General features: G+C 38.9%; 3 protein-coding genes across 3 annotated transcripts in view; 1 reads left to right on the top strand and 2 right to left on the bottom strand.

The window, feature by feature from the left end:
* Positions 1–10,075, top strand: part of bmp3 (bone morphogenetic protein 3) — an 11,569-nt gene extending 1,494 nt beyond the window's left edge. Inside the window, exons 2-3 of the mRNA XM_032579201.1 lie at positions 1,079–2,001; positions 6,913–10,075. Coding sequence (XP_032435092.1) covers positions 1,079–2,001; positions 6,913–7,104 — 1,115 coding nt within the window. The 3' untranslated portion in view covers positions 7,105–10,075. The remainder of the gene's footprint in view (positions 1–1,078; positions 2,002–6,912) is intronic.
* Positions 10,076–11,420: 1,345 nt separating this feature from the next.
* Positions 11,421–39,177, bottom strand: prkg2 (protein kinase cGMP-dependent 2). The gene is made up of 19 exons (XM_032577485.1): positions 39,003–39,177; positions 36,970–37,498; positions 31,714–31,880; positions 30,888–31,001; positions 27,042–27,147; positions 26,354–26,417; positions 22,398–22,475; positions 20,520–20,614; positions 19,912–19,980; positions 19,632–19,730; positions 19,350–19,500; positions 17,399–17,535; positions 16,530–16,619; positions 16,226–16,367; positions 15,123–15,286; positions 14,920–15,042; positions 14,766–14,828; positions 13,943–14,009; positions 11,421–13,335 (listed from the first exon to the last, which is right to left on the bottom strand). Exons 2-19 carry the CDS (start codon positions 37,470–37,472, stop codon positions 13,240–13,242), a joined length of 2,328 nt encoding a protein of 775 aa, XP_032433376.1. The 5' UTR covers positions 37,473–37,498; positions 39,003–39,177; the 3' UTR covers positions 11,421–13,239.
* Positions 39,178–42,045: 2,868 nt separating this feature from the next.
* rasgef1ba (RasGEF domain family, member 1Ba) lies at positions 42,046–71,802 on the bottom strand. The gene is made up of 14 exons (XM_032578638.1): positions 71,503–71,802; positions 63,651–63,836; positions 63,331–63,453; positions 63,101–63,238; positions 56,495–56,710; positions 56,036–56,110; positions 55,111–55,206; positions 53,958–54,060; positions 52,110–52,189; positions 50,371–50,466; positions 46,732–46,827; positions 45,810–45,933; positions 45,196–45,268; positions 42,046–43,608 (listed from the first exon to the last, which is right to left on the bottom strand). Exons 2-14 carry the CDS (start codon positions 63,828–63,830, stop codon positions 43,584–43,586), a joined length of 1,425 nt encoding a protein of 474 aa, XP_032434529.1. The 5' UTR covers positions 63,831–63,836; positions 71,503–71,802; the 3' UTR covers positions 42,046–43,583.
* Positions 71,803–72,089: the final 287 nt, after the last annotated feature.

Raw genomic sequence — 72,089 nt, 5'->3', positions numbered from 1 at the left:
ATGTTGGTTAGGTAAAAGTAGTCAATATGTTACCAGAAGTAAATAGCAGTCAGATTTGTCTTAGTTTAGCGAAAACAGACAAATTCTCATTGGGTAACAAGCTAATGGATACTCAGAGCAGAAACAGTTCATGTGTGAATGTTCCCACCTTTTAGAACTAAAACGTCTGATGGCTTATCTGTTTATATGCAGTAGTTGTTTACTTTGTCATTATTTTCTAAACTAAACATCTACGTTATGCTTAAGTTTCACAAATGCATCCTGTCGTTAACCATCCCAATCTGACAGCACAATCTCCTTAGAATCTGGCTCAAATTATGCAAATGTTAAGATGTCTTCACAGTTCTTCTGAAGAAAAAAAAAAGGTGTAACTCATCGATACTTCAATTAAGTCCAGATGGCCAAATTAGAACAAATGTCATCTTGAGGCACTTTATAAGGACAAACAAGCAACAACTCCCAGCTGGGCAAGCAGGAGGATATTTTTAGGGGTTTTCCAGCATAGTGGTTTCAGTGCTAAACTAAAACGGCGGCTACAGGTGGTTCTCTGCTGGTTCTAAAAAAAAATGTGGTGGGGTTTTCCACAGCCAGAGAACCAGCCGGAAGCCATCAGTACATCACTAGGCACACCTCGCCAGTAAAAGTTTGATCCTTACTTTGTTGTATTAATTCTGCAGACGGTGACAGTGCATCAAGCATCTATTTATCTGTGATCGAAGTTTAAAATCCTGTTTTAAACAATTTGAAAGTTTTACAATTACCTGTATGTGTAACTTTCAATCAGAATAAATAAAATTAGCTGAAACAGAATCATACACTTTGTTTTCAGCAACGTGTAACAATTTTATTACTAATTTTATTCATTTTCAACTTTTCAAATTTCAACGTCTTTTCTAGAAAATTTCTAAAACGGATCTCAAAATCTCTGAGTTTTATGGTGGAAGTTTACTTCTTTTTTCTGTCTACAATGGCCCTAATACACTGTCGTACATATGTGATCACCCAGCTGAAGTTATTTATCCACACTATATGCACAACAGTTTTACATTGTGTAACTGTTACTCCTCACTGTTTACAGGTACAATAAACAACAAGCAGCTGCAGGTTTTTAACCTCACCTCCCTCACCCAGTCTGAGGATGTTCTGTCGGCAACTCTTCATTACTACATCGGAGACCTTCAGAACAACACCCAGCGCTGCTTCACGCCCAAACACTGCGCCCGCCACGGTCCCCGGAGACACAGCCACATCCACATGGTCATCTGGAGCTTTGCTTTCGTGGACAACAAGATGAGGAGTCTGGGACACTTTCGGATAAATGTGTCCACCCTCTACAGGGACTTCATTTCGTGGCAGTGGAGGGACATAACCCGCGTGGTCAATCAGGCCAAACATCAGGACGAGTTGCTCATTGGGATTGACGTCGCCTCACAAGGTCCGCAACGGTGGAAGAAGCTCCTGTCCGACCGTTCGCCCTATATCCTGGTTTATGCCAACGACTCTGCCATCTCGGAGCCTGAAAGCGTGGTAGCCACTCTCCAGAGACACCACTCACTGGGAGGAGAGGGCTCCATTTCACACAGCCTCCAAAAGCTGAGAGAGCGCAACAACACTGAGCAAGAACGACAGCTGCGCTCCAGACACAAGCGGTCAGCGAACGTTCTTCTCCCTTTGCAAAACAACGAACTTCCTGGACCCGAGTATCCGTACGAGACGAGAGGATGGGACGAGACAAGTCCGTACGAGCCGATAGAAAACAAGCAGCCCCGGCGGCCACGGAAAAAGGTCCGCAAGAATCAGCGACCCAAGAATCCCCTCCTGCAGTTTGACGAGCAGACCATCAAAAAGGCGCGAAAGAAGCAGTGGAATGAGCCGAGGAACTGCGCTCGAAGGTACCTGAAGGTGGACTTTGCGGACATCGGGTGGAGCGAATGGATTATATCGCCAAAGTCTTTTGATGCCTTCTATTGTTCGGGATCCTGCCAGTTCCCAATGCCAAAGGTGAGAAAACAAATATTTCACATTTCGTTTTGCAAAACAAAAAGAACCTTCAGACCTCCAAATTGTATGTGTTCAATGTCGAAAAAGAATGAAACCACTAAAGTTGGATGAGGATAATTGCAATAGGATGATATTTTAATGTTGCTCATATGTAAGAGGATAAAGGGAACAGAAAAAACCCCAAAGAATTCTGACTTAAATTTTCTGAGATCAAAAGTTTCGATTCTGTGAAAAGAAATTCAACATTTTGAGAAAAAAAAGTGAGAATATTGTGACAAAAATCCTTTTTTTCAATGGCCTTAATCGTCTTCTTTCTGCTCAAGCTAAAACAACACTTGATATCTAAGAAACAGCACACCAAACACGTCAATTATAATCTAAATCCCCGGTCTCGGCTCGGTTGACGTGAACTCTGGTGCGGTTCTTAAGCATGTGAACGCCAAGCAGACTGGAGACCGCTCTAAAAGCAGGAAGTGGATTATAACACAGAGCATTCTGGGTAAATACTACCAAAACAAAAGCAAGACTCTAGAGCCCTTTTTGCACTGCAGGGTCCGGCCTGGCCCAGTCCGGCTCCATTCGACCCGGTCCTATTGGTGCTATGGCTCTGGTCGTTTTGCATTGAGCAGGATACGTCACGTAAATCGAATTATTGCTAAAGCTACCCAGGTGATCTCCCCAGCCACCGCAGAACAGTTTTCTTCTTGGATCTCCCCCCCCCCCCCCCCGCTTTTTCTGTATCCGCTGATAAGCGAGGAAGCAAAGGGAAACATTTACCTCAGCTTTACATTTAACAAAAAAAAATCTCATCTGAATGTCGTCTCTGAGCTGGACTCGCGGCCAGCTGAACTACCACTGCGGCAGGCGGGATTTCCCAGCTGGAGAGACGCCAGATGCGGAAATACCCTCGTTCACAGCCTAGCCAACTTCTAAATGTTATTTACATTTACCATTAAAATCTTTGGCTGAAGAGGCGATTGTAAACCCAGTGTAGGCTAAGAATAGATTATGACGGGAATTTATTGATGCAGCATATTGAAATGACAGCCATCGAGAAAGTCTAGTGCTCCTCTGATCCAGAGATCTGATCTTTGTCCCGCCCCCGAAGCCAATGAACCAATCAGCAGCTAACTCCAAATCGGCCCGGTCTGGCTGGCCCGATTGGAACCACAGCTCTTAAGGTTCCAGCAAGCGGGGTGGTACCGGGCTGGATGTGCAAATGGAAAAACGATCGGCCAGGTCGACCCGGGTCCAGCGGAGCAGTGTGAAAGGGGCTTAGATCTTGTGGTAGAAATGGATTGGGATCTTTTACCAAAAACAAAAGAGAAATCCTATAAATCTGATGCTACTCCATTTTCATTCATATTTCCTGAAGAAGGAAATTGTCTTCTTCATAGATTTCCGTGTCAATTCCTCCAGTGGATCTTGGTGCAGCGCCACCACAGGTGAGGAGGGGAACAGGTTTTTCAAAGGGTTTGGATTGGTTTTCACAGTGCAGTGTGAAACCAAACCGCAGCAGCTGAAAATGAAACAAATGGTTCTGGTCCCCAATCTAACCGAGGCTACCGGACAATCAGGTGTGAAAACCCTAAAACAAGCAAGCCTCTTCTATACGTTAAGCTAAAGTCCTTTGACATCCCATGGCGTAAGCATAGAGAGGACAATGTCTGATTTGGGGGATCCACACGGTTTCATCTTTCCTTTTGCAGATGATATTGTTGCGTTAGCTTCTTGAAATTAACAAAGTGGTTTACAGCACAGTGTAAAATTGCACAATGAGTCAGATCTTCGAAATCTAAGGCTGTCATTGTTGCTCCCTTCAGGTTGGTGGTGAGTGGGTAAAGTATATTTGAGTAAGTAAATTGGTTGAGGAGGTTCAGGGTCAGGTTAAATGTCTCCTCCATGTTGGATGAGACCCAGAACCGTGGGATGCTCTGTAGAGTTGTTAGGGAATGTCTGGTTATCTCAGTGATCTTGCCTTTCTGTTTCGTCAGGAAAACCAGACAGTATTCTCATCCCAAACGTAATACAGCACTGTTGAACAGGTGTACCTAATAAAGTGCCCACTGATTGCATTTTTTTACTCCAAATGCAAATCTGTGTCAACAGGTGATCCGAAAACATGCGCTGAAGAAGTCCAGGACCCATTAGTGAGGTCTCATACTGTAAGAGAAGATTAAAAACATACACAGACGCTCTCTGTGGACATCAGGTAAACAGAGTCGGCTGCGTTCAGCAATCAGTGCATCCATCAGTCTTTGTTAGCTGATGCTGTTAGGCTCTGCGTTGTATTAACCTTAGCAACATTAAAGTCAGAAGTGTGTCTGTCTTACATTATGGATGATAATCCCAAACTTTACGAGCTTTAATCTTCAACTGCCGGGATAAACTGCTCACAGCCACTGGATCCTCTTCAGTTTCTACTCTACTTTGCAGAAAGATCAGAAAGCCTTTGAAGATTAGCATCAACAGTATAACGATGTAATTTAATAAAAAATGGTTAGTTCAAAGTAACGTCCTAATGCACAGGGCATGTGGGAAACACAGGTCAAGTTGCAGATCAATGAAGAAAACCTCACAGCAGGTGGCTGACCTCAGCTATATTTTTACACCTTTACCTTTAGTGGGGGGAAAAAAAAACAATTAGAGGACAATGTTAAAGTTTGGCTCCCGGTGAAAAGATAACATCACAGGTATTCTAAACATGGCCGGAATGCTCCAGCTCCATCTATTTAATTCATTAGAGTGGAGTCGCAGGCCTTTGTAGTGGGATGTAATTAGTCCCAGCAGTCAGGCCCTGGACCCTGAAGGCAGCCGCCTCCCTCTCCTGCAGCTTTTCTGCTCAGGCAGGGGAGCCTGTGATGATTCACCTCCTTTGTCAGAAGCTACTAAATAGTTTCTATTAAAAGCTGCTTTCTTTTGTGACGTGAAGGAAGCGCGAGCCCTGGAGCTGCTAATCAGGTGTGTGAACTGTCAGGCATTTAAAGACAGCTTTCAGGCGCTCAGGTGGCTGGTCAAGAACAGAGTAAAAACAAAACAAGAAACTTAGACACAGCAAAAAACACAAGTTCAAGCTCCCCCTGCTGGGCATTTTTCTATTTTTTATTTATTTATTTTTCCAAATAGTTGAGTTTATGTAATAAAAGTAGCTAGACTTCAGCTGTCACCTTGGCTTCCAGTCTGGTGGTTAAACACAATAATGTAATACTTTATTGATAAAACCAAGGTGTCATTAGTTCATTTATAATAGTAGGAAAAAGAAAGAAAAATAAAAAATAAAAATCCTCACTTAATGCACGAGATTTAAGAAGGAAAAGTTGCAGCAGAAGGAAGCTTTAGGGACTGTATGTATCGAATGTATCAAGAGATATAAAACGAAATCATTAAAAAACTCGCTGCCATATACATCTGTGTTTTCACGAATGAAATGTTAAACTCAATTTTAAAGTCTGTTCAGATCTGAATAATCCAATTCCAGTTTGATCCGTTTAAATGTTTGAGTTTGGATTGAGTGTAATCCAAACTCATCTCAAAAACTCTTTAAAAAAAACAAAGAATTTTAGCATCTTCAGTCTCCGTTTTTTTCTCAGGATTAACACATTGTTCTCATCTTGTCTCCGATTCTCATTTCTGCAGAGAACCCAATATGTTCTCTGATAAATGATATAAAGGCAAGGCTCAAATTGTGGCTTTTAGTTATTAAATAATTTATTAGAACATTTTGCAATTCAAATAGTTTGGTTGATGCTACATTACTGCCACCTACTGGGCTGGAGTTTTCTGGGGTCTGAGATGTGTTCAAACATAAACGTACCAGGCTCATTTTGTGTGCATTCCCACCAGCCCTGTTCAGTCTGCTTTAATCAAACTCTAGTTAGTTTTTCTAGAAAGTCCGCTTTGTTTGGGGAGCTGTCGGTGCTAATCGAACTCTGATGGGACCAAAAAAATAAACTCTGGTCTGCCTACAAACCTAGCTCTGGGTTTGGTTGACTATGGTGCGGTTCAAATGTCTATGAGAACACCAAGCAGACCGGAAACCGCTCCAAAAGCAGGAAGTGAACTACAGCACAGGGCATTCTGGGTGAATACCACCAAAACAAGCACACGAGTTAACGTTAGCGGAAGAAATGGCTCGTGGTCTGTTGCCAAAGACAAAAGAGAAATCCTACAACCGCTAAATTTTTGGTTACATTTTGCAAAGAAGGAAGTTGTGCTCAGTGTCTTCTTCAGAGTTTTTTGTCGTTTCTGTCAGTGGTTCTTGGTGCAGCGCCACTGGGGCGAGGAGGGAAACAGGTTGCTAAAAGGCTTTGAACCATTTGACACAGTGCCTTGTGAAAGTGAACTGCGCCAGCTGAAAATTTAACAAATGCTTCAATTTTGAACAAGTCTACCAGACTGTCAGTATCAAAATTGACTTATTTTGTAAAACTGCAAAGGAAATATTTTTTCTTGCATTACACAAGTCATATGATCAACAACTAGATGTTACTGCTTGCAGCGCTAACCACGAAGAAGACGACAGGAAGTAGTTGGGGGATGATGGCGTGGCATGGTTTATAATTACTTATATTTTTTAATTGCATTTCTTATTTAATTGAAACACAGCAATTGCGAAATTTTAGACCTTAGCAGAATATTGACAAAGTTTTGTGCAAATTTGTAATGGAAAAGCAGCTACTGGTCCCAAACATTTACAACAGAATATTCCAATCAAAGTCCAGACCTCAGCCTTGGCTAAATTACTGTGGTGGGACCTAAAGATAGCGGTGAAGAAACAGATGAGAACCTCAATAATCTCAATGCCACAATTATATTTAGCAGAAAAACATGAGAGTTGTTGCAGTTAGCGTTAGCACCTAAAGCTAAGGCTGCAGAATCTTAGTTTTGTTTTTGTGTCTTTTTTCCCTTCAGACTCTGAAGCCCTCGAACCACGCCACCATCCAGAGCATTGTTCGGGCCGTGGGCGTAGTACCAGGCATCCCCGAGCCATGCTGCGTCCCAGAGAAGATGTCCTCCCTCAGCATCCTCTTCTTCGATGAGGACAAGAACGTGGTGCTGAAAGTCTACCCCAACATGACCGTCGACTCCTGCGCCTGCCGATAGTTCCGCTTCCTGTCTGCACCACGTGTCACACAGAAACAAACACCCTGCAACCTGAAACTAAACATCCACTGAGCACAGCTTCCCGTTTGCACTGGAGGAGAGCGCCACCTGTTGTTCCAGGTGAGGAGGACACTGGTCAGCTCAGGGGAAGAAATGGATGACATTAGCACGCCTCAGAGCTGACCGACTCTTTATCTGCATATTTCTCATCTGTGATCCGTTGGGTGACAGCAGGGTAGAACAAATCACACCAACAGAGACAGAAACTGAGGGGAAAATATGAATCATTAAGGAAAACCGACTCAGCTGGAGCTGACAGCTGTGGGCCGAAGGAAGGTGTTCCCTCATCATTCTCTCCTTCATCGCATGAACTTCTCTTTATCCTTAAAAAGCCACCTCTGCTCGCACTTGCATGGTATTTGTAACTCTGTGTATGTATTTATGTCTGTACTATCACTGTGTTATTCGCTATAAAAGAGAATTTTGCATAATTATGGGCTTGGCTGCTATAGGGGATTATATTAGGTTCCAAAGCCAGAGTTGTGACGTATAGACAGTAGATTTACATGTTTGTGTTCAGATTACGGCTCCACTAAGTTTTTTTTTTGTTTTTTAAGATTCATGCAGGAGAGTAAGCTACATTTTGTCTGTATTTTATATTAATCGGAGCTTTCAGGAGATAAATTACTTCAGAATGAGAGAAGTCATTCTGAACTTCAGAAATTAGTTCAGATTTTTAAAAGTGGTGTTCTATTGACAGTTTATGAGTAGTAAATATCTTACCTGCAATATATTCCTCTCTTAGCATCTTTACTTGGATCAAAGATTAGCATTCCGTTTAAGAGGAACATACAACTTCTGCCCTGTTAAATTACAACAAACATGTTACATACTGTGAATGAATTATATTTTAGAAAAAATGTCAAATTTTTAATGCAAATGCAATAATGGTGCAAAGATTTAAAAGCAGTACATGTAATTTTGAATCTAGAGTTGTTTTAGCATTACTGCTGCCTAGCTGTTAGCCAGACAACTGCTCTCAATTTCAACAAAATGAAAACTGTAAGCTGCACACAAGATATTTACGACACATAGACTCTGAACAGAATCCCACTTTAAAAAATAAAAAAAAAACCTTTTAAGGGGAAACAAATGAAGAAAAAAAAAACTCCTCTGGAATTAAATAATTTACCTAATTCTTACGAAGATGTTTCAAACCTTTCTTAGATAAAAAAAAATAAATCACAAATAATAATAATTCCCTAACACCTAATATCTGACTAAAAATATTTGTTTGCTTTCACACATTGTAATCCAGCTATTTTTTGTATCCTAAACTGTACATGTTGTCCTTGCTATAATTTAGAATGTTTATTAAGAATAAGCTTTATAAAGTGCCTTAGTGGATGTTTTTTTCTCAACAAAATTAGTATTCTGTCAATATGCAGGGCTCCTCTAAATCGGTTTTGCTTTACATATCATTTGTTTTATGCTGATTGTTGTTATAAAAAGAAAAAGAAAAAAACATTACACAGGTTTTAGTTTAGTTTCCCATGAAGGAACCTGGAGCCTTTATGAGAGGTGATCACCATGATCTTGCTTTTTGTTTTTCCAGAGTAAGCCGTGACGGTAGCTGGACAATAGTTGAAAAATTTTTTAATGCCAAAAATGAAAAATATATATATATATACAAAAATACTAATATTCATTTTGATGTCACAGCAATTCACGGGAAGAATTTTAGTTAGGATCTGATGAGTTCTTTGAACGGACTAGAACCGACTAGTGGCCATCATTGGTATTGCACCATAAATCAATAATTCCGCAGTTAGTGTCTATCTTTTATGCACAGCTTTGATCTTTGTGCTTCTAAGCCCATAGTCAGAGCCTGAAGTTTATCTTTTTATGCTAAAGGTCGACTTTAGCATAAAGTGGTTGAGGAGGTTTTTTTAAATCAATAATACCAAAAAAGAATTAACTTTATTCACCAAGGAGATCCGACCTAATTTTGTGGATTACATGCTAGAATAATTCAGTTAAGATTTGATATTAATTATTCAGGGGTTTGTTGTTTAATCAGGTTTACAGTTCATATTAATACGGTGAAAAAAACAAATATTTATTCAGCTCAGACAGCCTTAAATACAACAGAAAACTTCTTTATTTTTTACATACTTGTACATTTTTTGTATATATCTCACTGTTTAAAGCCTTCCAGTCTTGAAAGGGTGAATTTCATCTTCTTTGACTTAATTTGGAGCGACTCGGTCATTCAGATAACCGACTTCGCTTGATGATGTACAACAAGCAGCTGGGGGTATTTATGTGGTACAAATTGGTTAGCCTGCAAAGGGGCACTGTAGTGCTTGTTTTCATAGCTATGATCACCAGCTGAGTTTATTTTTTAAATTAATATTTCACTATTTTGATATTAAGAGACGTTTATTTTGCAGATTGTCTAATTTTTTGTAATTTGTACTGACACATTTTCAAAGTGCTCCTCCTTAGTCTGCAGAAGCAATCGGGTGCATGCTGCAGAGCGAGGCTGAAGAGGTTTTTATGCAGCTCTGACAGTCTGGAGTGCACTTAGTAAACAAATAAAGAAAAACAGGGCAGCATTTAATCTGTTTTTAAGAGCTTGTTCATCCTTACTGCTCAAAGTATCTTGTAAATGTTAGATAAAAAAAATAAATGCTTGTACAATAAGCTTCATAAAATATATTTGTATATGGAAAAGACTTTACCATGCATATATTTATTTACTGGATGTTGCATATCTTGTAACGGTGTGGCTTGGAGAAGGAGAACTGAAGCTGGGGAGCACTGATGGTCGTTCTAGTCGCTGATGGACATATATGTCACTACTGATATGAAACAAAGTGTGATGAACTGTTTAAAAGGTCTCCCTACAAAAAGTTCCCACCCTTCTTCCAAAGCATTCAAAGAAATGAATAAAATTATGCAAGTTTCACATCTGTCCATGTTTTTTTGTTGTTTTGTCAATGAGGTCTGTCAACACCAAGTTTTCCTTTTCCTCAACAATGCAGTGTTAAAAAAAAAGTTTGCACCTTAAAAAGTTGACTTTTACATTTTACATAAAGGAAGGTAAACATGGTGCTTTGTCCAGTCGGTAGTGGCTCAGATCTCAGTGGTTTGGCATTAATGAACATGCAGACCTGAAACATGAACCTATGAACAGCTCAAATGGCCTGGTTGGGTCATAAAATTAATCAAAACAAACTCTTATCCTCAGATCTCAATACATGAGGAGCCTACAGCCTCACTGGGGTGTTATTGTTTATTTGAATTAAAATGGAATAATTTAAAAATAAAATAAAAAACTTTGAAATGATGGGTATTTAAAAATGTAAAAAACTGATTGGATTAATTTTGATATGTGAAGGTCATATTTTATTCAAAGAAATGATCACATGCTTGCAATTACAGATTGACGAATGAATGTGGAAATATCCTTCAGGATACATTTATGGGTTTAGTGATATCTAGGTGTTATTGATACTCATGTGGAGCTCGGTAAAGTCTCTAAAAGTTGTCTGGATGATCAAATTTACATCCATCCATGATCGTAAACATAAGCTTGACTTACAATTTCCCCATGCGAGTGGAGAAATTACCCGACTTGTCCACCCATGACACACACAGTAAAATAAGTTCAATAATATTAAAATAAAAAATTATTGCTTACTTGTTGAGAGTAGGGTCATTTTTAGAGGGCCCGGACGATTTCCAAAAGGCCGAAAAAGACAAGTAAATGACGCACCTTTTTTCTTCCGCCAACTTTTTCCTGGGCATTTTGTTTTTACTGAAGAGCTGGCTGACTCCCCCTAGTGGACTGGAGTGCATCAGTTTTGCAGCTTTTCCTAATTGTTGTTTTTGCTCTTTGTAGCGTTATCTCTTTTGCCTTTATTTTTATGTGACTGCAGCACTTTTTTGTTTACATTTGTTTTGTTGATTATAGGTTTTTGCTTCAATTTTCTGACTGCCAGATTTTTTTTTATTTGTATTGTTTCTCTGTTGCATTTGTTTTGGAGTTTGCATCATTCATGTGTTTGCTACGGAAGTACGGAAGAGGATTAGGGCCACCGGAAAAAAAAATAAAACAGTTCTGTTTTATTTCAGAACTGGTTTTTTTTCCCCCCCGGTGGCCCTAATCCTCTTCCGTAGTTTGCAACGCTTTGCTGCTTGCTGCGCATTTGCACCCGTCGGCCACCGTAGTTTTAGGATAAAGTGAGATGGAGACAGATGAGCCACTGTGCTGTGGCCCCCGCCCAAAAGAAGATGAAAACCAAAGCAACTAAAATAAAACGAGGGAGCCCTCAACATTTTATTGAACATTGTCTGTTTTAAGACTTTGTGTTCTGACACCTTGGAAAAGAATCAACAGAACTAAAACAGGCCACTGCAGTGGTAAATGTGCTGCAGGTATAACATAATTTCTCTTCTGTCTAAATTCATAGTTCCTTCAGTTCTTTAACATGTCTGGTTGTTGCTGGTCACAAAAAAACAAATGCAAACAGAAATCTTCAAAACGTTTTAACATGATTTTTTATCATAACTATTAAAAACAGAAAACTCTTTGCAGGTATTCACACACTGGACATCCTGCTCACAAACATTCAATATCCAAAAGACAAATAAAAAAAAAAGATCAAATTCTTTTCAGGGGTTCTGTGAAGGAAAACAGAGATATACAAACTTACATGTATGTACACACAAAAGGAAAATCCAGGCCATATTGAGCCTGTGCTCCTAAAACCGTTGGTCACGTTAAACTTGGAAGGTTTGGCCTCCTTGCATTTCGTCCACAGATTATCAACACCTCAGACGGAGCATAACTCGCCTGAAGAGGCCGACCACCGCAGCGTTGACTTGGGTATCTGTAAATATTTCTTCAGCTTAGGCACATCGCCACGAGACGCTCACACTTTATAATTTCGCCGGAGGAGGTGTTTGTGTTTTTAAACGTGTCAAAGTCTTGTCGGTGGGGAGGCGGTGAGGATAATGCAGTTAAAACAAGGGCCACTTGATGCTTCTTTTCCAGCTCAGCTTGTCTTCAGCTTTTTAAAAAGTTGAGAGGAATTTCACAGGTTAGTTGCAGCTTAACAGCATTTGTCCACGCATATAGTGCTGTGATAAAGTATTTATCCTTTTAGATTTCTCCTGTTTTTGCAACATTTAAATGTTCCAGATCAGCAAACTAAATTAAATATCCGTCAAAGAAAACTAGAGTAAATACAGAAAGCAGTTTTCAGAAGGTGTTTCATTTATTACGAGAAAATTAAACTATCCAAATCGGTTTCTTGTCTTCTTGTTAACTGTGAAGTAACTGATGAATCTCATTTTTAGTGTTCAGTTTCACTCGCCAAACTCAAAGTAATGCCTGACCTGAAAAATAAATAAATAACTTAAAACATATCTGACAATATGAAGCAACATCATCCCAACATCTAAAATAATTCAAGAACATACAATTTAAAAAAGTCACTGAGGCTTTGGGGTTTCAGTGAACTAAGGTGAGAGCCATTAATTAATGAAAGAGAAAACATGATAAACCGTCCCATGAATGGCTGATGTACCAAAATTACTGCAAGAAATCATCAACAACTCAGGAGATTCCAAAAAGAACCAAGAACAATATCTAAAGCTCTGCAGGTCTCCCTCACTTCCTTTAAGGTCAGAGTTCATGATTCAACAATAAGAACCGGGAAAAAATTGACTCAATTGTAAAATTTCATGGCCAGATCTTCTGTAGACCCAAAAGAACACAAAGTCCAGTGGGAGTTTGTGGGTGTGGCCAGCAGCAGCTTATTTGGACTTAAAGTAACAAGAGGCCCTAAAACAGCTCATTCTGAAAGGAGCCCAAAATATATATCAGCAACTGAGCAGATTAAATCTCATTAACTAAGAATGATTTTGTGCAAAAATGAACATGTTTTGTATAGAACATAGACCTGTCCTAATCTGTTCAAGGAAGCATAAAGGGCCACCTATAAAGATTTTTAAAGATGGGTATTATTTTAAATGCCATTACAATCTCAGTCTGGCACGTGACTGAGTTTGATCCAGTCGGGTTTAGAAATCACCAAGAGCAGCAGAGTCGCCACAAAGAAACACTCAAAAGTCCATGTCCCAACCAGACAGCTCATCAGGAGGACTGTCCTCATCCGGAGGGTATTTATCAAAGTAACTGTAGTCAGTCGGTCCAGTGAGCTAAAGAGGAGAAACAGAAGAAAATGGTTTCCTTATAAAGCATCTGGACTCCTGAAACAAAGTGAGTAGGAAACACGTGTGTATTTATGCAGATGCATATATAGAACAGGTGATTGGATTAATGGGATTGGAAATATCAAGAGGATGAAACAAGAAACCGAGAAGCTGAGGGAAACTTAACAGAAGGAATGTCTGAACTGATTAAAGAGCTGATGAAAGAACAAAGAAACCATGGAAAGCAGTAAAATGATTAAACAGACCAAAAAATACCAATACATGAATAATCCCAAAAAAAATGCAAACTCGCATAAGAATGCCATCCAAATACAAAACAATTAAAATAAAATTTCCTTTGTGATATTTATCTTCATATACATACTTTAAAATAATCGGTTATTTTTAAAATTGCCTGTAAACTCTATGGTTCTTCAAAGATACTGGCCATAAACTGAATTTAAGTTGAGACTGAATTACATGAAATAAACCATACAATTTTATTTTTTTTATTTTTTGCAATAGTTAAACTGTTACTTTAGATTAAGATCATACAGTGAGGATCTGACACTAGTGCTATAACATCCATGTTTGAATAGAGATTAATACTTACTTCTCTTCTTAGTGGTGATGGTAACGTCCTCGCCTTTAGTCCCTCCCAGTTGAATCCATTAAACCACCTTTAGACAAGTTATTAAAAACCCTGGAAGTTAGTTTCATTTTATTTAAGCAGGAACAAACGCAGACGTAAAACATATTAAAAGTTCATGTTTGATCGCTAACTTTTTTGTTACTCTGTTGTGATTAAATAAAGGCAAATCCTTTCAAAAGTACAAACTGATTGAATGTAATGAAATCAGTATCGTTTTAAAAAATACCTTGAATTTTTTTTACTTTCAATGGCATCTTCACAAATTTCCTTGCATCTGTTTTTGTTTTAAAGAACAACTGCTAAGCGAGTAAGAAATTATTTTCATTTAGCTATGCACTGCAAAAACACAAAACCGTAGCAAGTAATTTTGGTCTAGTTTGTAGTTATAATCTTACTGTACTTAAAATGAAACAAAACTAACATACAAGTAACTTTTCAGCAAGCCATAGGGGTGCAACATTGATTAAAAAGTATGCGTTCCATTGGCAGATTATTTAAATTTTAACAATCATTTTCCCCACACCATAAGTAAAATTAATATGCCACTGGAAGTAATACTTTTACATCAACACTAAGAAATCATTTATATAAAACAAGATCCTATATCTTGCTGTAAAGTTACTTGAAAGTTAGTTTTCTCTAATTCCATGTGTACTAAGATGTTTGCACTAGAAACTAGACAAAAATATTTGGTAAAATTTGTGTTTTTGCTGTGCAGCATCTCTTGCACCAAACAGCAATTATCTAATCAGATTAGCACCAAACTGACTCAGTTCCTTCTCACCTGTGCTTCTTGATATCAGTTATTCCATTTTTAAGGTTGCCCAGTCGCTCTGCAGGGTTCCTCCTGCAACGTAATGTGAAACCACAGCAAATCATTGAGTTACAACCCTCAAACTGAAAGAATCACTATGTTCACCATAACTCATCCTGCCCACCTGCACAGCTTGCGGATGAGGTCCTCCGGTCTTCTGGTGATCTTCTTGGGGAAATCCATCTTCTCTATTCCTTTCAAGATGAACGTATACGTCATCATCTGGTCGCTTCCTGAGAACGGAGGACTGTGGGGTTCCAGAGAAATGGATCAGTAATGTTTTCTGTGGCCGTCGGCAAACACCGTCACCTGAGCACGTGCACTGACCTGCCAGTTAGAAGTTCAAACACCAGGATGCCGAGGGCCCAGAAGTCCACGCTGAAGTTGTGGCCCTTGTTGAGTATGATTTCTGGGGCCACGTACTCAGGGGTGCCACAGAAGGTCCAAGTCTTCTGGCCAGATCGGATCTTTTTGGCAAAACCAAAGTCAACCTGGAAAGGTAATGATCATCAGTCAGTTTTTAAAAAACAGCAGGATTTTACTCTGTTACTCTTCTGATCCTTAATAACAAGGCCTTTCATCCAAACGATGAGAGAAAACATTTCCTTTGAAACTTTTTTCAGTCTCGGAGATGATGAGAATTCAAATTTTTAATGTTAGGTGACAACGATTATACATTTACCAATTTAAGCCTAAAGCCACTGAAATGTTTTCAACCTTTGTGCTGCGACTTCTGTCATTCATATGAAAGAGGCAAGTAAACTTTTTCACAACTTGCAAAACTCTTAACTTCACTATGTTTTAAAAAAAGTTAGAAATATTTATAAGACAGGTCAACAAAAAGTGACTTATACTATTAATTTTCAAGTCTTGCCACAGATTCTCAACTGTATTCTAGGCCTGGACTTTGACTAGGCCATTCAAACACATAGAAATACTTTGATATATTATGTCGTTGTAGCTCTATGTTTAGACTCTTTGTCGCAGGTTTTCGTCAACGATTGACCAGTATTTAGCTCCATTCATCTTTGTCTCTACTCTGGCATGATGCTGCCACCACCGAGGGTCAACACGGGGGATGATGTGCTCAAGGTGATGTGCATTATCTTTCTGGAGGACAGAAAGTTGACTCGTATGACCAGACCACCTTCTTCCACATGTTTACCTTCATCCCCTTCATCACTAGTAGCAAACAAAACTTATGATTTTTTATCAACAAAATGTTTTTTTCTTGCTACTCTTCCACAAAGGCAGATTTATTGAGTGTAACGTTAACAGATTCTTCCATCAGTCGTCTTGACTCTGATTAATGCTCTTCTTGCCTGGCCTGCGAGTTTGGGTGGAAAATCATGTTTTGAGCAAGGTTTACTTTATATTTTACATTTTGGGACAAAAATGAAGATAATTGAAATAAAGTGAGAACTAATTACCAGCTTTATGTATCCCTCTGAATCCAGCATCAGGTTCTCAGGCTTCAGATCTCTGTAGAGGACACCCTTACGATGGAGATACTCAAAGGCCTCCGTCACACAACCGACACAGAATTTGGCAGTCGGCTCATCAAAGCTTCCCCTAAAGACAAAACAGCCAAAATTAGAACTGCTCCAAAAATATGCAAAGCATTTATGATGACAGAACCTGTTTTTAAGTTCTTTAAGGCAGGATTTCACTGCACCAAAATGATTTAAAACAGCAGACTTTGAAGAAATGTTATAAAATATGTAGCTCTCTCACCTGTCTCTGAGGAGGCTCCAGATCTCTCCACCTAAACAGGCCTCCAGCAGCATGTAGACATATTTATTATCTCTGAAGGTGCGGTACAGTCTGGAGAAATAAAGATAAAATAATAAGAAAAACACTGAAAGTCCCTCAGTGTTTTGCTTTTTGAGCTTTGATTAAGATTAACTCCATCACCTTTGTAAAATTATCAGTAACTGAATTAGCTAAATTAGCTATTGTAAATAATTGGTTTGATTTTGGCACGAATTCTAAGAAGGCTATATTTAGGAACCAGAATTACATGTTTATATGTTTTCACTGCAAACAAGAAAAGAAAATTTTTCACACACACAAATTTAGAAAAAGAAAACACAAGCTGCTTAAATAAAATGATTAGATAGATAGATAGATAGATAGCATTTATTGTCATTGAACAGAATTCAACGAAATTTCCATTGCAGCTCCCGTGCAAAAGGTCAAATATATACAGTATAAATAAGCAAACACACAATAATAATAATAACAATATATACAACTAAATTAACTAAAGGCACTCAACCACACCAAAGAAGTAGCAGCAGGTCCAATTATGCAAAGTACAGATAATGTGAAGTTGTGTGGAAAGAAAGGCTAAAAAAAAAGCTGTAACATCTGTGTTTTTTACTGAATCATTATAATCTCCTGGTCCAATATTTTTCTCAGCAGACATCTCAATATTCTTTGCCATCCTACACCACACAAAATATGTAATCGGCTCAGAGCCTTGACTGTGATCTCATCTAAAACTAATCAGCACTGAACTGTTTTCCCAGATTGGTGAAGCACAGTTTCTGCACGGAGGATGAAAATTAGAAATGTTTTTGAGGCCCGGCAGGGGCACTCACTTGACAACGAAAGCCGAGCGAGCTTCAGCGAGGATTCTCCTCTCTGAGTGGATGTGTTCTTCCTGCCTGTTGTCCACAACATGCTTCTTTTTGATCATCTTCAGAGCAAAGGTCATGTCTTCACCCTTCACCTTCACCTGCACATGATGGTTACAGAGACGAATGTCTAACAGCTCATTCATTTTTCAAAGCAGACGTGTATGATTAATAAAAGTTAATAATAACTGATCTCTTCCGTAAACGTCATCAGATTATAAATTAAATGTTCCAGTATCCTGTAGTTTTTACATCAATTTTTTAAAATGGTATCTGTTCTTTTTTTCTAATAATGTAAATATTTAGTAGTACATTCTTGTAGTATAGCGGTGCAATGTATATAAATTAAATGACAGATTAGTTTTACACATTATTGCATGTTAGCATGTTTTGGCAACATTTCAGTTTTACTTTCACCGCTTCTATAATTTATTTTATTGTACATTTTCAACAAATTGATCTTTTTTATCGAAATACTTTGCTTATTCCACACAATTTTTGAACAAGGTATAATATTAAACAGGCAAACCTGTTTAATACTATAAACATGTTTATAGTATTAAACAGGCAAACCTGTTTAATACTATAAACATGTTTATAATATTACATGCAATCATATGCTAACATGATTGCATGTTAGCATATTTTGGCTAAGTGTTTTGCCAGATTAAGTTTAAGATAATATAGATAAAATAAGACTTTTTTTAATGTCTAATTTTACAGGTTTTGACACAGTTTTCTATATTGCAAACAAAAGTCAACCTTTTACAAATCTAATTACAACAAATGTTAAGATTAGGTAATATGAGCATGTTAGCATGTTTTGACAAAGTGTTTTAGCCAATTTAGATAAAAAAAGACATCATCAATGTCTGCGACAGACTGGCGACCTGTCCAGGGCGTACCCCGCCTCCCGCCTGGAACGTAGCTGGAGATGGGCACTGGCAACCCTCCCGACCCCATTAGGGACAAGGGTGAACAGACAATGGATGGATGGATGGATGGATGGATGGATGGATCATCAATGTCTAATTATATATTTTGTGATTTTTTTTTCCCTGAGTGTTTTCTATCCTTTCCAATATTTAATATTTTGCTAATCTGATTTCAACAAATTTTGAAAAGAATTACACAAAATAAAAAGGTAGCATGAGCATTGTAGCATGCTAGAATGGTTTGGCAAGGAACTTTGGTTAGGTTTAATTTCAGAATCTTTGCTTGAATTAAATTATAAATAAAATATTTTAAATAAAATAATGACTATAACTATTCATATCTTTTCATTATAAAAACATATTACATAATCTAACATATATATAAATTTAAAAAAAGCTTTTGGCAAAGTTAGGTGTAGTTTTAGCAACTCTGACTGCATTAGATTAATAAATTAGACAATTTATGATTTGCATTTTAGTATTTTTTTAAATTCTAAACAACTATTTGATTCATATTTGTTACTACTAATAAATATGAAAGTACAATGACAGATAGGTGAGCATTATTTTGACAGTTTGCTTTGGCCAGGATTAGCTTTAGCTGTCCTGGGCAAGTGGAAATTTTCCAACTAGTTAATTTGACAAAGTGAGAATTTCTGTCTAAATAATATTTGTATCAATACATAATAAAAGAAAAAGACTTGACAAACTAAACTGTAGAAGTGTAATGACATCAGCATGAATGTTTATGACTGGTGGCATAAACACCAGTCATAAACACCAGTTTATGACTGGTGTTTTTATTTTTCAAATGCAAATCAGTATGAAGCAAACTGCGACTTTGGGGAACTTTCTAAATAAACTCAACATTTAAAGGCAGGGTTAGGGTTAACTCTATGAATACGAGCTTCCACATGCAGGACAACTGCAGCGCAGTCGTTCATTAACTTGGCCCACAGTCAGATCAGTTCAGCGCTTACCAGTTCTACACGTCCAAACCCGCCAACGCCCAGAGTAGCAATGACTTCAACGTGATCAAAGGGACTGGATGAAGAGAAGACTGACAGCATTTCCTTCAGCTGGACGAAATCAGGTGACAGCGGCTGGCTCTGGTGCCGAGACACAGATTTTCTGGATGATAAAGAGAGAGAAAGAAGGGTTGCATTTAATCCAACTGGTCCAAATTATGAGAAATTATCACTTCTTTTATTTGTGCAATTTTTCTTCCTGTTGTTGATCTAAGCTTTAGACATTGGACCTACTTTGCATGTCTCTTCTTGTCGTCCCGATCAAGTGTCGCCACATAGCCTTCAAGGTGTTTCTGCAGCTCATTGAAGTTACCCACCGTATGATCAAATGTCCTGCCAAAGCAACAACTGCACGTTAAGAGCTACACTACTAGAATGACAGAAAATATTTTTGTTTTTTATTCACATCTCACTCTGGAGGTGACGTTTCATTTTCAGCTGGTATTTGGGATTTTCCTTAAATATACAAAGCAAATTTCTTTGTGTTCGTTTTACAACCTCTAGAACTACTCACTCTCTGTCGATTACAAGGCACTCCACCCCGTTCTCATCAGCGATGATATTGGCTGACCTGACGTCATCACTGAAAAACACAAAAAACGTAAGCAAATGGACAAATGGACACCAAAAACCACTTCAATACAAATGCAAGAACTCCTTTTCTGTTTAAACGTCATTCAAAAATATGCAGCCCAACAAGTTGTCTGACCTTAAAAACATTCTTTAGTATTAAGATAAAGCAAGATTTAAAATTCCATTCGTTGACAAACAGAGATCCAGTCAGGTGGTTTTGGTTTGATGTGATCATTTCTTCTGGTTTTGGTCAAAACTCTGGGAGCAACATGTTGAATGAGTTGAACCTCCTTGATTTCTTATTTACACAAACTTGTACATATACTATTATATTAATCTAACCTACTCAAAATAAAAGCATACACCTAGAATTATTTGTTGTTTTATTCTTTGATTCATATTAATCAAAAAACTTTTTGTCAAATCCTGCAGTGAATAGTTTTTAACATTCTGCAACAGTCAGTCAAGTGAAATATACTAACTTCTAATATCTGTAGGATACTGTAACAAAACAAAGTTCATTAAGTTCTTATTACGTAGCATGTTTACCTTATGAGTGCTTTTTCTCCAAAGTAGTCCCCCTTCTGCAGCGTGTTTATGGCCTGTGGCAGTTTGTAGGCCTCGGTGGTTTGGGTCACCTTCACCTGCAGGAGGCAGATTTAAGTCTCTGGTTAGCTTTTACAGGTGCTTTATATTTTCTCTGAATATTTTTACATGCATCGTAAAAAAACAAAACAAATCGTGTTAAAACTTGAAAAGTGACATTTTCAATAACAGTAATCTGACCATGATGGGCCATGCATGATTAAGCGGCCTGACGCATGCCTACCCAAATAAACATATTAATCTTAAGGGGATTTCTCTCAGTAAAGGGTTTTTTTCTTTGCTCGTTGCTTTTCTGATTGCAGTCTGAATGTATTCGTCAGTAATAACACTTTCAATGTTGACAAACTTCTCCATAGTTTGGTAGGCTTTAAAAACCCAGCGGCCCACAGTGGTTGAGGTCAAACATCCCACTCTTGGCATCGTTACCATTTAAGATGCGCCACAATGACATCACAGCCTTAATGGCCATGAGTGTGTTTTAGCTAAGTGTCTCATTTGACCTCTGTGACCCCTCACTTCCCTTGTTTTTCCTGGTGGCAGCCACTCTCGGAGTTTATTCCCTCCCTGGTCAGAGGGCACCACAGGGGGTGGAGGAGCCATTTCCTGTATTAGCCCCCCTTCGTCCCAAACAACAGACCTCTCACCCAGGCTTGGTTGGGTCTGCCGTCTCATATGGACCTATTAAGGCATTTAAAAAAATTCCCTTGTGGCCAGCTCCAGCCTTTCCACGTCGTTATCGGGTTGCTGACTCATCGGACGGAGAAGGAGAGCGGGTTAGAGACCTGAACCGCCCAACACTCTCACACAGCTACAAGGACAAAACCAGGAGAGTTTCTGGTGGAATAAGATTTTATTCTCTTCAATAAACTTGTTACCTTGTCCTTCAATTATAAAATGCCATCAACAACACAACAGTAACTTCAATATATTAATTAAAAGTGACCTTGAAGCTTTTAAAATGATGAATTTGGTGCACAACAATGCTTTCTAAATATTCCATATTACATGTATTCATTAAGTCTCATTTGGTGCAAGTGTCTCTGTACTTCTGACATTTAGCACTCAATCTGAGAAGTGAGATTCACTTTCACAGACATACTGTAGCTAGTCGTAAGGGTTCGAGGACAAGATTATGTTTTCTTTCTGGTTCAAGTTTTATTTTAATACAGTCTGAAAACATCCCAGTAGTTGCTGACTGACTGACTGACTGATCTTTCAATGTTATTTATCCAAATTTCCTTTTGTTTGCCTCTCTATGTTAATCAGCAAGTTAAATTCTAGAGGAAAAACACAGGTGTGCTTTTTCAAACACTTCAAAAATAAAATCTATTTTTTAGCTTGCAAACTTCTTAACAAATAGCAAATTGTTCAACACAGATTCTGAGTTCAAGTCAAGTTTATTTGTGCAGCACATTTCAGCAACAAGCTTGTTCAAATAGTTTATATCATAAAAACACCCTACAGTCATCAATTATGAAACATAAACATGACATTTTTTCAAAATCCTCAAATAAAACTCAAATATGTTGATCATTGTTCCAGTAACTGCTAATCAAATCAAAGCCTGAACAGGTGAGTTTGAGCCTTGATTTAAAGAAATTTAGTGTTTCGGCTCTTTTTCAGTTTGTTTCAGATTTGTGGATCTGCATTCAGCAACTATCCAGCAACCCTTAGCTGCATCTCTTCTCCAACTCATTTGTGTGTTTTAGTAGAGAAAAAAAACTTAGATTAGCCAAAACCAGATTCTGATGGTCAGACTTTAATGAAAAATGAAAACCTGTTACAATATCACCTTGATTTCATTAGGTGTTAGTTATTTACCTTTCCCTGTGCGATGATGTAGAAGGTGCTGCCTTCCTCTCCCTGCCGGATGACGTATTCTCCTCTGTCATAGTATTCCTGAGGGGAAAATGGGACGGGAGAGAACAGCAGTCAGAACCAAGGCTTTTTATTGATTTAACTACTGATTCTGTCATGATAATTCCCGGTAGACAGTCCCCTCCGGGCTGGGAGCCTGAGCTACACCGTGATCAGCATCAGGCTGATAAACTGAAGCCATTACTGGATGCTGTTCAGTTTTTGGGTTTGACAGCAAAGGGAAACATTTAAGTTCAACAAACTAGCTATTAATCAAAACATAGTCAGACATCACTTTAGATGAGCTGAACCAAAATGAACAAATAATCTAAGTGATACAATTAGGATAATAAAAGTTTGAAAGTGACTGAAAGTATGAAGTTCTTGCATAAGTTCATAGAGGTGGCAATTGGGACTTAAAGATTTTGTTGTACTATTGCAATAGCAATAAAAGTAACAAAAACTATTAATCACTTCTTTTTCAGATAACTGTATGGCTGTGACTGTATCAGTAATTTTAGCCCCACAAACACAAACGCTGCTCTTGAAAAGCATCCCTGCATTAAACTGCAAACCATAACTCTATTTTCAAATTCAGTGATGTTTATAGATGCCTTCATTGAACAAACAGGAGTTTTAAATATTAACTGGAATTTATGAAAACGACAAATCAAAATTATCATCATGATAGGAAATTTATCAAGATAAATGATAAACAATGCAATATATGCCCAGCCTTAGTTCATAGGTTTGACAGGTTGGAAATCATGTCCTGGTTTTATTTAAAAAGGAGTAAGTTGGCTTAGCAGTCCTTCCAGGTTTTTGCAAAAATTGGTATCTATGGTCCAACATCATTTTTTGGAACATTTCAAGAACTCGTCTTCTTCATACATAGCCTAACCTTATCTGTATATAGGAAACCATCTATCCCAGAGCTACTTCACTGTAAACCAACCAAAATCAAGGAGACATGAAATAGCACGAGTAACACAGATAGAGAAAATGCTTAAAGTATTCTAATAAATAGTAATAATGTAAAATGACATTTTATATTCTGATAAGCTGAGACACAGCTGCCTTTTGTAACACACACCAGCTTGAGCAGAAGTAAAGTCATTCTTTAGTCATCTTAATGCCACTCATAAATCGAAGCGACACTTAAGATCTGTTCATTTTCTGTTGTGTCAATCAGCTCTTTTTGCGGAGACTAATGCCTTTATTTTTGAAAACCAGTGAGAGCCAGTGTAAAACTTTTAGAAGAGATGAAGATGTGCAAAGAAGGTCACCAGGATGAAATATAACCTGGGATCAAGCAGGTGTGGCTGCGGTCCACCGTTGCATTCCTTTTGACTTTATGGGGACATTGTCAAAACCAAATCAGAGCAACTCTGTGTAAACATTCCCCGGTGTTTACTGTCAAAGCTCTTGACACAAGTGGCATTTTCCTTGGGCGTCCACGATTGTTTACCTCCCGTTTACGCTTCAGGAGAGCCTAGTTTAATGCCGGGCTGTGACAGCGGAGACAACATGCCAAGGTTTTGTTTATAGAGCCTGTCCGGATGATGCAGAAGCTGTTCAGTGGATGGACAGTATCTGAACTGTGTCCTGGGTTTGTTATAACAGACGGCAAAGTCAGAATTTTAAATGAGCTAAATGTTTCCAGAAAGGAAAAAAAGGGACACTGTCCACAAGAAACTCAAAAGTGGCTCTTTTCCTAATATAGGTCCGACCGTTCTGTTTAATCTGAACATTTGAGTTCCACTTATTAGGTTTGGTTATGTCAGTGGTGAACATCGACACTCGCTCTTCGCTTTCTGTGTCTATATTAGGTTTGCCTCCGGCTCAGTTATTCTAATTGGCTTTCCATCGATCAGCCGCAGCCTATGTTTCAATGTCTCTACGAGCAGCACCGTAATGGGAGTAAACCAGTTTGAAGATGACACCAGTCCTTCGCAGCCCCCAAGTGGACTGGTTTCTCACTGCAGTCTGAGTAAAGATGTTCAGCGTGGGTATCTTTGCTTCAAAACAGATAAAACTTAGTTGTTAGAAAACCCTTTGCACTTGAGCCATTTGTAAAATCGAACAAATATTTCCAGCCATACATTGTGATAAGAGTAAAGTCTAAAAATGCAACAATAAGAGTGAATCGTAATAATCAAGTTTGTCTCTAATGGTGTAAAATGAAAAATTGTCGTCCATAAAGTTCAGCTTAAGTTGGACATAATTTATGACAATGGTGAGTAGAATTTAAAGTAAACAGTAACTTTCTTTCATAAAATAATGTACTAGAGAGTCACTGAATAACAATTATTACAACTTAGACATTTATTAAGACATTTCAGCCATGGTGCAAGTTTCTGCCTTAAAGGACATAAAGTATCTTGGTGTTGGTGGGATGTAAAGATAATTTCTTGGCTCTTGGTTGCCAACCTGAAGACGTAATGACACTGAAAATCTCTTGATAATTCAGTCCATCTTTGTTCCAACTCTCAGTTAACATCACAAAATATGGATAATAGAGAAGAGGATGTGACACTAGAGTCTCGAATGGTCTTTCTCCATAAGAAGACTTGGATGTGCTTTAGTGATAAGGTAAGGAGCTCAGTCATCAGGGACTGGTGGCTCCTCTACATTGAAGCTGGTTTATGGTGGTTGGTTGTCTGAACAAGATGCTTCAACAGTAACTTCCAGCTTTGATTCATAAGGAGGAGACTCCAGGTCAGAACCAGAACTCACTGAAGGACAAATGTTCACATCTAAAATGATTTAGGATACCTCAGAACAAACAGTTTCCTCTGGAATGAAACTTTTGTTCAAAGAAAGAAAGGAAAGAAGGAAGGAAAGAAGGAAGGAAGGAAAACAAATGAATGGATGGAAAGATGGATGGAGAAAATGGACAGACAGAATCATCTAAATTTTTCTCCACATTCTGTTTCTTTTTACTGATTCAGGCCTAGAAATTCTGATTTTCTCTGGAATAGTTTATGTTTCGCTCACATATTCTGGCCTCTGCTGACACGTCGTATTTACAGCAGATCCTGTTTTTATTTCCAATCAGCTCAACACGCTTTGGAAACATGTCAACTTTTCAGATTCAGTTCCAGGAATTCAAACTACCTTCCAGAGTTCACATCAGATTTCTCAAATGGTGATCTGTTCCTGTTCATACAAACAGATGCCTGTAAACCCCACCAAACTTCATTTTACAAAAAAAAAAAGTTTTTCACAAAACTGTAGTGATTCTCTGTGAACATCTGCTACTTTCTCGGGTTACAGCTGGCCCCCCGACAGGCAGAAAGCTTCCATTACTAAATGTCTGAATAGAAGAATTTCACCCACACTTGAGAGTAGCAGCATAATCAACCAACGTAACAAATGTCCTTGAAGTTTGCACTGAGAAAGAGGCTGAGAAAGCAGTTTTCTGCCCCGATGCTGGCAGGTTCTGCTCAGTTTTTTCCCGCTTTGCAGATGAAATACAATGCTTCTGCAGGAAGAGCTGGAGTCACCCTCAGTCTCCTGCTTGTTTCACAGCTACACACACAATTTCACACACTTGTGTCATCTCACACCAAAAGCCTGTCACTGGCACATCTTTAAGAAATCACTCGTCCCCCATTTGAGTAAACACTTTCTGGGGCCTTAGTCAAATAATTAGGGTAACAACATACAGAACCCGGCGATGACAGGAATAATATCGGCCCCGTTCATCAGCAAGATAAATCTGGGAGTTCTTGCAGACTGGAGCTAGAATGAATTTGCTGACATTCAGTAATGGTATATGGCCAAATGGTAATGATATTTTGACAGCCGCTATCTGCAGTGCTCCTGGCTCCCAGGAGCTGCCAAAGACTTGTGCAAGTCATGTAAAAGTCAAATTGTCCTTCAAATAGGAATGGAGATAGTTTGACAGAATAACTTACCACCTCCAGGCAGTCGACTATTTTGCTTAGCTTGTCGTCGGGTAGATTAGCCAAGAGTGAAACGCTGAACAAAAGAAAGAACAGGAGAAGCAATAAGTTAAGGCCACTAACTAAACTTGTATAGTTTGTGCCAAAACTATAATTTAACAAACAGTTAAACAACGTGTCAGATGTGCACACGCACAAATCATGAGCAGGAATATTAACTTCAGGCTGGTCAGGGTTTGTTTTAATACTAACTGGAATGTATGTATGACAGCGTATTAGAGACATTATAGATGTTCAAAGATAGATAGGAAAAAAGAAGTACATTTCCACCAAAAACTCTGAAATTTTCTAAACAAAAACACTTGGACATTTCTGAATTTGAAAAATCAAAGATTTGCTAGAAAAATTTATTTAATCTCGACTTTTGCAACTCAGAAATTTCCAAAAATTCTGAGAAGTTTGCATCTGCACCTGTGATGGAGAGGCCAGATTTGTATCATTCTTGACCTGCAGCCGAGGGCTACAGAAAATCACTACAAGGGCCACAAATGGTTCCCAGGCCGTACTTCGGTCACCCTTGTTCTAAAACCTTGAGCCCCTCGTTTTGAAGGATTCAGATGAGAGTATGTATTTATTTTCATAATTTTATCTGTCCATTTTACAGATCACATTCGCTCTTTGGTTCAGCCTCAAGTCTGACCTTCGCAGGAAGTTGCGGTACTGTTCGTGCCGCGTCTCAGCCGTCCTCCTCATAATGTTCTGGAACGCCTCCCGATCCAAAGCCCACGTCCTCACTTTGTTCACCGCTATAAAAAGAAGCATAACTTGCCTCAGGAAGGAGGAAGTGGCTGTGACAGTTTGACATGAGTCAGTAGCAGAGACAACGTTCCACTGCTGAGCCAATCTGTCAAAGTCTTTCCAGTTCACCTGGAACATTGAGGTCACCGCAGAGCTCCTTTCTGAAGGTCCACCGCTCACCAGTAGTTGATTAAATATACAAACCTCACCAAACAGACCTGACATTGTAAGTGGCATTTTACTCAACAAAAAGGGGAGCAGAGATGGGTAGTGAACCCAAAAATTGTACTAAAGTAAGAGTAGCACTACTTCAACATATTTTTACTCAATTAAAAGTAACTGTCCAAGAAATTACTCAAGTAAGAGTAAAAAAAACTATTTGGTAAAAAGTCTACTCAAGTTCTAACTGATTCATTTAATATTTAAAAGTAAAAAAGTAGGTAACACTTTATTTGACGGGTTGTGAATAAGACTGTCATGAACATGAGTAAGTGTTCATGAATATTTATGACTCTTGTCATAAAGTGTTATTCGGTAAATCATGACACTTTTAATACAAAGTTGACATTATTCAAAATGTCTTCGTAATGACAACTTGACATTAACCAAGAAATCACGATCTGACATAAAAGTATTACTGATTAAACTTTAGCTTTAATAACATAAAGCTACATAATTTTTAAAGTTTAATCAGTAATACTTTTATAACAAATTTATGTCAGATTGTGATTTCTTGGTTAATAACAAGTTGTCATAATGAAGTATAAAGTATAAGTATAAAGTTAAGTGGATATTTTGGTATTTTAAGGACCAAACAGACAATAATTCATATAACAAAAACAGCAACAGGCAAACTAATTTTTTCCAAATCAGTTTATTTCAATAAAAAAATTTAACAAAAACTGCAGGTGTGTGTCTGTGTCTGGTGAATATTTGGTTAAAACATGTTTGTTCTTCACTCAGTGGGTAGAAAATTCAGAAATTTTACTCAAGAGTAGAGATACTTCATAATAACATTACTCAAGTAAAAGTAAAAAATGGAGCGTAGTAAAAGTACTCCTAAAAGTACATTTAAAAAAATTACTCAGGTAAATGTAGCTGAGTAAATGTAACTAGTTACTACCCAACTCAGCCAGGGAGGAAAAACGCAATCAGGATGCAAAGCTATGGGTATCATGTAAGCTTGGGTCAACACAGCCACGGAAAAGGCAGCTCACTTCATCATCCCCGGTTTCCCAGAGCTCTCAGAAGTCAGCAAAAGAGCTCAGAGGAAGTCGGGTCACATTCAGGAATCCAAAGTGTTTTAAAGATTTATTTCAGGATATGATTTAAAACAAAGCGGCCGGCCTGACCTCGCATATCCTGTTCTGTGTCCACTTTAACGCAGCTTCATGTCAAAGTTGTTCTTTCACGTAAAGCTGTGGAAAAAGTCATAATTTATACAAGTTGGGGAAAAAAAGTCTAATTTTGGTAAATTCTTGAAAATTAATTTACTTGGATGCTAAAATTGCTGCAACAAAAACTAGACCAAAGAATAGGATTTTGACACTAACTAAGCATTTAGTGCACTGATTGTGAGGAAAAATGAGCAAATCAATGACAGGGAAGCTGAACTAGATGAAAACCTGCCTCATGTCTCCACCGGGAGGCAGCGTAACTGGAGGAAAAAAGCTGTTGCTGTACCTGTGTATGTCTGCTAAAAAAAGTAAGGCAAACTACAGCCAAGAAACTGCAGGGATTTTTTTTTTCCCCAGAGAGATTTGTTTCCAGAGATAGATCCGGAGCAATTAAGAGAAAGCTAAGGTTCAAATTATGAGGTTTATAAGACACAAAATCAGGAAAATTAAGCTGATTAAGAAATGTGATGGGATTTGTTGTTCGCCAACACAAAGCCATAAAAAATTCACCCTGAAATAAATAGGTGGACTAGTTGAAAGCATGACCCGGTTAATTACTGATAAAAGAAAGTTGCAATAATCCAACCAGGAGATTATAGAAACATGGATTACTGACTCCAAGTCTAGCCTGGAAAGAAGAGATTTAATCTCAGAGAGACGTCCAAGATGAAAAAATAAGTAATGAAAGAAATCACAATCCCCCCATAAAGCCACCATGTCAATGCCGTAGATATTTTGAATTTCCATATAGGGTGAGGAGGAGCATTTTCATAATCTGGCAAAAAACAAAATGAAAAATATGCTTTTGACATTTATCTTTGCCCAAATTTTAGACATGTATTTCTTTTATTGAGTACTGATTTATTGAAGGATAAATTAATTTAAGGTTAATTGCAGATACCAGTTTATTTCACTAGGTGGCAGACTTTTACCAAACAGTGGAATGTAATTTGAGCTAGTTATACATACAGTATATACGTAGGTTGGATATGATAAATTAATGTAGCGACTTGTTTCTGAAATCAATGACTTCTGAAAATGGGACAGCATAGGGACGTGATGATCGACACAGTAACTCAAAGCTGCACATATTGTCCCCTGACCGTGTGTTTTGGCCCCAGGTAAACATTAGCACTAGTGTTACTCAGACACAGCAGTGAAGCTCAGCTGATGTCATTTAGCTGAATGTAAACACAGAATTAAACCGGTGGCAGAAAAAAAGATGTTTTTCTGGAACCAAAATTCAGAAAACTAAAAATAAGCAATCCTGAGTATCAAGAAGACTTTAAACGGTTTAAAAGAAAAAGGCAAGAACAGGTAACTGGACAGATGGATGCAGCTGAGTAAATATCAAAAAGAGAATAAAGGAAGATGAGAGCAGCTGAAGATATTTGAGGGGAATTAAGAAAAATCAGGAAAGTAACAACAAACACAAAGATTCAGACAAACCAACAGAAACTACAGTCTTCAAAAGGATCCATATCTCTTTCTCACACTTTGTCACCTTCCCCATCCAGCGGGACAGAGAAACCAAAAATACAGCCAGAGCTACAATCCAGTTGTTAATGTCAAAGCATACTCATCTTTTAGAATGGCCCAGTCAAAGTTCAGACCAATATCCAATTTAGATCTGTGGAAAGACTTCAAAACTACTGTTTGCAAACTATTTTTTAAAGAAGAAAGGGTGAAGATTTCAGTCTCCAGATGTGTAAAGATGGTGAAGTCGCAGTTCTAGTTACGGTGAACAGTGTTTCTACAAACTATTGACTCATTTTAAATGGGAGAAAATGTTGAATACCATCACACAAAATCTCAACAAAATATGTCAAAGTTTAGGGTTGCAGTCTGGAAAATCTGAAATGGTTTGAATACTTTTAGATGGCAACAAAGTGAACATAGTGAAGAATGAAAGGAAACCTATTATTCTCCATCTTTTTATGAAGCGCATATAAATATGCTTACTAGTAGATTAGCATTTAAAGTCCCAAATATTACTTTTTGTTTTTATTTTTATGACCAAATCTTTTTAATCCATGCTTGTATGTTTGGAGATGACTTTCGATAAACTTTCCTGAGCTCTCTGTCTCAAACTGGGCAGGTCTGCTTGTTCCACTCATCCTGGGACACAAACATCAGGCTCTGCGAACGCAGCCTGGGCTGACTGGGAGGAAGAAACGGGACGCTGAATCAGACGTGTGTTAAACTATGTTTGACACATTGTCACAAGCTCTACCCCCAGAGGGCTCAGTCTGTGTGACAATGATAGCTTCAGCCTAAAAACCTAAAGAAATCCATACAACTAAGAGGACAATCAGTGTTCACTGCAGGAAAAACGAGGAAAAAATCTTTACCTCGGACTGATGCTGTTCGTGTGCAGTTGTACAGGATAGCCAACTCCCCAAACGCGGTCCACACCGTTATCGATGTGAGCAGCTTGTTTTGCTGAAACACTTCCAGCTTCCCATCTGGAAAAAAAATTCAAAAATGTCCGTCAATCTTTGTTCTGATCCCAAACAAATGTGCAAAACAAACAAAAAAACATTAATTCATTCATATACATTGAATGAATCAACTTGGAGATCTTAGATTTTTTTTTAAATGAGGATAAATATGTTAGTGGAGGTTTCTGTTCCTGTTACAAGGAAGTAGTTGTTCTCCACTCTCATCATACGCTTGCTCAGGAAAAGGCATTCATGCCTGGACACTCAATGCGATCAGCTGGCTTGCTTGGATGACTTGATATTTTATGACAAACTCAATTTGATTGTTACTGTCACAATAAACAATAAATCAATAAAAAGCATGATAAATTAAAACTCAGTAATTTCCATTTGCAAGATTTATTGTTTTTCTCTTTTTCTACAATAAACTGGTTGACAAAAGTCTTCAGTCTGGTGTTTTGGTCTCAACTAGCCCCCTTTTTTTTTGAAGGACAATTTTGTCTACAGAGACTTCATAATTAATTTTATTTATAATTTTGTTTATTTATTTTGAATATTTAAAATATCTTCCAGTTCCAGTGTTTTATGTTCAATAGAATTGAAAGTTTATTGATCTTTGAGAATGTGTTCCTGCATTATTATTATTATTATGCCACTACCATTATATTATAAACAACAATATCATCATTCATGGTTCAGCCAGATTTGTAATGGTGACAGACCCAGGTGAGCGTACCTGCCAGGACAAACAGATGGTTCCCAGGTTCTCCCTGCTTGATGACGTACTCGCCCTGCTGGTAGCTGCACTCGTACATGCACTCCACCATGTCTTTGATCTGCTGCAGCTCCAGACGCTTCAGGTACTGGTTCTTGTTCAGGGCGTCCGTCAGCAGCTTCTTTACGCTGTCAAACACAGAAAGGCTTAAACGACTCAGTCTGACCCTCATTGTTTAGGAGATGCAATATCGTTTTCAGAATTTGAAGCGTTGCTCTCTGATTATCTGCTCTTTTAGCAGAGTCCAAATTTCTTAAGTTTAAGACGTGGCGCGTTGAAAGAAAAACGACGCAGGTATGATTGATGGGTGCTAAATATTGTTGAAAATACATAATTCTGTGTTTTGCTCCATACATAGCTAAAAGAAATAGAGGAAAACACTGAATTATTTATTCTTAACAATATGTAGATCAACGCAAGAGAAGAAAATCAGATGCAATATTTGGTGACGGTTATATTTAAATTGGTCTGGATAATTTTCTCCACCAACAAATAAAAGTATAATGGCATAACTGCTTTTTGTTTTTACTCAAGTTGTCTGACATCAACATTTATTTGATCTGAAATATTTACATACAACAAAAAAAATAAATAAATAAAAATTAAGTTAAGTTATCTTGCAGGGGACTGTGATTTGTTTTCCCAGATCACAGGCATTTTGCGTGAACTTTGACCTAAATACAACAATTGCACATATTTGATCCTTCAGCACAAGCATTTGATGCAGTTTATAGTTTCTAGAGTGAGATTTTTACAGTTTTTTTTATCTTGTTATAATAAAAAAAAATTACTAAGATAAAGACTTTGGAGCTTCCGTTCACTAAAGTTGGCAAAATACAAAGACTTTATTGAAGAAAATGATTCTCTAACACATTCAAAAGACATCAAAATATTTTTGGAAAAAAAATAAATAAATAAATAAAATTAAAAAAAGACCAAAATTGTGACACTGTTTCTACAGATTCCTTTTTAACAACATTTCGAATCCGTTTCATTAAAAATATATATATATTTTTTTTTTGCTCAGCTAAAAATAAAAACATTGTCACGTTCCTAAGTCATTGTTTCAGGCAACAACAAAAAATACATAAGTAAAAAAATGACTGGTTTCATTATTTTAGGAAGGTGATATGCAGATAAACAGATAAATAAAAGAAAATAATCAATTGAGAAAAAATTAGCAAAGCAAGAATATTGAATTTGACCAATTTGATTCACACAGCCTAAAGTCTGGATGCCACCACTCTAAAACAGCAACTCTGGATAGAAGTGGGGGGAAAAAATAAATAAAAATCAGCCTCATCCAACTAATTTTTATGTTTATCATCATTTCCCTCTGTTATTCCTCCACCACAGCCCACACTGACACAACAATGAGCCACCAGCACTCCCACATCCTCATTACTCACTTGTTTTTTTAACTGGGTGATAACCATTTGATGACCATTTGCTGCCTATTGGTTCTCTTCTGAATATGTTTAAAGTAAAGTGGTGAAAACATAAAAATCATCATCTGTAAAAGTTTGCAGACATTCATTTGAAAGTTGTCACTTTCTTTAGTTGTTGGTCTGTTTATTCACCTTTCTGTGTGTCAGAAATGTTATTTTTCAGAGCAGATTTTCCTGTTGTCCTTCGCTCTTACCTAGCCGAGTCATTATTCTGTCACGATTACTCACAGAACAGGAGGATGTTTCAATGGGTCCTTCAGTTTGTGGTTATATAATCTACACAGGGATTATTAGCAACATATGTTTTAAACATGAGGATTGCATAAAGAGGGCGACACTGCATGAATTGTTCAATCATACAGCAATCATCCTGCAAAAGCAACAGAAAGACAAAAGGTAATTTGTCCTTTGATTTGGAAATGCAAAGCAGGCTTGCAGCAGCTGATACTACTCTGATGAGGTTTATGTAATAAATTATAGCACAATATGAGGGTCTTTAACCTTTCAGTTGTCATAAAAGCGTGATGTGCACAGTTCAACAGACAAACAACGTGCTAAAAAAGCTTTCAGAATGTTTGTTTTTAACAGAGCTATAAAGCAACAGGAGCAGCAGAACGAATGATCTGAGAAGAAAGGACAGGTGATAATAAAAAGGATTTGTTCTTTAGCAGGTAACAAGTTTTATTAAATCTATGGGCAGAAAAATAAAAGCTAAAAGTGGAAAATCTGTATGTAAAAAAGATTATAGAGCCACCTTTAGCGGCAAAAATACTCAGCCGTGATCATCTGTTCCACTTCATCAGCTTCATTATTGTGGATTCACTTTGGCCCACATTTGTTTCTGCACTACACAGCATCATAATTAGGTTGCGGTTTGGACTTTGACTGGGCCGTTGCCAGGACTCAGTCAATTTATTGCCTAGTTTGGGATCATTGTCCCGGTAACGACCTGGTTCAGGTCAAGCTGCAGCTGTCAGACAGATGGACTCATTTGACTCGCGAATAATTTGGTACATAAAGGAGATCCTGTTTGTGATTCCAAGGTTCCCAATTCCTGTGGCAGCAAAGCACTCCCAAATCACCACCTCTCCACCACCGTGCCTGTTGGCTGGTTTAAGATATGATATGCTGCTTGGTTTTCTCCAAACATCACTACTTTGATGTAGACGGTTGTTTTCCAAAGAACAACCATCCAGTCTTGTGTTACATTTCTACACATATCTAATCTGTGCTTCCTTGTTCCTTTTAAAATAAACTTTTAAAAGGTCAGTTGCACTTGTATTTATGCACAACAATAACATGTTTTATGATTATGTAATAAAGTCCCATTCTACCAACAGAAAAACACGTTTCCCAATGTTGCAGTAAAATATCTCAGTAACACTTTATTTGAAGGGGTATGCATAAATAAGACTGACATGATACTGTCATAAACATGAAGCAGTCTTCTTGAATGTTTATGACTGTTGTCATAAAGTGTCATTCTGTATATAATCCCACTTTTAATGCAAAGCTGACATTTTTAATGAACTCTTAATGCAAGTGTTAATAAACTGTTGCGTTGAAGGTGTCATCATTTATCAAATAATGCAAAACTGACACTTTCAATGCAACTTTTAGAGCAAGTTTACATTAAAAGTGTCACTATTGATCTAATGAAACTTCATGACAACAACTGTAAGCATTTTTTAAGAGTCCTTCATATTCATCACAGGTGTTATGTCACGTTTATGACAGTGTCATGTCAGTCTTCTGCACACCGCTTCAAATAACGTCTTACCAATATGTCGACTTTGATAAACTGAGTTAAACTGATGCTGACCAAACATGGACGTCAGTTTCCTGCTCTGTTTCTTCTTGCAATAAAACTCAGGCTGATTTTCCCACACCAGTGTAACCCACGGATTTGCATGATGGTTCTCATCAGCTGCTGAAGAAAAGAAAACACTTTTCAGTTCAGGATGCAGGCTCACTGCTATTCGTCTGCAATAGTCCCACAGTTCAAAATTAAGACTATAAATACGTTAAGGACGTAAAAGGACTTATTTTCTTCCTGCATCACGTCAAACAGACTGAACCAGAGTGTGTTTTTCACCGTAGCCTCCTGCCTCCCATGAGCAGCATTCTGAGATCAGATTACTTCCTAAATCCGATAAACCTATGTTGGGGCGGGACATACAGTAACCCACCAGAGCAGCGCGGATCGATAAAATTACAGTTCAGTTGTAAAGAAAGTCAGAGTCATGCTCCTGTCTCTGCAGGGATAAACTTGGACGTATGCATGTGCAGCACTGTGAATTCAACTGTTGACCGTTTCATGCTCAAAACTGACGATCTAGATGGGCTGATGAAAAGCATATCAGCTGTAAGGATTCAGTTTTTCTGTAGGCTTCTTGAGCCTCAATGTCAAGATTTACATTATAAAGAGAAATGAGGATTAACACAGAACACTGCAAAAAACACAAAATCCTACCAAGTATTTTTGGTCTAACTTCTAGTCCAAATATTTTACTTTTCAGCAAGGTATAGGAGTTTGTTTTTAAGTCAACAATTCTTAATATTGACAAAAACAGTACCAGTTATAAGCGAAATAATCTGTCAGTGGAACTAGTACTTGTTCACCAATATTAAGGAATTATTCACTTGAAACAAGCTCCTATTTCTTGCTGAAAAGTTACTTGTGAGTTGGTTTTATCTTATTTAGGTCTGTCACAATAAACTCTGCTGCTCAATAAATTGTCCCTGTCGTTATTTTCAAGTGGCATGATAATGCAAGTTCACCCTCTCAAAGAGCAATAAACTTTAATTTTGTAAAGAGCACGTAACGCTAAACCTCAAAGGCATTTTAAATATCCAAAATAAAGAACAGCAACAAAACACCGTAAATAAAATGGAAACATAAACATACCCAAACCATAAATAAAATGGTTTAGGTTCGTTCAAGAGATGAATTCACATGCATATGTCCAAGTTTGTCCCTGCAGAGACAGGAGAATGACTCGGTCTTTCTTTAGAACTGAACTGTAATTAATAAAAAATATTAATTATCAGAATGGAAATTATCAAGGTCGTTTTAATTTATCATGCAATTAAATGCTTTTTGCGACAAGCTCGGTCTTATTTCAACTGAACTAAGATGTTTGTAGTAGAAACTAAAACAAAAATACTGGACAGAATACTACGAGTATACTGTTCGGCTGTCCTCCAGACCCGAAATCTAGGTGTTGTGATGGACTCTGACCTGAACTCCTCTGGTTCTGGTCTGCTCTGTATCCCCAGAACCAGAACCAAACAAGCACCATTCAGCTTCTATGCATCACAAATCTGGAACAAACATCCAAAACACTGAGTTCCTTTAAATCTCGACTAAAACCCCAGCAGTTGCTTTTGGAACATAATAAATGAAACATTGATCAATATATTTGATGTATATTGATGATTTTAACAATGGCTGGGCCGATGTAAGGTCCGCTGCTTGTATTCACAACTTGATTATATGATGTTTTTATGTTTTCAGGACGTAAAGCACTTTGAACTGCATTGTTGCTGAGCTTGATTGACAAGATTTTGTGTTTTTGAAGTTTCCGTCGGATTGAACCTAAACTGGTAACCAGCAGCTGGACATTGCTGACCTGAATAATGTTCATTTCTGCACAGTTTGTTTGCTGCCCACTTCCCTCCCACTCACTGCCCACTGAGCCAGTACAGACTGAGCCTCAGGGCTCGTCTCTTTCTCTCTTTCTCTCGTCTCTGGAAACAGGAATCTCACCTTGCATCCTTCGGTACCCGCGCCTTCTCGAAGGAGAACTTGGGCAGACTGCTGGACGTGGGTTCTGCCGACACGCCGGCTTTAGCTCCTTTCCTTCTGTTCAGGGTCTCCTTGATGCGGACGCTCAGGTTGGGGCTGCCCTTTCCGCTGGCTCTGACAGAAGGTGGTCGCGATGTGAGGCCAGTCGGGGCGCCGCTCTTCAGAACGTCCTGCAGCTTATTGAGCTGGATGCATTTGTTCTGCAGTTCCTCACTGAGCTCGGACAGAACCCGGGTCTGCTTGGCCAGTTGCTCCTGAAGACCTTTGATCTGCTGCTCTTTGGCACATAGCTCCTCATCCTTCCGCCGTCCTTCTCGCTCCAGCTCCTCCACGCGGGCCCTCAGGGAGTCCAGGGAGGAATTTTTGAAGGCGCCGCAGTGGTCTTTGTGAGCTTGGCCATTAGAGGTAGAAACAGAGGCGTCGGTGGGTTTGTAACGCTTTGATTTCATAGAACCGTTCCCCATCTTTAGACCTGAAAGAGGTGAAAAATCTGCAAAAATGACAAGGAAGGAAAAAGACTTTATTTCAGAACATGTTTTGGTTTTTAAAATAGAGAGGACACTGTACTCCAGAGAAAAGAAGAAATATTTTAGTAAACAAACACAATCATGAAGATCAAGGAAGACACAGCAGGAAACTTTCAATTTTCCTACTGTGAATATGGTTTCTTTATTTCGAACACTGCAAAACACAAAATTTTACCAGGTAATTCTGGTCTATTTTCTCATTCAAATATTATAGTACACTTGAAATAAGATAGAACTAATTACAAGTAACTTTTCATCAAGAAATAGGAGCCTGTTTTCAGTCAATAATTCCTTGATATTGATGAACAAGTACTTCTTCCATTGGCAGATTGTTTCACTTAAAAACAAGACATTTTCCCCTGTTATAAGTTTTACTTTTTCATCAATATTAAGGAATTATTGCCTGAAAACAAGCTCCTATTTCTTGATGGAAAGTCACTTGTAAGTTAGAAAGATAAATACAGAGCAATACTGAAAGAAAACCTGATGAATGCATAGGACTCGAAACTAAAGGTGGAGGTTCAACATCCAGGAGGAAAACTGCAGGGGAAGGTTGAGATCAAAGCATATTCATCTGTTTAAGTGGTTCAGTCAAAGTGAAAAACTAAATCTAGATAAAAATTTACATTTAGACTTAAAAACAAATGCTCACTGAGTTGAGCTGTTTTGAAAAGAATGAGCAAAGGTTTCAGTCTCTAGATGTGCAAAAGCTGGAAGAGACATAACTCATATTTTAATAACCCTCTAAATAATATCACAGAATTTGACATATAAATGTGGAGAAAGCACCTGAGGTCTGTTTGAGCAAACTGGGATTTCAAGCTGATGAAGCTGTGAGGAAACGGAGGACCGACAGAAAATAGTCAATGAAAGCTTCTTGTCCATTTATTATTCAGAAGGCAGGAAGTATTGCATTACATGGAGAGTCACTCTCAGTCTGCTCAGACAGCATCACGGATACAGGAGGATGGTCAGCATAAAATTACTGGAGAAAACGGCTATAAAGTCTGATTTTGGTGTCTGACATATGACTGAACCTGACAAACATTTCAGAGAACAATAATGTTGCTGTCTTGGCCTGCCGCCCACTCACACATGCAGCTGATTTTATTCATCACATTCCTGCTGAAATACGGGGTCAGATCACACTGTAGTCCAAACTTTAAACATACAAACAGCTATTTTAAAACGCACTAATATTTCTCCTATCTTTTTTGTTCTTTTGTATATTTCAATAATGTATCTGTTGACAAAATGATCCACAGAAAATGTAACTAAATGACGAGACTTGGTTTAATTTGTCGCTGTTTTAAGGTGGAGCGAATCAAACCGCTCGCTAATTGGTGCCGGTTAACCAATTAAAACATCAAAAGGGAGAGCGCGCACCTGCAACTTCCGACAGGTCGCCATGCCTCTGCTGAGCCGGGAGGGGAACGGGCTGAGGTCGGGGAGAATCTCGGTTCTTACCTGGTTCTCTGCGGGAGCCTTCAGACGAGCCCAGCTGCGAGTTTACCAACAGAACCAAGCTGTTTACACGGATTCATCGGGACAAACGGTCTACCTTTAACTACAGCTCAGCTGCTGTCCCGCCTCTGCGTGCTGCGCGCGCTCTCTTCTCAACAGCTGAGTGGTGCGTGGTCAGGCGCGCGGACACCGTAGCTGACGTCAGCCTGGATTTTATTTGAGAAATTATGTGAATAAATCAATTTGTATTCACAACATGCAAATGTTTTCCCCGGATGTAAGAAATATATCTTTTTGTAATTTTTATGGCTTAAGTTTGAATTATTTTTTTGTTTTTAAAAAGCACAACACTGGGAAAAATATTTTAAACAGACGTTACAATTTTTAAGAGACAATTTTATAGCTTGATTTCGTAATAATTGGGTTGAAATAAATTAACTTAAATCAAACAACAACAACACAAAACATTTAAAATATGATTCAGCAATAAACACTTCTACCGTGAAAAAGCATATTGTAATCCATTCATCCATTCATTCAACATCCATCCATCTATCCTTCCAAACATCCATCCATTAATTCATTCAAACATTTATTGATCCAACATCCATTTATCATCCTTTAATTAATCCATCCATCCAGCCTTTAATCCATTTATCCATCCATCCATTCATCCATTCATATCCACCTGTCCACTCATCCAGACTTCACATGGATTCAGCAGTTTGTTCAGAACAACTGGACCAAACTATCTGTTGCTTAATGCAGATGTCCGAACTTTTTTTTTTTTTTTTTTTTTGCAGTAATTACATCGCAAAACTAATTTCATCCATTGTTATTTCATTCAGTTTGAATCACTGATCAAAAGCAAAGTTGATTTATCCTCAGATATCATATACAAACTATGGAATGCCATACAGTGGCAAGGTTTTTTCAAAAAAAGTTGTGTATCTTTTTGATTTATTATGGAGGGATTTCAACAACAGGTTAAAATGCTCCACAGTCAGAAGGTTGGCTGATACCTTTCTGTGGGTTTTTTGTCATTTGCACTGTTATTAAAATAACCGTTTTCATAAAAGCATGAAATTCAATAAACAGATAAGAGAGGGACACTGGAATAGCTCAAACACTCAGCATGATAATGCATTGACCCCAGCTGCATTACCCTCTTTGGATATTATGCGTTTTGATTTTCACAGATGTAAATGCCTGGATGCTGCGGTCCTTCACACCCACCAGCGATTCATTGGTTTTCCCAGCCTGTGATGAGTTGTGTGGCCTGCAGCTGATTCCATTGACAGAAAAAGAACAATGGTGGCAGGTGGCCAGCACTGATTCATCTGCACCGCTGAGGTCACAGGGGAACAATAATCCAGGTCACTGGTGCCCAGCCTAAACCTGAGAGGAGATCTGAGGATGTGCTTTCAGTCAACAAGCAAAAAAAAGAGGGAAGAAGACAAACAGAAACACCAAATCTGTTTTCCTGAGTTTATAGTATATACCGTCTACCAATGATTCGGTTAGTGACTCGGCTGTTGCATCACCAGTGTATAAATCTTCCCCACATCTTATTTGTGCATATGTTTGGAAGCTTGGAGCAGTTGTAATTCCTAGTGTCAAATCTAGTGTGATCTCCTTTTTTTGTTTGTGTTACACCCAGTATTTGTGTCGATGTGTTGATCCAAAACAGACGTTCCTCAACGTTCCCAACTTCAACAGGATCTTCCGATTTCTGATGAAATACAAAAGGAGACACACTAATCGGGCTTTTATTGGTTGACACTCATCAGATTTCTTTTCTTTTTGCTTTTTTGATAATTTCAGACAAAGGCAACCTGCGTAAATACATTGTGAATTATTAAATTGATGGTTTCATTAATCATTTGTAGAAATCTGAGCAAAACCGACTTGGGTTTATGAGAAAATATAATCACACTCTCATTTTAAAGGGGCAGTATTATGCGTTTTCCAGGCCCATGGTGTCATTTTGTAGCACATGAACAGTCATCCACCTGCAACACTGGCGACCTGTCCAGTGTGACCCCGCCTCTCGCCTGGAACGTTAGCTGGAGAAAGGCACCAGTACCCTCCCAGCCCCACTAGGGACAATGGTGTTAGAAAATGGATGAATGGGTGAACAGTCAAACTTGGTGGTAGTATAATAAATATAATAATCTTGGGTTGCTTTTGTTTCTTTAGAATCTGAATTACTTGCTGTTATTGACAGACTAGATTGAGCTCTCCAGCCAAAAACCCAGAAGGACATTTTGGATCCAGTCTGACTTTGGGACCTCCAGCTCAAGTTAACTTGGGTTATTCAGCAGAAAAATAATCAACACTACAATGCATTTTGGAAAATAAATAAAAATAAATCATCTCTTGTGTTGCTGCTGATATAATGCTGACAAAATGTGTGTACTGTGGTAAAGATCCAGGCTGGATGGAAAGGTTTATTTCCTACGAAGTTACGTGTGCAATGCGATTTGCACTTACACAATCTGGACACCAAGTGGAGCCAAAGAGCTGATTTTATTTCTTTGAGGTTTATCTTTTCGTTCAGTGTCATTTTTGCTCTCAGTCCAACTAAATAAACTCCATGTAGAGACACAAATGTTACCTAATTATTTGAAAAATGAGAAATATTTTTTATAAATATCTACCATAGTAAATTTGTTGTCAATAAAGACGTATCTTTTAGGTTTTAAAACAAAAAACAAACAAAAAGACAGATACATTTTCTTTGCGTTGTTGATAATTGTGGAAAAGTTAGCTTTAAGTTCATTTTATTCATTCAACGTGAGCTTTTTACTGGAGTTTTCCTTTTCTTTCACTAACATACATGAAACAGGTCTGGACACTCAATAAAAATGTGTTACATTGGATTCATTATCAGCTGCTAATGCTAAAGCTAAATGTGCTGCTAATGCTGAAAAAGCTGACAGTAAAGATAAATGTCTATTCTATTCTAATAGCTATTTATGTCAAACCAAACATTTCGTTGCACAACACATAGAACTGATATAAGAGGTAATAACAAACCAAAAAGTCTTTTGATGAGTCAAAACAATTTATTAACTTTCTCTTTTGAACACAACTAAATCAGTTATAAACTGGTTCTCTATTCTGCTTCAGTGACACAAGTACAAATGGATCATTGACACAGGGAGGGAGTGAGAAAGAGACACAAATAACTAAAACAGGACTCTGTGTGGAAACAGTCAAGGCAACGCAGACATCAGTCAAAAAACACATTTAACTTCATCCTCTGATCAGGTACCTTGAAAAAAATAAGTTTTTCATAAAAATATCAAACAAACATCTGAGGGTTAGACATACTGAAGGGTGTTATGTAGCTAGTACAAAATTAAATAAGGTGAAAACATAACGTGACTGCACACATTTATAAATAAAACAAATATGAAACACATTTTCAAACACGCAAAACAAATTCATTTTTCTGCACCGGCCACCAGGGGGCAGCACGAAACCTCAGCAGCAGAAGGCCGCGTTTGAACAGCCATCCTCTAAATATATTTACCCACTCAACCATTCAGCCAGGATTTAAATAAGTGTTGCTTCCTACTTTGAAAAGTTCTCATCTACAAAAACAAATAACAGACGCGTCTTTCTTAAATACAGCCAGTGCATTTCTTTTTAACACACATCACAACCAGAGTAGCTGCGTTTCCATTTATCGTAGGATTGCGCAATTTGACATGTTGACAATTAATTAGCTTAAGGGAAACACGACAATTAAAAATATATAAATTTATAGTTTTGGCGCTAAAATTAGGGGGGGTTTTGTCGCATTGATCATGTGACTTCGCGTTGCAAGAGTCACACGATCAACAACCGGATGTTGCCACTAGCATAAGAAGAAGAAGAAGAAAACAACAGGAAGTAGTTGTAGGATCATGTTTTTTTTTTTTTTTAATGACGTCCTGTGAACAAGCTTATTCATGTGGGATTTTAATTGCGTTTCTTATTTAATAGAAACTTGCGAATTTTTATTTCAACATCAGCATAATATTAATATTACGTTTTGCGCACATTTTAATGGAAACACAACCACTGTTAGAGTCACTAATCAAAAGTTATGGGATGGGGGAAAGTTGGACTGGACAACTGGACAAAATGCTGTCTTAGTGAACTACAGCATTAAGGTTTGCTCTCTGTTCAGAGAATGCTGGCATCAGGAACCAGAAGGTGTGTAGCATATCTGTGTTGCTAGCTGACCAGCAGCTAACGCAATATTAAAAGTATTAAAACAGCAGGGGGCGCAACAAGCCCCAACACCTGCACACAGAAAGATCAACCTTCTTTTTCACCCTGAAGGTCTGTAGTGTGTCTTTAACAAAACGACTATAAAGTCATACAAAGAGATGAAAAACAGCTGTCTTCAAATATACAGCATGGAGGACGCAGGGTCGTAAGCACAGCTCAGTGCTGGGGAGGGGAACATTCAAAGTCCTCCACAGTCTGAGGAGAGATTGTCGTTTCCCTTCAGAGATTGGGATACTTTGCTTGGACAACAGCAGAGTGGACAGGGCGCGTCCCGCCTGTTGGGTTTGTCTTCCTTCAGCTTTAAACTCTGCTCAGCAGAGTGGATCTGCAAAGCAAACACACAGAGACACGTAAGTACAGAAAGGCGAGGAAGTAACTGAACCCCGACACCAGGATGTGACATCAGAGATGGGTAGAATAACTAAAAATTGTATTCAAGTAAGAGTAGCACTACTTTAACATCTTTTCACTCAAATAAAAGTAAAAAAAGTAGCCATCAAAAAAATGAGTCAAGTAAGAGTAAAAAAATATTTGGTAAAAAGTCTACTCAAGTACCAAGTAACTGATCAAATTATCAGTCATTTAATATTTAAAAATTACATAATCATAATCAAAATATAAAGTTAAGAGGAAATTTTATTTTAAAGACTGAAATGACAACAATTTATGTAGTTAAAAAAAAATCTAAATCAGTTTCTTTAAATATAAAATGTATAAATTTTAATAAAAACTGCAGGTGCGTGTCTGTATCTGGTGATGTTTCTTTTGTTAAAACTTTGTTTTTCATTCAGTGGTTAGAAAATCCAGAAATTTTACTCAAGAAAGAGCAGCGATAATCTATATTAAAATTACTCAAGTAAAAGTAAAACGTGCAGCGTAGTACAAATATTCTTAAATAGTAAAGGCATAATATAAGTTAACTATAACAATGATATTTATCTTATTTGTTTTTATTACTAAAGCTGGGAGATGTTTTCTGTTAACGGCAGATAGGATGCATAATAATCAGTAGTGTAGCTACAATAATTGTATGTAATATTGTTATTACATTGTTTGCTGTTAGAGTTAGTTATGATTAATGAATTTTTAGAAATACTACATATTTGCAATAGAAGTATTTATTTATGTTTTATTGATCATTATTAATTAAAACACTCTTGAGGTTTTATTACTGGGAAACGTTTAGTTTTCTGTAATGGAAACACACATCTCTTATTTGGAAAATTAATGGTTTACAAAATAGTGTTTTATTTTGGTTTCCTTTTTTTGTAATGTTGTAAATTTACCAAAATAAAGCTAATCTGAATGTGAGTCATGGGAGTCATCCCATCAGTTTTAAGATTGTACTGTTTCTGTCCACTGGGGGGCAGTGGAGCTTCACAGACGTGCTGCTCTAATACGTGGAAGGATTTCAAAAGTTATCGGCTCTTGTTACCAACACTGAGCTCAGTTATAAGTCAGGCAACAACTAGGAGTGATTATGTGACCTTCGAGTCAAAATGAAAATGTCTTGTGATTTGTTCTGACCATCTGACCAATGGATGTTAAGTTAGATTTTTTAATGCAGACAGAGGAGTTGTTCTGAGGCTTTTCTTTATTCTACTAAAGTAACAGGAACACCTCATCAGTCATTGGAAGACAACCTTATTGACTGAAAAACGACTGCAGAATGTGAGACATAGACAAGAAGAGAGCGTTTTGCTTTCTGACATGATCAGCAGTGGAGGCGAGCGCTGACACTGTGTGTGTTTACTGAGCAGAGTGAGAGGTCAGCCTCCCCATCGTGACCTACATCCCTGTGGTCAGCCCGGTCGGAGGGGGGGATTTGATTCTGTTCGCTGCGATTGAAATCCTCACAGCGTACAGAGAGGGCGATGAGGAAGAGGAGGAGGAGGAGGAAGGTCATACACACCTCAGAGACTTCCATCTGTCCTTCTCCATGTTGTTCTCAGGACCTTCGCTCTCGTACGATGCCAGACACAGAGCTGCAGAAAACAAAAGGAAATCATTATGTTTTATTGATGAGCGGATTCCCAACAAAAAATGAAAAGCTAGGGATGCACCAATCCACTTTCTTCACTTCCAATACCGATATCTCAGGTTTAGATCCGATCAGTGCTGAATTGACTTCAAACATTTCTTTTTCTAAATGCATTCATGAATGTACTGAGCTACAAATTAATTTAATAATTTCTCCTTATTTATGACTTTTGATGAACTGTGGGTGTGTTTGGTCACCAAGGGAACCAGTGACAAGTAAGAGAGCTAAAACCTGAAGCTGGACTTAAATTTTACTCCTGGAAAAAACAGTGGATGCCAAAATTAGCTTTGATATCATTTTAATTAAACAACTTCATTGAGCTCTACCCGGGTTTAAACTGGGATTGAACCTAAGTTCTGTTGATTACTGTGACTAAAGATCAACATGTTAATGTTTAACATGGACTAAAATAGCTTATAGTTAGTCCTACAGAATGTTTGAGTACTGTTTAGGGAAGTCAATAAGTCCTCCAATGAGCTGCTCACCATCTTCAGTAAACACAGGCGCGGTCAGCAGGTACTGCAGGATCTTGCGGTCCTTCTCAAACGGACACTCCACTTGCTTCCAGGTCATGAACTCACTCACTTGTTTGGCGAGTTCCCAGAATTTCTGGAACATAATAATACGAGAGATTATTATTCAAAACCTCTAACACCCATTTTACACTTTAAATTAGCCAAATGTTAAAGTAGAACACTGCAAAAACACAAAATCTTGGCAACTATTTTTGTCTAATTTCTAGTACAAATATCTTAGTGCACTTGAAATAAAACAAAACTAACTTAAGACGTAACTTTTCAGCAACATATGGGAGGATTTTTAGAATCACCAACTAAGGGAGTGTTAGTGTTAAGAAATTATTGACTCTAAATAAGTTTCTATATCTTGTTGAAAGGTTACTCTTAAGATAGTTTAAATAGACTTTATTTAAAGTCTACCAAGATATTTGCACTAGAAACTAGGCTAATATACTTTGCAAGTTCTGCAGAAACAACATTAACCTGACTTGCTGCACCATGTTGGCTGTTCTGAGATGTTAATGTGTTCAAATATAGCTTTAAACCATCTTAACATGGTGAAGGCAGAATAAAAGCCTGCGCACAGTTTCACAGGAAGGTGTGAAACCTTAAAATAACCATGTGACAAAATGCAAGTGGAAATAATATTTGGTCAGTCATGTATGTTCCATGGAAACACAGCTGAAGTTCAAACATCCAAGTCCTACTTCCCTCTTATTCTTTGGTTTTTGGGGAAGTGGTAACGCATAACAGTCACTTGTTGCCATGTGTAGTAACTATTTCAATAGTTTGTGACATTAAAAAGTCAGAGTGTGGCAAAATCTGTCGCTGGGGAAACTACCTCTGTTGTTTTTTTAGCGTTCAAGGGGAAATTTGAGGCTCAGTTTACCTCAAAATTGATGAGGCCGTTCTGCAGCCGGCTGGCGCATCCCTCGTTGAGAAAGTAGATGTCTTTAATGAACAGGCTGAAGAACGGGATGACGATCTGGAAGACAGCAGGGAGAGAAGAAAAAGGGAGATTTAAGTGGGGATTTCCCTTTGGCGCTTTGTTATAAACACCTGGTTTCACCTCTGAAACCACCTGATTAAATTCTAGAATGGAGCAAATCTGATCTGCAAGCACAGTTAATTTTTGGGCAATTTATTATTTTTTTTTTTTACAGAAAAACATATTCAAAAAGTATTAGGTGCACAAAATAGACTTCTGTTTATAAAAAAAGTTGTATTTTTATATTAATATTTGGACAAACTAGAACCAAAACACTGACTTGTTTTACTCAAAAGCCAATCTTACAACGCAAAGAAGGATCCAATCAGCCCCAAAATGTACAAACTGTGGGCTTGTCTTCTACTGGATACAATGGCTTGCAAAAGTATTCATACCCCTAGAATCTTTTGTGTGTTTTGTCACATTGCAACCACAAACATAAATATCATTAATTAGAATTTTATGTTAAAGACGAACCAAAAGTGTTACACAATTGTGAAGTAGAAAGAAAATTATACATGATTCAAAAGATTTTTTTGCAAATAAAAAAAATGAAAAGTGCAAAAATATTCAGCCCCCCTGAGAAACTAACTGAAAAATTCAACTACTTAATCAGATGGTTTGGCATAAAAATCCAACAAAAATAGTCGGATTTTAATAGAAATCACACAGCATTATTTTTTATTATTTTAGAATAAAAAAATCTTTGTGTAATAAATATTTTTCTAATAAAAAATATTTATTGAAACATTTTTTAGTCTTACTAAATCTGCAAATAATGTTTTTTATTTTTTGTAAAACTAACCTAGACAGATAAATGTAAAACGGCACAAAAACATCTTTTTAAAAATGTTTTTAAAAATATACTATTTTTGTGGCCACATGTGGTTTCAACTTAGCAGTTTTGCCCCCCATGGCAAAATGTCTTATTGTAAAAGGTGAATTTTCCACAGAAGAAGAAATCCCTTTGAAACATTTATTATCAAAATAACGATTTAGGTCACCGCACATCTAAACAAAGACCTGATTAATTTATGTTACACTTAAAGAGGATTTCCCTGCTTTGCAGAAGACATCAGGTGATTAAACGCCACTAAGAATTAACATCCAACACTGTTTTCTCTCTTACATTAGTGGCATCTGCAGAAAGCTGCCACACTGACCTAAAAAAGCCCCCCCAGTCTGTCACCTCTTTCCTGACTTCCCCCCACCCATCAAACATTTATGACACGATGCTTTTAGGAGCCACCAGAGCAGCAGCAGCAGCAGCTATCAAAAGCTATTTGCGTTGAATTCTTTGTGTATTGCACGCTTAAAATCATCCAGTCGTACGTCACATCTGAAGCCACCGCACCCTCCGTTTGTTTTTCTGTTCCCTTCTCAAGCCTGCAGATTCCCCTCCTTTCCAGGGTGACTTCAACTGTAAACATGTTTCTGGGAAAATTTGGGAGCAGCTGACTGAGCCGTGTCTCTGAGAGGCCGCAAATCTGGAACACGATGATCTACGAGGGACTGCAGGGGTCGGATGATGTTTACGAGGACAGGCTCATGAGCACGCTCGTGCTCATGAGCCTCATGTGCGCGTGCCGTAACACGCGCACATGTGCGCATCCTAACAAACATGTTCAACTCTGGATGGAAGCAGCAAGTTTCCAGATTATTAGTCCTTAATGTTTATTTTACAATGTAACACAGAAACGCTAATTATTTCATAGTGAGCAGGATCTAAATTTGGAAGCTGGAAATCAGACTCAGAAACTCGAAGAAGGGAGAAAGAAAAAAAAGATTGAAGACAGCAGGAAGAGAAGGAGGAAACAAGTAAGAAACCATACTAAGAAACCAAACACTTCAAAAACACAACATTTCAACAAGTCATTTTGTCTTGTTTCTAGTGCTAATATATGATCACACTTGAAATAAGACAAAACTAACTTACAAGTAACTTTTCAGCAAGAAATAGGAGCTTGTTTAGTGTCAATAATTCCTTAGTATTCATGAAACGTTATTGTTCCATTGGCAGATTATTTCACTTATAACATGGGAAAAATGTCTTGTTATAAGTGAAATAATCTGCCAACATGTAGCTTATCATAAACAAGGTTAAGAAAGTTCATGAAAGCATGGCATTTTTTTATATCAGTTTACAAATTGAAGCTAATTTGTACTAAAGACAAGCAGTTTAACAGATAAAAGTTTTTTCAAACAATTTAAAATCTGAGTTAGAGGCGGATCCTGAAATATTCTCCGCATTCCTTTCAGTGAAATGTCACAGAGGACTGTTGCTACACAACCAAACATCAGACACACCAAGTCTGTTTCAGATTTGCAGTTTGCAAAACAGCAACAACAAGTTAGCAAGGAAACAAATGTCTGACGTTTTAAATCAGTAAAAGCAGCTAAACTGAAGCCTCTGTTGATCTGCTGCGGTTTGAAGGTCATAAACAAACCTTCCTTACAGGAGAGGTCACCAGCAGGAACATACCAGACTGCTTGGGAACTTTCCATTTCGTGACCTCGGCCTCTCAGTCTGGAATGTTTGGATATCTTCGCTCCAAAATAACTCCGGGAGCCGTGTGGATATTGACAGAACAATCCGTCTCAGTTAATAAAATGTTTGTGAGAGGAAGCTCGAAGGAGGAGGGGACCGTCAGAGAACGCTATGTGATCTGGCAGGCAGCCATGTTGGACAGGACCCCTCCTCTTGTGACTCGGTCACTGTGTCCCCACCGAGCTGCGCCATTATGCAACCTCCTGACTGCGGAGGCCGAGTCGTCTGGGGATGCTGCTGATGGCGTAAACACGGCGGGGACGCGGCGTTCAGACGCCAATCAGACACAACCAGACGTTTGTTTTTCCCTCCCTTGATGAATATCTAAACTTTTTACGAAAGAGGAATGCTGGTTGAAGGAGACACACACCCCCATTACTCATTTAGGACTCAGACTAGAGCAGAAACGATTTTTTCGGACTAATCATGATTAATCGATTATTGAAGTAATCGATTAATCACTGACTGGAGTATGGACACTCAAAAAAAGGCCATTTGCTGAAAGAACATACATAGACCCGTATCTAGGTCGAAATTCTACATAAAATATATATATTTGGTATTTAAGATTAAAAAAAAACTTTAGTTGCATCTGCATCCTTTGCTACAAATAATGAAGGAACGCTATATTGCTGCATTTTAGGCAGTAAAATGTTTATTTTCTTACTTAAAAAATAATGACATTAGTTGTTTATTTGCATCTTTTAATCTATTTCTAACGTTTGAAAGAGTTGTAAGTGAAATGAAAATTCTGCGGAATTTGTCAAATTTCTTGTTTGATTAATTGATTAATCGTCAGAATAATCAATTGCTAAAATAATCGGTGGTTGTAGCGGTATCTTAGACAGATGTTTGAAATGTAAATGTTAAGTCTGCAGCACAGATGTTCAGACTTTCATGTCTGAGGCTGTGAGTCGGAATAAATTTGTTTTTGGAGTAAACGTCACAAAAACTCAGATTCTATCCCAAGTCGGGTTCTGTTGAAGCCTCACCTTCTCTCTGCTGCTGTTGGCTGTGATGGACCTCTGCGTGGCGCCTCTCAGCGCTGTTCTGTAGTTGTAGAAGTTGCTTGAAGGATCCATTTGATGCTATGAAGAGGAAGACGGACACAGAGTCAGTTTAACATCTGGCGAAGACAAGAGCATAGGGTGAGCCAACGTTTACATCTGGGGCCGATACGAACAGGAACCGAGCTAAAAAACAGGCTGAAGTTCACAGAAGTACCCATCCAACCTGAACAAAATACATATGGGGCCCACATTCACATGTTCCCCCAGTTTAGTAAGAGAACCCTCTGAGTTTAAAGGAGCTATAAAGTTAGCATCACTGCAGCAACTTCTGCTTGAAAGTCCAGGATTTACGGCAGTCGGGCCCAGAGGAATTAAACAGGAAGGTAAAAGACGTTTTAAAGAGGATGAATATGACTGAAGAATAAAAGCTGATCATCTCCAGTGAGACATGAAGGAAAAATAACAGCGGCATCTGAAAAGCTTTAAGGTCCTGCAGAGTCCCCGCTGACTTGTCAGATGTTTCATCAGATTGACTGACTGAGTGTTTGGTATTCACTGTGAGTGTTTTCCCCGCAGTGTGCAGAGCTTTCTGAGGCGTGTAGGAAAGCTGAGTGATCTGTGTCTGCCTTCAACATCTGGGGGCATCCTGGCTGCAGAATTCCCACTCTCCGTCTGCAGACTTGTCAGTTCAGCGTGTTTGCTGTTAGAGCTGCTTGTTTGCTGAAAGCGTTTACTCTCAGGTTGGCCTGACTCACAAATCTGTGTGGAGTTTTGTTGTTGGTTGCAGAAATTTAACAACTTAAAACTTTCTCTATCATTTACACATTTAAAACAGTGTAAAAACTAATCGCTCTTTTTGTGTTAGCATATGAGCGATTCCTGCTACGGCTAATTATGTTATCTATAACATTGTTACTTTGATTTCAAAACACAGACATAAGCAAAAAAATAAAATTAACACCTAAATTTAGTGAAAGTTTTCAAGCTCTCATAGTTGCGCATGTGGGAATTACAAAAACAAATTTTCTTAATGGAAAATACATACATGTCTCAGTAGGTTTTTGTTCTAGTATGAGGTAATTTTTCAGCTGTATCAAATTTAGTGTAGTTTGAAAAACTGCAAGGGAAAGACCGCTTTGCATCACACAAGTCACATGATCAACTACCAGATGTTACTACTGGTGGAAAAGTCGAAGTAGACGACAGGAAGTGGTAGGAGAATGATGGCGTTGCAAGGTTTTAATAGCTAATTTAATAGCTAACAAACAAACATATTCATGTGTGATTTTAACTGTATTTCATATTTAATTAAACAAAACTGTATTTTTTCAACATTAGCAAAATACTGACAAGGTTTTATGCACATTTGTAATGAAACTCCAGCAACTGACTACATATCTTTACAAGCTTTTAGCAAGTTAGCTCATCAGGCTAGCTGCTCGGTTAGCTCAACATTAATGCCACTAGAAACTTGTCATCTGCACTTTTAAAATATAAAATATTTTCGTGTTTCAATAAGCAAGGGGGGAAATGTAGAAGCCTCCTTTCAGATAACAGCATGCAGCAACAGGCAGGGGAGGGGCTGAACACTTTCTCTGGTGTCTCATTACAAAATTACAATCTATGAGCAGACATTTAATAGAAAATATGAAAATTACATAAATTATTTAAGGTTTCTAATCATTTTAGGGTGACAATCAGGAAAAACCTCTTAGGCTCACCTCTAAGATGTCAAACTTGGCCGTTTTGACTTTACTCCAGGTTTTCTTCAGCCGGGACACGGGGCTCATGTTCATCCCAGCTGCAAGACGAGAACAAGAACAAAAAAAAAAAGGAGAGAAAATCACAATGAGCGATAAAGAGATTGCACATTTAGGCCAAGATGATAACATTAACACATGGCATTTTCCCGGCTCCACCCTTCCTCCCCTCCCCTCGCAGTCATCGTCACTCTGATCTCTTTTTTTTCAGTCTTTATGTTGTTTCCTCTGATGCAGCCCAGTTACAAGGACCGAGGAACAATGAGAGTTAGCGCACGCCTCGTTTCCCCTCCCAGCACTCTGCTTCCCATATGCTAATCCCTCTGCATGTTCGAGTGTCTCACAGGTCACACTCAGAGCAGGAATGACAAAAACAGCTCCTACACAGAAAGTGGAAATCCAAAACTCAGAACCGATCCACCCAGGTTGAGAGTTATGTTTCCAAAAACCACAGCGGAGGAAAGTGGGATCTGATGTCGCCTTGGTAACGCCATCTGAGAACAAAGCCACCAGAAACAGGTGTTCGCTGTGGTAAAAACAAGCCCTTTGTTAGCTTAGATTCTGTGATTTTCAGCAGTAAGCTGGGATGTTTGGGGTTTAGTTTTCTTCTAAACACAAAATCTTACCAAGGATTTTTTTAGTTTCTAGTGCAAATATCTTAGTACGCTTGAAGTAACACAAAAACAACTTTCAAGTAACTTTTCAGCAAGAAATAGAGCTTATTTAGAGTCAATGAGTCCTTAATAGTGATGAAAAAGTTATTTTTTTATTGGCAGATAATTTCACTTACAAGACATTTTTACCAGTGTTACAAGTTAAATAATTTGCCAATGAAACTAGAACTTTTTCATCAATATTAAAGAATTATTGACTTAAAACAAGCTCCGATATCCTGCTGAAAAGTTACTTTTAAGTTAGTTTTGTCTTTTTTCAAGTGTATTAATACAGACCAAACATGCTAGGTAAGATTTTGTTTTTCGCCGTAATGTTTTGTTTCCATTAGTATTCAGTCTAATTTCCAACTTTTTTATCCTTTCGTGACATTCAAATCACATCTGGTTGGAGTAGAACGAAACCCAGCCTCAGATTTGATCAAGTGTAAAACTATCCTGCTTGGTAAATAAAGGTGAATAAGGAGATTTCCTTCAGAGGTGAGGTAGCCTTTTGGATGAAGCCCTTCAGTAATGCCTAGCCCTGATGGTTCCCTGGAGATGAGGCTGATGTAGACAGTTTTGCCTTTGGCACTCTCTCTGTTTCTCAGGGGAGACGGGTAGAGGACAGCTGGCACTCCAATGTTCCCTCCTCTCCATTATGAGTCGACTCTCTCTCTCTGGTCAGTGTTGACCATCTGCTTTGGCTGGTTTGTTCCCAGTCCTCCTGTGATTCTGCCCCTTCCCCCTTTACTCTGGCCACAAAGATCCCCGGCTCTCCTCCTGCCCAGAGGCCAGGGAGAGGAGCCAGATCCACTGCCCTGGTGCTGCTTGGATGCTCAAAGAGCTGTTCGCCGGGCCCCCAGTGAGGTCAACACAGTGCCTAAGGAGACTCACCACTAAGTGCTTTTAGACTCCTTAAAGAGATACACAAAAACACTTTTATTGAGCCTTTTGCAGACATGCCAGACCCCAGTTGGATCTGGCATGTCAGTTTGGTAATTGGTTCAAGCTACAAAGATGCACTGGTCGTGCAAACTAAAATGAGAAACAAAATCTAATCACTTACGATTTGGCAGAAAGAAGAAAGAGGAGTTCTCAACAATTCAGTTAAGCAAAAAGCTGATTTGGGAAGAAATAAAAAATATACACAACTCACATATGATGGCCATGAGGGAGTTAAAGTTGCCGATGTTGAAGCATTCACGTGCCACGTCGATGAAGAACTCGATGACTCGAGCTCGGTGCTTCTTCTTCACAGGCTGTTGAACATAAAAATTTATTGAATTATGAACGGAAATTAAGAACCTGTGAGAAAGCACTAAGGGTCAGTTTGTATGCAGAGATTTTTACTAAACTATGTTTGTTTTTTCTTCATTTGTCCTCTTGTTTGTTGGTGTTTTTGAACCAATGTGACCAGAAACTAAACACAAGTTTATTTTCAACAATATTTAGTGTAGTAAACTTACAAGAACAAAAAAGTAAAGATTAAAATATTACATTTTGGTTTTAACTGATGGTAGGATATGTCAAAAATAGCTTCTTCCAGTTTATATGTTAAACAAAATATTATCTTTAGAACTGGTACAGAAAAAACACAAATATAAAATCTTCATTTATTGTTTCTGTTTACATACAAGCTAGCATTAGCACTGTGGCACAGCTACATAACCGTTTATAACCATGAGTCTTTGGTTAATAAGTTGTGGAGATTTTTGTTGCACAAATAATACATTTTGAGGTTTGGTTACCACTTTGGCACATATTGATTGTTTTGGGATTTTTCACTGCAGCACAGCTCTGCTACATAAAGTTTAACAAAGTGATTATTTAAAACAATGAGCTCTATTTTTTTTTTTAAAAACCTGCGTAATTGTTTGCAATTTGTTTATTAAATGTTTAAATCGAGGACCTATGCTATATATTGAGCGCCTTGGTTTGGGGGATTTTCACATTTCTCTGTACAAACAAGCTAGCATTAGCACTGCTGTGCTAGTTAGTTCCTACAAGACATTAGAAAATTTGTCTACTTCCTTGAGCCATAGATGTAAAGGTTGTGACCATATTTATGAATGTTTCATTAATTTTCATAACTTAGCAAAACAGTTTAACAGAAAATGAAATAAGTGTGACCAGCATCTGTTATAAGATAGTATTTATTTAGAAAAGATTGAAAGAGAGAAGATTATTTCCACCAAATTTGCTTCCAGTAACAGGGATTTGTCTTTTTGCATTCTTTTAGAATGAATTCCAATTTCTGCTGCTTTCATTAACATTAATCAGGAAAACAAAGACTAGTCTTTGCCACTCACCAAACAAATCTCTGTGGCGACCAGATAACTCAGTCTGTTGAACCAGTCGACGTAGGCTTCCAGGTTGCTGGCCTTCTTGCGATCACTGAAGCAGCTCTGCAACAATAACAGGTTTTCTATTAGTGACGCTGGTAACTGCAACCTGAAACATTTCCGGATGGGTGAAATAAAGCTTATATTTGCCTTTTTCTCCTCCCTCTCAGTCAATGCATCAGTGAGCAAGCTAAATAAGCTCCAATCTCGCTCAACTTCACCGTGCCTCCATCAGGACAATAGTTGTCCCATGTTGCATTCAGCTTCTTTGTGTGGATTCCTCTTGATCTGATTCCACACATTCCTCTGGCCTTACGCCACTCTCCCCGCCAGGCACATTTTAAATGCAAACACACACGCATACACATGCACAAACGCCGTCATTTCTGTTTTTGAAGGGGCTTGTTGGGGGTACGAGGCAAACTGGCCAGAGGCACAATGGCAGCCCTAACCCCCTCCATCAACTCACCTTCCAAAAAAGGGTCTGTTGCCTAGCAGCCGAACGCCAGACAAGAGAGTCCGCCACCCAAAACACACACCCCTTCCCAATATAAACCCTTAGGAGCAGCGGTTGCTAAGAGATGAGGTGCACATCTAATCCAGACACTGGGATGATTTGGGGAAATAGCCAGTTAGGTGTGTGTGAGCGTGTGTGTGGATATTTGGTCTGCTGCCGCAGTCTGAAATCACCTGGCCTCGCTCTGACCTGTGCAGCAGACAGAAACCGTGTTGTGTCAACTCAAGATCCGTCTGGAGTGAAAACTAGAGCTTTCCAAACCATAATAAAAAGACAGATCGGATCGGCTGCCTTGCGTGCAGACAGGGAACAAAGATTGAGTAATCTCTGTGTAGCCTTTCTTATCTGCTGGTTTATTATTAGAAAAGCTGTTACCTTGTCATTGTCCAGAGGGTCTTTATGGACGAAAGCCTGAACAAACTCTTCAGGTCCGATGTAACTCAGTCTCTCCTGAAAGCAGAAATGAAAAAATTAGCTTCCTTGAACTTTAGATGTAACCTCCTCTATATGCTTTTTTATTATTATTTTTGCTCAACGTTAGAGCCCTGAAACTCCAACACAGTGGATTGATTTGTTGCCTGGAAATCAACCACTCTCCTCAGTAATCGATTACTATATTAGTTGACGACTATTTCAATAATCAATTAATCCAATTAATCATTTCAACCCTATTTGGCATGACAACTTAAAGCCAGCAGTGTAACAAAATAAAAAGGATTGTTGGAACCCGAATTATGATAATTAGCCTTGTGAGCCAAACACGCCTGGGAATTTGATGGGTTTGTCCTTGACAAGGAGCCAAAAAATCTGACTGGAAAGTAAACGTCTGCGTACCAGCTCTATGTGTGTGAGCTGCTGGGCGACAGTGAAGGGGTCGTTGCAAATGGAGAGCAAGTCTCTTTGGGTCGCTGCCTGGGGTTTGGCCTTCAGAGCCGTCAGCCGCTCTGCCGCCGTGGCGTTGACCTTCACCAGCGCCTCCTCGTACTGGCTGAGCACCGTCAACCTCCTGATCAGACCCTGGCTCATCTGCCCCACCGCCTTCTTGTACACCTGGAGGATACAGAGAAAGGGAAAAAAAGTTTATTGAGAGCTTGATATCTAAAATATGCAAGGAGTGTTTGTCTGGAATGCCAAGGATGCTGCTGTCCTGTTCTAGACAATTTGTGTTTGCAACATTTGGGTGGAGAGTACCCAAAAATTGTACACAAGTAAGAGTAGAACTATACTTCAACATATTTTTACTCAAGTAAAAGTAAAAAAGTAGGTAACATGGGCGTGCCGTGGTGGCATAGCGGTTAGCGCGACCCGTATTTGGAGGCCTTGAGTCCTCGACGCGGCCGTCGCGGGTTCGACTCCCGGACCCGACGACATTTGCCGTATGTCTTCCCCCCTCTCCTTCCCCGTTTCCTGTCAGCCTACTATCATATAAGGGACACTAGAGCCCACAAAAAGACCCCCTGGAGGGGTAAAAAAAAAAAAAAAAAAGTAGGTAACACTTTATTTGACGGGTTGTGAATAATTCTGTCATGAACATGAGTACGTCTTCATGAATATTTATGACTGTTGCCATATAGTGTCATTCAGTAAATCATGACACTTTTAATACAAAGCTGACATTATTCAAAATGTCTTCGTGACAACTTGACATTAACCAAGAAATTATGATCTGACATAAATTTGTTATAAAAGTATTGCTGATTAAACTTTAGCTTTAATAACATAAAGCTATATAATTTTTAAAGTTTCTGAAAATCCAGAAATTTTACTCAAGTAAGAGTAGAAATACCTCATAATAAAATTACTCAAGTAAAAATAAAAAGAATAAAAATACTCCTAAAAGTAGATTTAAAAAAGGTTACTCAAGTAATTGTAATTGAGTAAATGTAACTAGTTACTACCCAAATATGGAAATTACATAAGCCCCCATTGCTGGGCACTTGGATGGAGCTCAAGAGGGGCAGAGCTCTTGGCTCAGTAGCTCCGGGGGTCGAGAGGTCGGCCTGTTCTGAACATTTCCTGTGACTCCAAACAGACCACAGTTAGATAAGTGTTCCCTCACTGACCAAGGTCGGCCCACAAGTTGCATAAGATGGTCCACAGAGGGAAGAAGTACATGTGTGCTTGATTTTTGTGTATTTGGAGGAGGTTGCCCTGCAAAAACACAAATTGACTTAAAATGAGCCCCTATCTTGCTGACAGTTCATCTATTACTTAGTTTTGTCGTATTTCAAGTATACTAAGATATTTGCACTAGAAACTAGACCAAAAAAATACTTGGTAAGGTTTTGTGTGTTTGCAGTCTAAGGTGATGGAGTTCAGTTTTCGTCGCTGGACTTTATGCCAGTTCAGTTTTATAATCTGATGAGCAGCCAGGATTTTGATTCAAGTTAACCCAAAACAGATTCTTTTTTTCTTCCTTTGAGTGCTGACAAATTAACATAATATTCCAAACATCCAACAAAAGATTGAACAAATATCCCGCCTCAACCTGAAAACAGCGCTGCAACAGTCCACTGAACACTTGGACAACAGCGAGGAATGCCACAAGTGAAAATCGCTCCGGTGGCCACTTCAAAGTCAACCATCTGCTGCTGCTTCTGTCCCCACTACAAACAGACGACACGCTGGGCTTGGGTAAATTTAGCTGCAGATCATGGAGGCAGCTTGTTCTGCCTTTGCTGAACAGAGGGACTTCATCACAACTATTGGTGTTACGAATGAGAGAGCCTAGCAGGAGCCTAGCAGGAGCCCAGTGTTCGCCGACACCATGAACCCTGGCGGCGAGCCGAAGCTGGCAGGTGACTGCTCGGTGCCAGCCATCACCACTGAGGGCATGGCTGGTTTGCTTTTTTAATGCATTTGCTTTTCTTGGCCACGCGGCATCACCACCTGAACTGAAGCAGACGCCAAAGTGTTTTAAGATGTTCATCCAACCAGAACTAATGAAAGAAATACTGAAATCGGCATTTTATCCACAAATATAACCCTGCGTTCAGCTTAGAAAGCAGTAAGAATAACTGTTACTCACCCAGCAGTAATGACGTTTGCTTTCAACCCAAAGATCTTTCCAACTGCGTCATTTAATCCCAGATTCACAGCAGCTGCCTCCTACTCCGCTGCTAACAACTCCAGTTTAAAAGGGGAATCTTTTGGGACCGATATGAGTTCACTGAGTTTAACCCTCCATATCGTCATGTCTATTGCAAAAACACAAAATCTTTCCAAGTGTTTTTGGTCTAGTTTCTACTGAAAATATCTCAGTCCACTTGAAATAAGACTAAACTAACTTACAGGTAACTTTTCGGCAACATAAAGGAGCTTGTTTTAAGTTAATAATTCTTAAATAATAATTAAGAAACATTAGTTCTACTGGTAGATTTGGGAATAACTTCTTGTTAGGGAAATTGTCTTCTAATGAAACTAGCACATTTTGATCAATATTCAAGATTTTTTTGACCCAAAACAAGCTCCCCTCTCTTATTGAATAGTTACTTGTGAGTTAGTTTTGACTTATTTCAAGTGGGCAAAGATATTAGCACAATAAACTACACTTTGTTTAGGAGATTTTGTGTTCTTGCAGTGTTTTATCTGTTTTAAACTCTGAATACTCAAACCACATGCAATATGAAATTCAACAGCAATTAATTTATAAATATTTCAATCTACCTTTGGGCGATAAGCACGTAATCATTATGTGTTATGCTGAAGTGGCAGGATGGAACCTAAATTATCCAAACTTATAATCATTATATCAGTACAGCTTACATATTTTTACCAAAATATGTTTTTTCCAGATTTAGTAAAACTGTCACCATGTTGTAACAGTTTGGTATCGGACAGATAAGCTGCCAAAACATACCAGTGCTTCTATTGCAGTCTGCAAAAATGCACCAATCAGAGCCAAGAGGCGGGTCTTAGCGCTGCCAATCAACCGCCTGTACATGCTCAATGTGCTAATGGTGGAAAAACTATTAATCCGGCCTCATCTGTGGCTATGCTAGCTAGCCTCAGCATTCATGACAGACTATGTTATGGTGAACCACAAGGGCAAGCAGGACGGGTTGACCACAAGAGTGATTGACAGCGCTAAAACCCTCCTCCTGGCTCTGAATGGTTTCTTCTGACTGAATGTATTTGTGCAGTTGTTACTGGGAGAAGGTAGAGGAGCTCAAATTTTTCACAGTATGTGTGTCTTATATTGTCACATCAGAAGGATAATTTGGTAAAAAAAAACAAAGAAACTATTTCTTATATAAAAGTTATATACTGCAGCCTTAATCTACATGTAAAAACACAAACTAGCACCAGCTGGATAAATGGAGATCCCAGTGCTAGACTTGCTTCTTCGCCGCTGCTTCCTAATATATCCAACCAAATCCATAATGACAGTGTCAGTACGGAGATCAAGGTCCTGGTGTGTTTTCAGTGTGGTTTGGACTCAGCTTTTAGCAGATGTTCAGAGCATCTATTCTGGATCCGGGTCTGTTTTCCCAGAGCTGCAGCTCTGCACAATCTGGTTCTTACTCCGGTCAGCAGACCTGCTTGTGGTTTGGCATTTGTGCCTGGTTTTCCAAAGATTCTCTGAAATACTCCGAATGCAAAACAGATATGAACAGATGTGAAGATACGCTCTTCTCACTTCGGTGAGAGAACAGCTCACATTTACTGCAACATGGAGGTTTCCAGGAAATATCCTCTGGCCGTTTTTACCACTAAGACATGTTTTAATCGCTGCACCAGTTCATCACCTACGGACACATGAACAAAACAGTTACAAACTTTTGCTGAGGCGATTTGTGTCCTACTGAGGTTTCTCTGAAAACCTTGTTCTTCGTCACGCCGAGTAAAGAGAGAGAGGCCTGTGTTTGCCTGATGGCTGCAGGATATTCAGTGTTATTGACTCTGATGGTAAATCGAATGTTTATATGCTGTTTTTCTGTTACTCAGACGTCTAGAACCTTTGACACTTTTATGCACAAACTGTTAGGATTGATCAAATACGTTCAGAAAAAATCCAAAGTTATTTTTGGAGGTTTTTTTTCTTTTTTTTTTCCAGATTTGATTTACTGAAATAAACATCACCACAAAATTTCCCTCAGCATGTTCAAACTAGTTTAGAGATGGCCATTAGTGGAAACAGTGGCAGAGAGGAGCTTCACTGTTATCTAACAGGATCTCTTTGCCACCAAGCATGAAATCCACTCATGGGAAAGTACCGTGGAAACTCTCCGCAACTGGCTTTCTGTTTTCATTAAGCGCAGCTAAATGTCAGCTTCTGTTCGTCTAATACGAAATCAAAATATGTTTACATGGCCGTCAAAACAATACTACGTCTCTGTGAGTACGACCGTACGAGTGCAGACATGTTGCAGGTTGTTTCCAGGCTTTTCACAGAACAAAATCAGATATATGGAGCTGTAGATGTATCAGGTGAGAAAGCATGGATGTTCTGATTCAATCTTGATCGATACTTAGAAGTATTGATGGGTCATTTGAAGCCTGTTTTTAAAATGAGAGTTTGAAAGATGGGAGAAGTGGTTTATTAAGTTAAAGTTAAAAACCCAAAAATATGGGCAAAAAGTCAGCTAAAGAAACTGTAAAAAGTACATTAACTAAATCTGACAAGGGGTAAACCAGGGAGTGTGACTGCTTAATCAATGATGGGTGAAGTAATTACAGGTGAATGTCAGGTACGAAACCATTATGACACAGAGCCATAATGAAGAAAGATAAAGGAACTGAATCTGAACTTTCTTGGTTCAATGTTTTTTAAGTTCTGCATCTTTCTTACTCATCTTAAATCTGATAAAGTAGAGCACACATCTTTGCATTGCATCAAATGAAAGCTGCAGTCCGGGCCTTCCAGCGACATGCCAACACATGTAGGTGTCCTGCATTCTGCCTGTTGCACTGAAGCTTCCCAACATTTGTAGAAAGCAGTGACTATTTTTAGAGTTGATCTGCTCTTTAAATTGGGTTTTTACTTTAGATGAGCATATAGCTGAGATGGCAAAATCTGGCAGAAAAAAGAAGGTCAGTATGGAGGATCAAACTGAGGATCATCTGCATAAAATGAATCTGTCCATGTTATAATTTTAATTAGTTTTTTGCTTTAAATATTAAAATAACTCCCATACTTTCCTATTTTAACTCTTTTCACTTCACACTGTCAAGTGTTACGAGGAAACCTGAAACTGCTGCTGCGTGTGTTACTCAACAAGCTGTTGCTAGGTACCCAAAGAGTGAGTGAGTGAGTTTATGCTAACCACTTAGCTTAGCACGCGGTGAGGACTTGAATGGCTAAAGTCTTTCTTCTGCCTATATCTCCCAGAATGCTGTGCGGTTCTGGATCTGAGTTCAGAGTGAGTAGGACCACAAAAATGACTAAATAGCCACATAATGAAGATTATCCATATAAGATTACTATGAACTTAAATCTGTGTAAGTCTTAAAATGAACTGTCTTCATAGGATGATTGGAGGAATTTCCTTTTTGAAGATTGTTGAGAAAATGCTCTTAGACTGTTTTCTTCACAAAATGTGATGCGTATCTCATACTGGAGAACCCTATCAGGATCTCCTCTGACCCCCAGACTGCTGAGACCTTCCCTGACGGTGCACTCAGGTACTTTCACTTTGAGCTTCTGCTGCTATTTTTATCCTACGCTTGCATTTCCTTTCAAAACAAACGCAGCATGAGTCACTGCCTGTCAAAACAACGTCTCTGACTGAAAAGTGGAGGGTCAGCATGTTCATCGGGGACAAAAACGAGTCGACTCTACCTTTATTCAACCGGCCCAGCTCGCTGTGCACTAAGCCAGGGACAGTCAGCTCTTCTGCAGTGGAACAAATCAAACGCTGCTTAGGAAGGAGTATGCAGCAGAGACCAGAAAAACCCACCTAGCTGCTAAACAATGAGGCTTTTCTCTGAACGCAGCCGGCCTCAAAACCTGCTTTGTTGCCACTGACACCCCGCTTTCCCTCACACAGCTGCTATCTGTGGAAAAGATCTGCAGAGCCTGAAATTCTGCTGGATGTGCGGAGGGCTAGTGTCAAACATTATCATCTAAAACACTAGGGGTGCACCGATTGTTTTCTGGCCAATCCAAAAAATGCCAGTTTCGATTATAGCAGATACTGATGTTTTCTGTCTGACATGTTGCTAAGTATAGCAAGAAAGTTCCTGAGTTGGCAACAGTGGAGTGACTACTGTTAAATGCAAAAGTGCAAACATGACCTGGTGGGCCGGTCTGTCAGTCAAACCTCTCTAACAGGAAAGTGGAAGGGGACAGAGGTGATTTTTAGACCTTTGCTGAGGTTTCACATGTAAGTATCGGCCAATCACCAATCTCCCAAAATTAAGCAAATCAGTGCTGATAAATCGGTGCACCCCTAAAAAAACATTGTTTAGCAGATGCTAAATCAGGAAGATCAAAGTGACCTCGTCTCCGCTGGCGAGCCGGTGGGTCAGCTCCTTCAGGCTGCGCATCATCCGCTCATCCCTGAAGTCATAGGGAAACGTTTCCGTCCATTCCGTCAGCAGCTGCAGAATCTTTGGAGTGATCTTTCGGAGTCTCAGCTGGAAATTCAGAACAAGTGGACAGTGAGCGAACAGCAAAGCAGCCAGTCGGGGTTGAGATTTAGTTTATTAGATGTAAACGTTCAGCAAACCTTATCCGCTTGAGGATCACTAAGTCGCTGCTGCTCCATGCACAGGTGGCACACTTTGGACATAAGTTCATACGGGTGGATGAAGAGGCGAGAACTGAGCAGGAAGGTAAAGACATACGTCCTCTGCACAGGAAGGAAAATATAAAAAAAATATTCACAATCACAAGGCTGAGGGTATGTGAGGGTATTTCTCAAACTTTCATGGCCTGGTGGCTGAAAAGAAATGCAATGCATGAGAGGAAACGGAGAAAATGAAAGCAGCAACTTTGATCTAAAAGCAAAAGGGTTTCAAAGTAAATTAGGCAGAACATTGCACTCACGTCTGGATAATAGTCCACAGTTGGCACCAGGTGGTGAATGAGGGCCTCCAGGGAGCCAGACGCCAGGTTGTTGTCATGATAATAAAGGCCGGGGTAGACTTCCTCCTTGGACTCGTCGTACAAATTGTTGTTGTAGCCACCGGTGTTCAGCTGCCCCTTGAAAGGTGGTGTCTGCGGCATGTTGTCCTGTCCAGACAAAGGGAACAAACATCAGAACAGACGGGCAATGCTTCTCCGCCTTTCCTGGGGTGAGTTTAGCCGCAGACGCTGGTGCAGCAGAGCAGCCAAACAAATCCAAAATAACTCCAGACTGCAGAAGGTTTGTTTAAGAAAATGGGGTTGCACACATTCCCTAAACAAAGTGTTTCCTCACATGGAAATTTTTGGCCTTCTGGGCTTCAGCTGTGTTTATGTGGAAAAACAACAATTAAGAAGCAAAGATAGGTAAGGAGACAAGTAGAGGTAACTCTGAGGTTAAACAGATCCTAACATCAGTCCAGAGATGTGCAGCCTGGACTTAATGAAACCTACCAAAATAGGAGTAAATCTCAACTCAGACCAGACACTGAGGTTTGCGTTATGGAGATGCAGTCCAGTCAAAGAAAGATGTTATTCTGGTCTATAAACCAGAATTTTTTCAAAGTCTTTTTGGAAATTGTTACTGGAGGCGCAGAGATGCTGCATGCCTGTGTAGATCAAATTCAACCATAAAAACAAAAACAAAAAACAATTTCCAGAATCTAAATCTCGACCTTTTCACTTAACGATTTTGGCCCATGTGACAGAAGGTTTGATCAATGCCATCTCCTAGGAAACATAAAAATTTAACAATTCGCTATTAAATAAGAAAATCTAATTAACAGGAAAAGCCTTTCATGCTGGATCCTTTGGGACTCACAGATTACCGTTGGTAAATAAGTCTCTGTTAAAAACACTCTTGAATGCAAACAGAAAAACATTGAGAGAGCAGAAAAACGTGTGGAAGCTCATGAGGGATTCTGGGCCAATCTGCAGCCCTGCAGGAGGGCTTGACTGTTGTTTCACCCTGAAATCATCACGGTGCGATCACGCTGTCTGCTCAGTTCCTCCGCGGTCATGTGTGTGTGTACGTGACTCAGACTGTGGATGAGAGTTGGTGTGTGCCTGCGGGCAGGTGGGTTGGTGTGTGTGTGACCAAAGGAAGCAGAGAACATTGAGGAGTGTGTGTTGTCAGATGTAAAATCCTCGTGTTTTCAGGCAATCGCAGCTTTGACAGTACCTGTGAAAGTACAGGATGTGTGTGGAAACGACGTCACCGGATGTTCTTACAGTAAAAATATGAAGACAACTGACAGTTTGATTGATGATGGACCAGCTCTTATATTTGGGTGATAAATCGACTTTATTGATTTATCAAATTTTTGGTGTTTGAAAATTTCATTTTTGGAAAATCTTAATGTTTTTTTTCACCAATGCACCTCTTGGGTTTCCATAGTTCAGAGTGATGTCAGCGCACCCAGAGCCGCCATCTTGTTTGACAAGCGTGTTTTACAGTTCCTATTTAGTGGATTTTGACTTCAGCTCAAGTCTACAAAAAATGTAAGTCAGGATAAGATATTTTTTCCTTTTTTTTTACAAGAATAAGGCAATAATATTACAAGAATACCATAGTAATAATACAAGAATACATCTGACAGTCAAAGTAAAGTCTGAATATTACCAGAATAAAGTCATTGTTCTCATTAAAACAACTTTATTTTACATTCTTGAGGTAAAATTGCTTCTTTGTTCTGCTAACATTATGTCTATGTTGTTGTAATTAAACAAAAATACGTGTTTAATACTTATAAAAGCCACTATTTAAAAATACTTTATGTCATTTGTCATTTCTTTTTAGAAAACAAAAAAAACAAAACAAGAAACTTGATTAAAATTGTAAATCGGATCTGGTGTGATCACCCCCACAGGTGAGGACGTGAAAAGGTTTTTCAATTAGTTTGGTTTATTTTACACAGTGCAGTGTGAAAACGAACCGCAGCAGCTGAAAATGTAACAAATGTTGCAATTTTGGTCTCCAATCAAACCGAGTCCATCAGACTATCAGGAGGGGAAACAACCTTAGGAAGTTTTAACCAGAAACTTCAGTCTAAAACTCAAACTAGCCATTTTGCTCTGAAAGGTTGACCTTTGAACCTGGCACCGCACACTAAATGCTGAGAGAACACAGAGGGATCCTTCTACCCTGGAGGTGGAGGGGATCCAACAATCCCAACCCCGGTCCGCCCACACACACCCGCACCGCCCAACAATATGCTGCCCTGTGGCCGCCCGCCAAGTGTGAAAGCCTTTACGGCTGACGCACTGCAGAGCTGCCAGGGATCGATTCATGGATGCCAGGAGGAATAAAAACTGCACCTGCCCACACACTGAGACAAACAGCCCAAATAAATTCAGGGGTTTGTTGTGCGACCAAGCAGCAAAGGCTTAGAAAAACCTGGAAAAAAAGACTGGTAAACATCAGCTGATCAAATCAGATTCAGTTGATTCTGCTGAGCAGGTGGATAGATACCAGAACCTTCCTGTTTTTATTCATGAGCACTTTTTAAGCTCACATCAGACCTCCTAAACAGTCCCCTTCATCCAAACACATGCCGCTCCATAATGCACATGTGCACAAACAAACCACCGCCATTATTCAGGCAGACAAGCGTGGCCATTTCCATGAGAATGGCGGGTGTTGTGGAGTCAGAGCGCAGCGGCCTCGGCATCTGCCGCACCATGTGGCCTTGACTCAAAGGCGAGGGCATCACGAGTCAGACGGGCGGAAGAGGAGGGATGCTCACACACAAAGTCAACAGTTGTGAGAAGTTTGTTTACTCCTTGGAGGGTTTTACTGGCAATAACTTACACAAAGGGACACTTCTGCACTCCGCAGCAGCCAAGCTTGATCGCAGACGCACAAAGAAGTCGTAAAAGTTGGGCTTCACGAGAAGAGAAAAGCAGCAGTAGCAGGTGATTGAGTGCTGAGAACGTCACTGTTCCTCGTTTCCCAGCTGGGATCTGAACACTGAGCTCCTCTGAAACGCAGCAGGTGAAGACTCTGGACATCCTGCACACAATCGCACTGACTGCTCAGCTCCTAAACGGGTTTCACTGTTTGCAGTTTGGACCTTTTCTGTCTTTGTGGTCCTCAAACTGCTAAAAGAACCACAGATGAGTGTTGCATCAACTGTCTGCACACAAATTAGCTGTAAACTGCAAATGGGTCCAAAAAAGATGAGTAGTTCAAACAAATTGATCAAATAGATACATCTCTAAAGGAAATTGATCAGATTAATCGTGACAAATCAATTATAGAAATAACTGTCAACTAATTTAGGAATCAATCAACTAGAAAAAAGGCCATTTGCTGAAAAAAAACATGTCAGAGCAGTAAGTAAGTCAAAACTATGCGAAATATATTGCATTTAAGATAATTTAAAAAAACACCTTTGTCCAAAAATTAGTTTTATGTTACTGCATTTTAAGCTAGGAAATATTTATTTTTTTTATTCACAAAAAGAACAGTTATTTGTTTATTTACATCTTTTAATCTGTTTATAGTATAGCATAAAAGAATTAAGCGGTTACATGAAAGATCTGTAAAATGTGCCAATTTTTATCCGATTAATTGTTAGAATAATCGATTGATGAAATAATTTGAGAGAGAGACAGAGGAGTTGAACATCAGAAGTTCAACTTCTGAAATCAAATTACAATCAAATGAACCTTTTTCTGGTTGCAAGTCGTAAAAACAGAAGCCACTTTTTGTTTTCAGCCCCATCGCTCGTCTTCCTCCAAACCCTGATCGGGTTGTGAAGGTAACAGGTGAAGGAGAAAAACCCAGAGATCTTTCTCCCCAGAGAGACAGTCACCTCTACTGCCTCCTCCAGATGTGGAGGAGCAGCAGCTCTACTCATTAAAAATATGGTTACAAAAATAAGAAGAGGTTTTCTTGTCACCTTGTCTGAATGAAGCCCGTTTATTTGTCCAAACCCAGCAGCTGCAGCCTTCCTGAGAAAAACAAACCCAGGATGCTGAGGAGCAGAAGACAAGCGACGCCCTGTGATTTACACATGGCTTCCAGGTGCCGGCCCAGGCGAGTCCGCCGGTCCGACGCAAACAAACCCTCAACGCTTCGCTGCTGGTTCAGAACGAAGCTGCCGGCTGGGTGGTAGATGGAGGTAAACAAACAACATGGCAATAAAATTAACGGAAATGGAGGGGGGTGCTTAGGTTGGGTAGATGATCTTAATTATAGTCTTACTGGCTGAGTGTGCAACCATCTGTCACAGACTGCTGAGGAAGTCTGGTTTGGACTTAAAATGGATATAAAAACAGAAGAAATTCTGCTTGCTGAGTTTAATGGTGACTGTAGGAGAAAAACTCATTTCAGTCACGTCAGGTTTTTGTCACATTTTTCTATATTTGCATGATGATTTATGGTATCTGAAATCAAATTAAGACTGTGTGAAGTTGCAGAAAGAACTGGAGAATCATTAGCGGAGTAAGCGCTCAGGTAATTTACCCCTGAAAATGGGTGGGGCAGCTCCACCCTGAGGTGGGAGCCCGGTCTCTAACTTTGGCCAAAATAACGAGCTTCCAACAGATCCTGTCTGAGGCTCTTAATGACCCTCAACAGGCATCACCACTTCAGAGGCAGGAAAACTGCAGAGGAAATCCTTACCTCAACCTCAGAGATGAAGGGAAACCCTCAACTGATTCTTTTTCAAGAACCAGACAGAAGTGAGGACTGGAGGTCAGCAGGAAGCCTTTGGGTTCCTGAAGGGAAACGGTCTGAAATGTGTCACCTGTTCTTCCACTAAAAATAGATCCATGTAGCTGGGCATTAGGGGGAATGTGGTGGAGACACTGTGAGGGATCCTGAGTGCATAGTCAACATCCACACACCCCCACTCTGCTGTGTAAACACTGACAGGCATGAGGAATCTCACTCATCTGTGGCTGGAGGAAATGAGGCAGAGATCGGGCTGGAAGAAGCCAGAAGCCTGAAGCTGAACTGAGGTCAGAATTATTTTAAAGGGAGACTATTATGCAACATTTTCCATGTATTTATACTTCCACTGGGGTTTCTGCTGCTTCTAAAAACACCCCAATAGTGTTTTTTGACAATCAGTTAATGTTTTTTTGATGTCTGGAAAAGAAGCCATTTAAAAACCTTCAGCATGAAACATCATAAATCAACAGACGGTTACTTAAAAACCAGCATGTTTGGTCAGCTGGTTTTACCGCTGCATGTTTAGGTGTTGATTTACCATCCAGAACCACTTGCTTAATTTTTGTTGGTTGTGCAGGAGGCTTCACTTCTGCTTTTCAAAGATATGCGGTTGTATAATCACGCATCTGTTTGCAGCCATTTCCACATGCGAGTGTAAACTAAAATCTAATTATCTAAGAAGGATTTTGTGCAAAAAATGTGTTGAACATGTTTTACATTTCCTATAAACTTATCCTAACCTGTTCCAGGAAGCATAATAGGTCACTTTTAACCTATTGAAACCAATCCAAAGCACATCAGTGCACATGGACCATTAGAAAAACTGTCATTTAAAAATAAGAACCTGCCATGTAACACATCAGTCCTCAATCTGACAGCAGCGTATCAAGTCTGGGAAGTGAAGCGCAGCCACTGATAGCTCCTGCGCGTTTCCTGAGCTCATTTATGGCACTGATGGGCACTGTTGAAGCAACAACGTTTAAAGTGGGAAAACGCCAGCAGCTGCTGCAGCGAGCGAGAAAATTCACAGCTTCCATCCAGCAATCTGTCACCTGGCTTCATCAGTCCCCAGCAGGATGATTAACCCCAAACAGACGACGCAGAGAGACGCTGCAGACGCAACCAGCTCAGGTCGGGACGTCAAACATCAGAAACTTCTGAGTTTCTGTGAAATAAAATAAACTGAAGCCAGGAGAAAATGTTTTGTTTAGTTGGGGTTTTTTTTCCAAACAAGGGAAGTCTGAAACCTGCGGCTCCACAGTACAATGTGGGAACCTCCAAAGCCATTTTATTAGCTTTGGACAAATAAAATACTGCAAATATATAAAGTTTTCCATGTATTTTAATGAAATATCTGCACATTCTCATAACACAAAGTTCCTAGTAGTACAACAAACCCTTCATTTGTTTTCAACACAGAAATGCCATGATTCTTTCACTGTCAAATAAAAAAAGTCATAGAAAAGGTATGAATCCAGTTTTAGCACCAATTCATCACAATGAGCTGCGGCACAAACTGATACAAGCTGGAGGTATGTAGAGGTTTTATACAGTTTCCTTCTTTCAATCTAAAGTATTTTCAATGAAATGCCAGAGAAAGAGCCAGAATGACAAGATCTTTCTCCAGGTGTGTTGAAGAACGAAGCAACACAGCGATGCCCCTCCCCCACCTGTTGCTAAGCACTGGCTGGAAAAAGTCTACTGAGGTAAATTCTGGAATTTGGAAGGTTTTCCAGTTGCAAAAGCAAAGAAATGCATAAAATAGAAACTATAGGGCCAGCATCCATCACTTTATGATAACATAAACAATAACAATAATGGATTTTATTTGCTAATGCCCTTTACTTCTTGAGATCTCAAAAGACTAAAACACAAAACAAGTAATTACAGTAAATAAAAATAATTTAAAAATGAATAAACAAGAGATTAAAACAAATATCAAAGAAACTGAACCAAAAATGTCTCTAAAAATAATTTTTTTCAGACCTTAAAGACTTTTGGCTAGCTAAGACTAGTGTGAAGACGGAGCAGATAGCCTGACTAACTATACAACTAAGAACACATTGTTATACTTTAGTTACTTTATGTAGAAAAAACCTGTTAAAAGTTTTAAGTCCTGAACTACAAGGACTTAAAACATATTATTCTATTATTTTTGCTATAGGTTACATTTCAAAATTAAACTAGCAACAAATATTGCAAATGTGACAATAAAGAGGATGAATAATCTCAGTAGCCCTAGAAATATTCATCAATCATGCTACGCATTTTCGTTTTATATTTTTGCATCAACTTAATGATAAAGTGTAACTGTTGTCATTATTTTTTGATTCTACAATCTCGTGACCTAGTTCCATATATATTTAGTGCCAAAAAGTGAAATTGCCCCAGTGATGTCTAAACCAGCTAATAGAAGAGACTCATGAACCATATCAGATCCCTGTACCACCAACTAACACCATGTTGAACCTGAAACAATGACCCGTTCAGGTGACCCTCAAGCATTTGCACAATTTCAGCCGATCAGAGTCCAACCAAATTACCAATAAACGGATTAAACTTGTCAGCACGTTGAGGGAAAACCCAATCCAAGCTCCTAATGCCGAGCAGCGGCAAGGAAAGCCAAGGCGCACAAGCCAGAGGTATTGGAGAGGGATGCGGGATTAACTCCACTGATCCCTCTGTCTCTGCAGGAGAGTATCAGGAAGGAGGGAATCCTCTTAGCCACAAGGTGCAGGAGGTAAAAATAGTCAGGAAATGACACAGATTTTAAACATCCAATACCGGACAGGAGAAGTTGTTTAGATAGGATTATTTGGGGGGGAAAAGGTTAAGGTCAGCTTCACTTTAGTTTGGAAAAGGCGCAAAGCTCGAGCGCGTTGCCTGAAAACAGAACAAGTCAAACTGCTGACTGAACAGGTGCGATGTAGAAAGAAAAGCCGTCATGACGCATGAGTTCATTTACAAACAGCAGCAGCTCAGGCGGGTTCGGATCTGAGTATGGAGTGCGCTCCATCCAACACCTGCGCGCAACCTGGACGCGCTCCAAACTCCAACCCAAATTCAATCTGAAGCTAAACTCAAAACCAAACTCACCTTAATGAGCAGGAACCGACCAGGTCTGAGGTTTTCTTTCCCCCACAACAGAAAAACGACTAAAAACAAATCCTCAGCTTGCAGCACTTTTTTCTTTTTTTTTTTTTACATGAGAATGAACCGCTCCGCTCTCTCACTGCAGCATCGTTCACTTAATGCAGCGAGAGTAAAAAAAATGTTTATTCCGGGTTAAAATTCAGAAAAATGATCAGGAGAGTCGGGAAAAGTCCAGAAGCATCAAATGGTAAAACCTCCGCAAGTTGTGTTTGTCCGCTGCCTTTTCTAACATCTGAGCGCTGAAAGCAGCGATCAGCCTCAAGATTCACCGACACACACAGAGAAAGAGAGAGAGGCAGCAGCCAATCACAGAGCAGAACACGCCCTGTAAAACCCCCCCTCCTCTGCTTCTTTCATTTTCATTTCCCTCTCCCTTTCTCCATCTGCCGCCCTCAGAAGTTTCACTTCTTTATTCCTTCTGTTTTATTTATGGGAAATTTATTTAGCGGTAAAAAAAAAAAAAAAAAAAATTCCAACTTCCAGCTTCCGACCTGACAGGAATTTCTGCGGGGGGATTTATAAAACTACAT

This window comes from Xiphophorus hellerii, chromosome 12, assembly GCF_003331165.1.
Source record: "Xiphophorus hellerii strain 12219 chromosome 12, Xiphophorus_hellerii-4.1, whole genome shotgun sequence".
In the NCBI taxonomy this organism is placed as follows: Eukaryota; Metazoa; Chordata; class Actinopteri; order Cyprinodontiformes; family Poeciliidae; genus Xiphophorus; species Xiphophorus hellerii.
The sequence above is the reverse complement of the archived record's forward strand: the minus strand, read 5'-3'. Positions and strand labels throughout refer to the sequence as shown.

What these genes read in the sequence shown, in the direction of transcription:
- rasgef1ba (XM_032578638.1), bottom strand. Translation starts at nt 63,830, where the DNA reads ATGCCGCAGACACCACCTTTCAAGGGGCAGCTGAACACCGGTGGCTAC. An exon ending in ACCCTCTGGACAATGACAAG is followed by an intron (nt 55,207 to 56,035) that starts GTAACAGCTTTT and finishes TTATTGTTGCAG; the next exon opens with AGCTGCTTCAGTGATCGCAA. An exon ending in TCGCCACAGAGATTTGTTTG is followed by an intron (nt 54,061 to 55,110) that starts GTGAGTGGCAAA and finishes TATGTTCAACAG; the next exon opens with CCTGTGAAGAAGAAGCACCG.
- prkg2 (XM_032577485.1), bottom strand. Translation starts at nt 37,472, where the DNA reads ATGGGGAACGGTTCTATGAAATCAAAGCGTTACAAACCCACCGACGCC. An exon ending in TACCGCAACTTCCTGCGAAG is followed by an intron (nt 26,418 to 27,041) that starts GTCAGACTTGAG and finishes TCTTTTGTTCAG; the next exon opens with CGTTTCACTCTTGGCTAATC. An exon ending in GGTTTGGACGTGTAGAACTG is followed by an intron (nt 17,536 to 19,349) that starts GTAAGCGCTGAA and finishes CATCATGTGCAG; the next exon opens with GTGAAGGTGAAGGGTGAAGA.